This window comes from Choloepus didactylus, chromosome 23 (genome assembly GCF_015220235.1).
Source record: "Choloepus didactylus isolate mChoDid1 chromosome 23, mChoDid1.pri, whole genome shotgun sequence".
Classification (NCBI taxonomy): domain Eukaryota; kingdom Metazoa; phylum Chordata; class Mammalia; order Pilosa; family Megalonychidae; genus Choloepus; species Choloepus didactylus.
In genome coordinates, this window is record NC_051329.1 from 31,159,140 (window position 1) to 31,231,228 (window position 72,089).

The 72,089-nt window shown below is 44.9% G+C and overlaps 1 gene segment (V, D, J or C); it reads right to left on the reverse strand.

The window, feature by feature from the left end:
• Positions 1–3,950: 3,950 nt before the first annotated feature.
• Positions 3,951–27,970, reverse strand: LOC119519331. The segment is given in 3 exon segments: positions 3,951–4,273; positions 27,462–27,809; positions 27,915–27,970. Coding segments are annotated over 3 exon segments (717 nt in total).
• Between the last annotated feature and the right edge of the window lie 44,119 nt (positions 27,971–72,089).

Here is a 72,089-nt window from a genome sequence, read left to right on the forward strand (position 1 = left end):
ATTGCAAGAGATATCAGTAAATATCTCAAGACAAATGAAAATGAGAATACATATATGAAAACTTATGGAATGATGGGAAGGCAGTGTTGAGAGGGAAATTTATAGCCCTAATTGCCAACGTTGAAAAGGAAGAAAGAGATAAAGTCAAAGACCTAACTGAACAGCTGGAGGAACAACACAAAGAACAGCAAACTAATCCCAAGGCAAGGTGAAAGAAAACCAAAATTATAGTGGATGAATGAAATGGAGGAAAATAGAAAAATAGAATCAATAAACCAAAAGTTGGTTTTTTGAAATCAATAGAATTGACAAACCCTTTGCTAGACCTCAGAGTTAAAAAGGGAGAAGCTGCAAATAAATAAAATCAGAAATGAGAGGGAGTACAATGCCATGCACCCCAAAGAAATGGAAAGATCATACAAGGTTACTATGAACAACTGTATTCCAACAACTAGACAAGTTAGATGAATTGGACAACTTTCTAGAAACATGAACAACCTACACAGGCCTGAGAAAAATTAGAGGACCTTAGCATACCAATCACAAGTAAAGAGTTTGAATCAATCATCAAAAACCTACCAAAAAAAATGCCCAGGTCCAGATGTCTTAACAGGTGAATTTTCCCAAGCATTCCAAGAAAAGTTAATGCCATTCCTTTTGAAACTCTTCCAAAACATTTAAGAGGCTATTTTGGAAATAGTTGAAAGTACAAAATTATAGCATATACCACATTCAAACATTTGCATCACCCAGGTTCAGCCATCACCACTATGACTCTTCTGTTTAATCTTTCACTCATCAGAAGCCATCAAACACACCCTCACTCAAGAACTTTAGAACAAATTGTTGACATAATATAACTTCAGTGTTGTATTATTTCCTATATACATCCATGTTTTTTGTTCACAACCCTTGTATTTTAAAACACTGGATTCCAACAACTCTCCTGTAAATTGTTTTCTGTTGTTTTTTTCCGCAATGTTTATCTAATGGTTTACCTGATTGGAAATTGAAGACTCACAATGGATCCTAAGTTTTGCAATTCAGTGGTTCATAACATGACCTATTTCTTAGAATTCAGTCCAGATTGGCTCAAAATTTTCAGACTATCTCTCATCAGCCTCCTTCATCTACCTCTCCCACTGCAGACACATCTCTTCTCTGGACACAAAGTTTACATACCACTTCAGTCTTACCTCAAGACATTTACCACCTGGGTGAGAGTTTGGCATAGGGAGCAGAATATCAGAATTATATTGTATGGTGGATTTTGATGTCTCTATTTGACATCTGGTTCATGAATGTCTACCTTATAGGATCTCAGTTAGTTGAAACATTAAGCAGATATTAACTTACTACCCTATCTTAGCACATGGACTTTGCCTCTGTGCTCAGAGTTTTCTCCACCACCACTACCTTCTCCCTGTGGTTTCTTTACTCAAGCCTGGGTTCCATCTCCACCATTGCTACCTTCTCCACATGAACCCCTGGAGTCCAGTCCATTGTATCAGTCACATGTCCCAGGCTCTAACCACTGCCTCATATACATTGTTAAACCATGCAGAGCTCAAGTGCATGTTCTCCTCTTTCCCAGAGCTGAGGTTTTTCCCCCTTGGCATCTCCTCTCCAATGAGCTGAGAACCCTGACCTCAAATTTTTCAGAAAGCAGTAATCATTACATTTACCTCAGACTTGATCTTCTGTCTGGGATTTCAATTTGGTGAATTCTTGTATTCACAGAACAATGTCTATTGAGTTTTGACTCAGTGTCAGGCAGTGGTCTCAGCTCTTTAGTTACTTTGATGAGAAAACAGAAAATAATCCCTGTGGTCATGGAGATTTTTCCCAGTTTGGAAACCCACCATGGGGAATGTCACTATGAAGCTATGTCCTGAGGTGGCTGGAACCATATCCCAGCCATTTCCTGGCACTGGGCACGTGGAGCCCATTCTGAGTGTCGAGTGCCCCTCACTTCCCACAGGAGGTCCACAACCTCCCTCCATCTGCTTGCCTTCCCCTGTTGCTCCAGCTGCCTGGGTGCAGGTGCCCATCTCTGCTGAGCAGTGCCACCCAGTGTCCCTGGCTGTGGCATTGTCCACCATTTGCCATCACTTTATTTCCTTCTTGACACCAAAGTCAGGGGGTATTTCCACTTAATTCCACTTAATAACACCCATAGACTGTGCCCCTGTGCCAAGGTTCAGTAAAATCTTTAGGGTCATCTTCAAGATGGCTCTGGGCCTGTTCCTTGTTTCATCCCCAGCCTCCTGCCTCAGTTCCCCATCCTCATGGACTAGAGAAAAGCCCAGGCAGGTAGTGGTTGCAAAAGGGATTCTCATCCCTGGGCAACAGGGCTCCCTACCCTGGGCACACTTCTGTCTCCTGCCCCATGCCCTGCTCTCCTCCTCCAGGACCAACTCACTTGGGCCCTCCTGGAGAAGGCTGAGCTCAGGGAGCAGGGGAGCATTTATGTTCTCTCTGTAAATAGCCTTCCCAGGAAATCTCCAAATGTGAAATTCAGTTTAATGCCTGTATGAACACTGGATTACATGAAAATCAATCCAACATTAGAAACACTGAGCAAAAGACAAATGAGACATCTGTCCCCAAGTTGTGTAACCCATTTATACTCCCACAGCAGGGGTTGTGTTTGTTGTTACTGTAAAGTTACTTTAAATCTTACATCTTTCCCACTCGTTAGGAGTAAACTGTCCTCTTTGACTCAAGGAGGTACCCAGGGTAAAAGGAGGTAAACAGAGATTCTGTAGCATTTGAATCAAGGACACTGTTAATTATGAGAATCTGGAGAAAGTGACACTGAGTAGAGCCCAGAGGAACAGTCCTCATGTTCCCTTAATTAGGGAACTGTGATGAAGGAGAATCTGATCCTTGATTAGCTATCATAGTTGATTTTAGGCAAAATGCTCAGCCTCACTGGGTGACAACAGAAAATCAAATACATGGATTTCTATGCAACCCTCAGGTATGTTGAGGGGTAAAAATAGATGGAAAATGTGAGGATTACTGACCACAAACTTCTCTGTGCACAGCATAGACTCATGTGGGGTTAACTATACAGCTTGGACTCCCATGGGTGGTGGAGCCTGAATTGGGCCCAGACAAGCCCTCAAGTGCCTTTCCTTTTCATGCTCCTTCTACCCTCATTCCATCCTGGGGGGATGCCAAGTCCTGGGCAATGATGGTCATTCAGAACAGAAGGTCATGTCCTGTCTTGAATGTCCACTTGTGGTATTAGCAGATGCAGTGATTCCACCTGGGCTTTCTCCTGCCCATGGGCTTCCTCACTCTGGGGAAGTCCCTCCCAAGGCCTCAGGAACAGAGCAAGCCCAGCCACTCACATCCTCCTGTGGGAAAATGTTTTTTTCATTTCAGTATTTCAAGCTCATAGGGGACTGCCCACCCTGAGCCTCTCAGCAAACTTGGCAGAGATTTGGGTGGGGGGTGAAGGCCAGAGCAGCTCAGCTGTGTGCATGGGACCCTGGGGAGTCAGGGTCAAGATCCCAAATCCCAATGGATATACTCAGAGCCCTGTTCTGTGCAAACAGCTCAGGATGTTGACTGAGGAAGAAGGAATTGCTGCTGATGAGGGTGATTGTGTCTGAGTGCTCTTGTGGATGGCTCTGCATCCTAAAATCCATCAGGGGGCAGGTGAGTGGGGACAACCATGTTAAAAAACTCCAGAGAAAGAGTCCTGCAACACAGAGGAACATGAGCTATGGATCACATCCAAGCATTGATGAGAGCACAGAGACAGACTCTTCTCAGACACAAGCAATGAGTTACCCCAATACCTGGGCAGGTGGAGCCTCAGTCAGCAGGTGAGGAGGCTTCCATCAAACTGTTGATGAAGCCATTGGGAAGGAGGAGGGGACAGAGCAAATCATCAGGAGGTTTTTGTCTCACTTCCCCTCTGCCTATGTCACCATGGGTTACACACATCTGCTCTCACTGCCATGATGTGCCCCACAAAAATAGGCAGCCCCATCCTCAGGTTGGAGTTCGCTGATGGTTAAGTAGTGGTTGGCACCAGAGCTGGAGCCTGAGAAGTGATCAGTGATCCCATCACCCTTGCTATGGCTTCCATCACTCTTCATGTACATTGCATACTGGGGCCCCTTCCCTGGCCTCTGCTGGTACCACTCAATCCAGTAGCTGCTGTATTCACTGCTCAGGGTGCAGGGGAGCTTAGCTGGGGCTCCCAGGGAGGCAGATGTAGAGGGCAAGTGAGTCAGCACAGGCTGGGACAGGGACCCTGAAAATGCAGACATGCATTAGGAATTGGGGGAAGGACAGTAGGGAAGGACATTTCTGACATGGGGGCGGGATCCTCCCAGCACTCTTGGTATCAGGACACTGAGGAGGGTCCTGACCTGTGCAGTGAATGAAGAGGGTGAGGTGGCCGAGTGGTGTCCAGGCCATGATGAGACCCCAGAGCTCTCCTGAGGCAGACATGCCCCAGGCCTCTCTTATCCCCTCAACCCCCAGAGGACAGAGACCTGCATGCAAATGGGCTCCTCTTCCCCTGGCCAGCCATTCCCTCTCTTGGTCCCAATTGGTGGTCCCAGTGGCTGGTGTCATTGCTGGGAGGGCAGGGCCTGGGCTGGACCTGGCTGAGGCTCCCAGGGGCCCAGAGAGGACCCAGCTGCAGGGTCCAGTGAGCACTGAGCAGGCAGGGAGACAGGGTCTGGTGTCCCAGCTGAGAATCCACAGACCCTCAGGGCAGGCCCACAGTCCCCCTGTGATGCAGACCAAGCTCCATCATGTCCATGACCACATGATGGGTGACACTGACAGAGGCTCCTGCCTCCTCCACCAGGGCCTGACCCCTGCCCAGGGCAGAGCAAGTCTCACTCTTCAGGTGGCCACTTGCTTACCATCTTCTAGACTTATATTTTGAGAGTCCTCATTAGGATTCAGATACCAAAAGCTCCCTCCAAATAAGGAGCTTCAGGAAAAATGTTCCATGCATGTACTGTACAGGAAATAAAGACATCCATTGGGTAACAGGAGGGGCAGTGGACCATGAGCTCACTTCCAGGCTCCTCAGGAAGCCAGGTTTTTATGCCTAATGGATCCCTCACTCAATGGAGAAAGTGGTGAGTGTTTGGGGGATATATTAGCAGGCTTGTGTTGTTTGCTGAATTCATAACATGAAGAAAACATAGACATTAAAGAAGGTGCTAGTGGGAGTGGATACTGAGAAGCAACTGACTTAGGATTCTTAGGAAGATTTTTAAGGAGGTTCAGGAAGAGGGAGGGGTATGAGTTTCAGGTTCCATGGAAAGACCTGGAAAAATGCCAGTGACTTGTCTGACAGGAAGACTGTAGTAATTAACAGGGATAGTCAAGGGAGAAGGAGGAGTGGAAAGAAAGGGAAAAAGGCCACAGAATTTAGACAAGAAGTGTTGAATCAGAGGCTAGAGGAGTGTGGAGTGGTCTGTGCTTTAGAAGACTGGAGGGAAAGCCAACAGGGAGACTGGGCAGGAGGGAGGGGGAGGGCAGGTGCACTGGAGATTTGCCCCTTGTTTCTATTTCTGTGTTTAGAGGAAGAGGAGCCTCTCCATCCAACTCCCACTACAGCTGTCCTCTCCAGTAGGCTTTGCACATGGAAGTGGGTTTCTTCTTATCCAAACACAATTTCTCTGTCAGAAGTTTCTCTCGGTTTCTTTCTGAGTTTTTATTTCATGACATTCTCATTGACTTATTATGAAAACACATACTTCAGGGGTCTTTTTATAAATGAAAAATCTCAGGCCCCACTCCAATGCCACCAAATTAGTATCCATATTTGACCATCTTGAGTTGGTTCCTGCACACTTGACATTCTTAGAAGCCCTGGGCTCACCTGAGCCCTGGTGGGCCTGGTTGGGGATGGGTGATCACCCCTCAGTCTGTTCAGCTTCCAGCCCACACATTTGGCAAAATAACTGTTTCCCTGTCCTGTGCAGGGTACACCTGGGATAATGAGCTCCAGACTTCCTGTTGCAAGGGAAGGTGTTTCCTTGTGACCCCACAAAATGCACAGAAATTACCGGAAATTTTTTAATAATAACAAGATGATCATCATCCCTTTATTTGACCAAATGCTCTAACATGATAATAGTACTTACAGTCAAAATAATATTAAGTAATTACTAAATATCAATGTACATTTTAAAATGTGGGAAATTAATTATAACACTCAAACATTAAATGGCTATATGTACAGAAAATGAAATATAAGCATTATATCTGATGATGATTGTGGAATAATTAAGAACAAATACAAAAGGAATAGTCTCCAAAAAGAACTATATTTATATTAATTTTATTGGATAGAACAATTTCTAATGTAATTTTGCAATTTTTATGTTTATTTTATGCAATGAACTGCATTGCTTGCTTCAAAATACAAAATAATAAAAATGTCAGAGATACACAAAATGAGGGTCTCTTCCTTTTTCTCTAAGTCAGCAAATAACAATGTTGGAGGATGCTTCTTTATGTTTCTGTTCCATATGGATTTCAAAATCATTGGCTTCTGCTATTCTTAGACCAGGTGCTCCTATTTCATTCACAGATTTTCTCACCTTTATGGCTCAAAAACAGGTAGGAATCAATTCAGACATTTCCCTTCAGTTTTTCTCTCTGTAGATGGTCAAAAATTAAGCTGCCCTGAGAGCTGTGGTTCTGACCATTTGATCCCCATATCATGTTATCTCATTTGCATCCAGAGTCAGCCCAGGGCAGTTTTATGCCTGGGTTCCCATCTGGCTCTGTCCCTGTGTCCATCTCCACTGCAAACCAGCCTGCAGTAGAGCTCAGCCTTGTCCTTGGGCTGGGCTGAGAGGGTGAGGGCAGCTTTTTCTCAAGGAAGCCTGAGAACTTGGCCAGGTTCCCTTGGTGTTTGTGGTGTCTATCATGTATCAGTGTCCTGGGGGCCTGGCCAGGCTTCTGCTGGAGCCACAGGTGATTGTGACTATTTCTCCTGGGGACAAACATGGTCAGTGAGGGCTCCTGAATCACCACAGCCTGAGAACTGGCCCCTGAAACCAAAAAGACAGACATGAGCCATGAGGAAGGAAGGCAGAGGCTTCCCTTCACAGGCCCATCTCTGAAGCCGCCATGAACCTGAGCAGTGACTGAGGAGGGGGAGGGACTCCAGGCTGTGGTGCTGATGGTCCCAGGAACCCCTGAACCCACTGCTGGGGATGGACACTCTGAAAGCTTTTATCTCCTCCTCAGCTCCCTGGGGGCAGGTTTGTGTTTGCATGGCACATTGTGCAATTTGCACAGTGATCATTTTACTGCACAATTCTGGGCCCTCAGCCCTGAAATCAGCTCCACTGTCTGGGGGAGGCCTGTGGTGGCTGAGAGCTCTGGGTTAGTCCCCTGGGAGGAGGCAGGTGCTGGAGCATTTCACATGGGCCAGTGAACTGGAGTCCAGGGGCCTTACATTTGAACCACTTGCATCTCCTTCTGGGAGCTGAGAAGATCCACAGCCCCTGGTGGCTGCCTTGGCCTGAGCATGTGTGGTTCCCTCTCATTTATTGAATAAATAGATGTTGCTTTTGTCTTTCTGACACATCCACTGTATTTCCTAGGCCATCTACACCATTGCTTCTCTCCTCTTTGCTCACTCCTGTCTCTTACTGTGGTTATTGTTCAAAATCCACCTCAGAGATGATATTTCAATGTCAGTGTTAACTGGTCTTAATTATTTATCCAAATGTTTTGACTAAAGAAATTATACTTCTGAAGATCTAACATTAAGTTGTTCTGAACCTGAGGTTGTATAAACAGCTGGTTTTAGGTGAAACTTATTTAAGAATTTACTTTAGAGAAGTTTACATGGAAAATTCAAGGACACAGATCAAAGGCTGAGTATTTGAGGTTTTGCTAACAGGCATGAGTCAGGCCGGCACCACCCTGGGCTCTGTGGAGCCAAGACAAGGAGGGAAAATCAGGGACCATTTAAATGCTGCTGTCCTGGCTTAGAACAACATCCCCTAGTGCTGCTCCTGGTGCTGGCAGGAGACCCAGGGCTTGTGATGAGGCTTTGGGTAAGCTTGGTGCCTTGAAGGTTTGTGCATGTGTGTTTGTGTGAGTGTGTGCAGGTTTGTGTACATGTGTGTGCATGTCTGTATTCACAGGTGTGCCTGTGTGTGCTTGTGCGCACATTTGGCTATGCCTTTGTTTGTATATATGTGATCCTGTTTTCTGGATTATAGGCTCATCTGTCATATTGGCAGATGTCTAACAGGTCAAAGTGCCAGCAGGTCAGATGGCCATGGCTGGGTCCAGTCAGAGAGTGGAAGTTGACCATGGGCATCTGTTCTGGTTTGCCAAATCTGCTAGAATGCAAGATACCAGAAAGGGATAGGCTTTTACATAGGGGATTTATTAGGTCACACATTTACAGTTCTAAGGCCATAAATGTAACCAAACCAAGGCATCAACAAGAGGATACTGTCACTGAAGAAAGACCAGTGGAATCTGGAACACTCTGTCGGCTGGGAAGGCACATGGCTGGCACCTGCTCCTCCCTTACTCGCAGGTTATGTTGCTTCCAGCTTCTGATTCCAGTGACTTTCATTTTAGTCATCTGTGGGTTCTCACTTGGCTTCTCTGGGGCAGACTCTTGGCTTCATCTCTTAGTTTAGCATCTCCAAACATCGTTCTGCCTGCATCTCCAAGAGTCTGGGTCTGTGTCAGCTCTGAGCTCTCTCTCTTTCCCTGAGCTCTAATGATTCCAGTAAACTAATTAAGATCCACCTTGAATGGGTAACACACATCCATAGGAAACAATCTAATCAAAATATCCCACCTACAATAAGTCTGTACCCAAGAGCTTGGATTAAAAGAACATGGTTCTTTGTGGTACATAATAGATACAAATCAGCACAGCATCCTAGAAAGTATAAACTGTTATGCATATTGGAGGACTAAAAGTTTCAGCTTTATGTCATTAAAAATATTGAAGTTGACCTGTTATTATTGTTATTATAAATATTATTATCACTATCATGCAATTTCCAGCACTAATTCTGTGGTAAGAGATTAAGTCCTCTACAAAATGAGAGAATTGGGAGGGGTTGTCATCCTCAATTCTCCATTATAATGGCCCAGTTTTGAGTTCAGATTCTGGGAACAGACAACTGAAGTCTCCTTAGCTGGTCCTGGTCTCAGGCAGAGGGAGGTTCTGAGGGACATGACAGAGAGAGAGGAGGTTTGTGTCTCACTTCCACATGTGTCTGGGGCACTGTGGGTTCATCAGAGCTGTCATCAGCTGTTGAGCAGTAGTAGACAGACTTTTCCTCAGGCTGGAGCCCTGCAATGGTCAGGGAGGCTGTGCCACTTGACTTGGAGCCAGAGAACTGATCTGGGATCCCCAAGGGCTGAGAAGTTCCAAGCATCACAGTCTTGGGGGTGCCCCCAGGGAGTGGCTAGTACCAGCCAGCACCAAGTTCTTCAGGTAAAAGCTGCTCCCCTTGCATGTGATGGTGACTGTCCAGGAGACCCTGACACTGAGGCTTCCTGTGTCAGCCCAGACTGTACCTAGGACCTTGCAAAGAAGGAAAGGGACACACAGGAACGGTGAGTCTGAAGACATTAATGCATCAGATCTCCAGAACATGAAGAACATGGCAGGCTCTTAGAGTTTTCCTCTTTCTCTTCTCCTGACCCCTGACAGCTGGTCACCTGGGCAGAGAGTGAGGAGGGTGAAGAGGAAGGGGGTCCTGGCCATGGTGGAGATGCCTCAGAGTCTGCTTCCCCAGGTCCCGCAGCCGCACCAACAGCTGCCCAGTCTCTTTTACCTAATTAACCTGCTCAGGGGAGGAGGACCACATGCAAATCATCACCTGCCCCTGGAGGGCCTCCCACCCCTGATCTCTCCCTCAGTCCTCTTTGCTTGGGGCTGGCAGGGCCTGGCCTGAGCTCCCTCAGGGGACAAGGACACTTGCCTGCTTTGCCCCAGGGGTGCTGGACTGCAGGCCCCCACAATAAGCCAGTGGATGGTGTCTCCACTGGGCAGGCCCACAGCACCCTCTGTTGCCTCAGAGCCAGAGTCACTCAAGTCTGAGATGTGGAGAAGGGACCCTGGAGAGAGAACTGGTCCTACCTCCTGCCTGCTGCCCCTCCTCACAGAAAGGGGTGTCTTCCTGGCCAAGGAGCCTCGTCTTCTGGCCACAGCCCCCTTTACTGCATCTAATCCAGGGGCTCAGGGAAGGGACTTCCCCAGCAGGAAATCACTGAAGATGTTTACCTACAGAGTAGGTCACTGAGGGAATTTGCTTGGATTCAGTAACCAGAAGGACAAAGTGACAGACCAGCCAAGACTAGCAGCTGTGAAGACCAGAATCGTGTGTCCTCTCTCTGGTGCCCCTTTCCCTCAGGGCAGGTGGGCTCCCCTAACCCTCCTGAGTGTCTCCTCATGTGAGATCAGACCCAGTGCTGATAGGGGCCAAGGTGTGGGGGTCCACAGAGAGAATGAGTGGACTGGTGCAGAGGATTGAAGGGAGAGGAGGGGATCTAACAGAAGAGGCTCCTGGGTGTGCATCTGGGTTAAATTGGCCATGGTGGGAGAAAGAGAATAAGTTACATGGACTCTAGACCAATGGTGAGGAAACAAGACCCACAGGTCAAGTCAGGACCCCTGTCTGTGTTGTAAATAAAATTTTACTGAGTTATAACCCCATCAATTCCCTTATATGTTGTCTGTAGTTGCTTTCTTACTACATAGCTCAATTTGAGCAGTTGCTACTGAGGTCATTTGGCTTGAAAAAAATTTGGACGTATTTTCAAAATGGCCCTATACCAAATGTGTTGCCACCCTCTGCTCTAGATCAGCTCTTTAAAATTACAGCCACTGGCCCCACATGCTGTTAGAGACTTGAGCTACAGACAATCCTGAGATATGCTAAAGTTTAAAATAGATACCAGATTTAGAAACTTTTAAAAATTTAACATCAAAACCTTCATTAATAATTTGCTATTTAGTCAATTGAAATGACACTATTTGGATAGACTTAGAATAAACTATAGGAAAAAATTACTTCATATATTCCTTATACTTATTTTTTAATATTTTTCTACTGGTTCTGCATTTCATGACCTATGTGGCTTTCATTATATTCCTGTTGGAAATGCCCTCTAGAGTGAGGGATTCCTGCGTGGCTGGGAGTGAGGTGGTGACTCGGGCAGTGTCCTGTAGGGGTGTGAACTTCTGGGCCTTTATGGGCAGAAAAGCCAAGTTGAAATGATAATGATTGCCCCTTGTTTCCTTGGATTAGCACAGTTAACTGTTCCTTAAAAATTCATCTATCCCTTCATTTGGAATGTTTTTCTTATTTTCTAAATTATTTGAAAGTTAGAAAATTCATTTTGAAACACAATAATGACTTTCCAACTGGTGTTAAGGAAATGCCATGAGTATTTTTTCCATATCTGAGATCATAGTGAAAAAGATTAGCCCCTGGATGAGAATGAGTGGCCATCAGGACTAAGAAAAGGGTGTCAGCTCTGAGAAGATGGTCAGAAGAGCTGGCTCCAGAATCTGTTGTCTGCAGGGATGACCCTGAGTTCCCAAAACCCCTGAACTCTATTGGAACCAAAACAAATGATCTGTTGTCAACACAATGTCTCCCCTATGGAGAATCTCCCAAAACCCACAAGCAAGTCCTGTCTGCCTGTGTAGGGACAACCAGGCTGGAATCCTGCCACTGACAATGGCTCAGAAGAATACTCCACTGAGAAGTCCATGGTGGTGATAAAACCCAACATCCTCAGTGCTGATAGCAGAAGTGCCCTGAGGTGGTGCTGTCACAGGCAAGACAGGGGTAACAGGTTGGCTGTGCAGGAGGTGCCCACAGGAGATTTGTGCCCACAGGTAAGAATGATGCTGACATCTCATGACAAACCCAATGATAAGGACACAGCCCAGAGATGGTCAGCAAGGCTGTGGTGACAGTCCTGGGACCCAGGATAAGTCTGGGACCCTGAGGGTGAATACTATCTGTCATCATGGCTCTGGGGCTTCTTCCTGAGTGATGGTGGTCTGGGCATCTCCATAACTGTAATCCTCATCCCTCACCCCAGTGCAGGACAGAGGGTCCTTCTGGATAAGGGCACAGACAGGTAAGGGCAGGAGGCCCCACCCAGCATCTTAGAAATGGGGGTGTAGCAATAAGAGGCAGAAGCTGTGTCTCCACTGTACCATGTGACTGGGACCAGAAGCAGAAGGGGGTCCTCTGTGCACCCCCATATCCCTTCCTCTGACTCCAGCAGCAGGTCCCTGCCCATAGTGTGGAAGATCAACACTGTGGAACATGGAGCTCAGGCTCAGGTGGGGTGCCACAGAGCTCTATCTCCTGGGCAAGGGTTATTTCAGGAAAAATGTCCTTGTTCCCCCTTTTTCTCTAACCTCATTCTAGAACTTGAGCTGGGAAGGGACCCCATGTGGGCTGAGGAGCATATGATGAGAACTGAAGCAATGGTCTGAAGGATCCAGGCCCAGTCAGGGGGAAATGGGGGAGGGAGGCTCACAGAAATAGGGAAAACTCAGAGCAAGGAAGTGTCTGTTTCCCTGGGCCTGGGGAAAGCCCAGTGGTTCCCACGTGGCCTGGCCCATGTTTGCTGCCCTTATATAATCAGCTCCACAGGGCTGCCTAATGCCCCTGAGAACAGCTGGCTGGGGGCTTCATTTCTGTAGATGGTCTTTTCAGATACAACCACTCAGGGAGTGCTGGAGCCCAGTGTCCTCCAAACACCTTCATCTCACATTACTTAAATTCAGGACACTGTGGTCACATCTTCTGAAAATGGAGTCATGGCAGCACTTGAGATCCAATATCATGCACAAGTACATGCCTAGTTTAAAACTTCATAAAAGCATAGAATTAAATAAAAATAAACAAATGTGAATTATAAAATTACCTCTGCACATGTTCTTCTCATCCCCATAAGGATCTCAAAATTCCTTTCACTTATAAGAGGTAACCACACAAGGGTTGTGCATTTGTCCAGAAACCTAAGACTTAACATGGGTCCATCCAATCCCAAAGCAGATACAAGCTCACCCATATCACAAATGCTTCACGTGCAGGATGGAGGCACCTTCTGAACAAGGTCACACACAGTGAGGGTGGGGGAGCATCAGGCTCCTCCTGGAACCTTAGACCTGTAACAAGAGGTAGTGATGCAGGCTGTATTAGTTAGGGTTCTCCTTGGAAACAGAATCAATGAGAGATGTCTCTGATTATCAAATTGTAAAAGTGACTCATGCAACTGCGGGAGCGCACGAGTCCAAATTCTGCAGAGCCGTCAACAAGCTGTCAACTCGAAGGAAGACGTCCAATGAACTCCTCGGGAAATGAACCAACAACTTTGATGAACTCCTCAGGAAACGAACCGGCAACTTTGACGAGCTCCCCAGGAAATGCTTCACTGAGCAGCCGAAGAAGCGAAGGTTCTAACCTCTGGCTTATAAGCCTCCAACTGATCACCGGGACCAAATCTAGCCAATTGCATTCTCTCATTGTGGAAGGCACGCCCCTTGATGAGTCATCAGTCAGCCGCAGTCAATTGACTGATGATCCAACAAACCAGCTGATCACCCAGACCAAATCCAGCCAATTGCATTCTCTCACTATGGAAGCACGCCCCTTGATGAGTCATCAGTCAGCTGCAGTCAATTGACTGATGATCTGACAAACCAGCCCGTTGGTTTATTAACCAGCCTCAAATATCCTCACAGCAATCGTCAGGCCAGTGCCCGCTTGACCAGACAGCTAGGCCACCTAGCCAAGTTGACACATGAACCCAACCATCAGAGTCCACCCCTTGTCAACTTGGCAGTTGTACACATCACCTAAAACCATACCTTCAAAATGAACGTTATAGCTTATGCCATACGATAAGGGGATAAGACAGAGAAGAAAGCAAAAATATTTTCTTTACAGACAAATACAAATATAATCATAACAAAACGAGGAGGAAATATTCATGTCATCATAGTCTTCGTTTCTGTTACTGGTCACGTGGCCGTAGTTCATATATATCACGACCTTCTTCCACTACCCATTCCATGTTCCCTTTACCCTCAGCAAGCACTTCAGCTGGCCATGGTTCTTTGCCTGGTGGGGTGACCCAAACCTTCATTCCTGAAGTTTCTTGGCCATTGGTAATCCTGCCTGGATTGGGTTGTTGCAGTTTTCCATTGACTTGAATCACGGGGCATGGTAGTACTAAGAGATGCCCCAGGGGATCTCCTGTATGCCAGGAAAACTCTTCTTTACTTCCATTGTGTAGTTGCAGTGCTATTTCCCCTTGATAGTCAGGATCAATCACCGCAGCCAGTACAGTAATCCCCTTACTTGCCTGTTGATTCAGAGGCATAAGAAGCCCAAAGTGGCCAGGTGGCAGTCTTAACTTCCAGTTCAGTGGGATTATTGTTGTGTTTCCTGGTGGAAGCACTCTTCCTTTTGGAACCAAGACTTGTAGACCAGCAGAGCTTAAACTTGCAGGGACAGGAAGCAAAAATTTCCCTAGTGGATCACTAGGAGTGATAGTGAGTGGTGCTACTCCTGTTTCCACCCGTTGATTCCTGGACCCATGAATCCTGGCTATGGGAGAAACAGCACCATAGAGTGTACGCTGATTCAGAGCACACACAGCCTCCTGGAGAACACTGCCCCAGCCCTGCAAGGTATTGCCACCTAGTTGGTGCCATATTGAGTCTTCAATAGGCCATTCCACAGTTCTATCAACCCAGCTGCTTCTGGATGATGGGGAACATGGTAAGACCACAGAATTCCATGAGCATGTGCCCATCCCCTCACTTCATTTGCTGTGAAATGGGTTCCTTGGTCCGAAGCAATGCTGTGTGGAATACCATGACGGTGGATGAGGCATTCTGTAAGTCCACGTATCATAGTTTTGGCAGAAGCATGTCGTGCAGGGAAGGCAAACCCATATCCGGAGTATGTGTCTATTCCAGTAAGAACAAATCGCTGCCCTTTCCATGATGGAAGTGGTCCAATGTAATCAACCTGCCACCAGGTAGCAGGCTGATCACCATGGGGAATGGTGCCATATCAGGGACTGAGTGTGGGTCTCTGCTGCTGGCAGATTTGACACTCAGCAGTGGCCGTGGCCAGGTCAGCCTTGGTGAGTGGAAGTCCATGTTGCTGAGCCCATGCATAACCTCCATCCCTACCACCATGACCCCTTTGTTCATGAGCCTATTGGGCAATGACAGGAGTTGCTGGGGAAAGAGGCTGATTGGTATCTACCAAACAGGTCATTTTATCCACTTGGTTATTAAAACCTTCTTCTGCTGAAGTCACCCTCTGGTGAGCAATCACATGGGACACAAATAACTTCATGTTTTTTGCCCATTCAGAAAGGTCTATCCACATACCCCTTCCCCAGACTTCTTTGTTGCCAATCTTCCAATCATGTTCCTTCCAAGTCCCTGACCATCCAGCCAAACCATTAGCAACTGCCCAGGAATCAGTATACAGATGCACCTCTGGCCAGTTCTCCTTCGAAGCAAAGTGAACAACCAGGTGCACTGCTCAAACTTCTGCCCACTGGGAGGATTTCCCCTCACCACTGTCCTTCAGGGACATCCCAGAAAGGGGCTGCAGTGCTGCAGCTATCCACTTTTGGGTGGTGCCTGCATATCGTGCAGAACCATCTGTAAACCAGGCCCAAGTCTTCTTTTCCTCATCAACTGACTGTAAGGAACTCCCCAAGATGCCATAGCTGTGGGCTGGGCAAGAGAAGGTAAGGTGGAAGGAGTGGGGGCCATGGGCATTTGGGTCACTTCCTCATGTAACTTACTTGTACCTTCAGGACCTGCTCTAGTTCTATCTCATATATACCATTTCCATTTTATGATGGAGTGCTGCTGTGCACGCCCAACTTTATGGCTTGGTGGGTCAGACAACACCCAGCTCATGATAGGTAACTCAGGTCTCATGGTAACTTGGTGGCCCATGGTTAAGCGTTCTGTCTCTACTAAGGCCCAGTAGCAGGCCAATAGCTGTTTCTCAAAAGCTGAGTAGTTATCTGCAGAGGATGGTAAAGCTTTACTCCAAAATCCTAAGGGTCTGCATTGCAATTCTCCTATAGGAGCCTGCCAAAGGCTCCAAACAGCATCTCTATTTGCCACTGACACTTCCAGCACCATTGGATCAGCTGGGTCATATGGTCCAAGTGGCAGAGCAGCTTGCACAGCAGCCTGGACCTGTCGCAGAGCCTCATCTTGTTCCAGTCCCCACTCAAAACTAGAAGCTTTTCTAGTCACTCGGTAAATGGGCCGGAGTAGCACACCTAAATGAGGAATATGTTGTCTCCAAAACCCAAAGAGGCCAACTAAGCATTGTGCCTCTTTTTTGGTTGTAGGAGGGGCCAGATGCAGCAGCTTATCCTTCACCTTAGAAGGAATATCTCGACAGGCCCCACACCACTGAACACCTAGAAATTTTACTGAGGTGGAAGGTCCCTGTATTTTTGTTGGATTTATCTCCCATCCTCTGCCACACAAATACCTTACCAACAAATTTAGAGTAGTTGCTACTTCTTGCTCACTAGGTCCAATCAACATGGTATCATCAATATAATGAACCAGTGTGATGTCTTGTGGGAGAAAGAAACGATCAAGATCCCTGCGGACAATATTATGACATAGGGCTGGAGAGTTGATATAACCCTGAGGTAGCACAGTGAATGTAAACTGCTGGCCTTGTCAGCTGAATGCAAACTGTTTCTGGTGGTCCTTGCTGACAGCAATTGAGAAAAAAGCATTTGCCAGATCAATAGCTGCATACCAGGTACAAGGGGATGTGTTGATTTGCTCAAATAATGATACCACATCTGTAACAGCAGCTGCAGTTGGAGTCACCACCTGGTTAAGCTTACGATAATCCACAGTCATCCTCCAAGACCCATCTGTTTTCTGCACAGGCCAAATAGGAGAGTTGAATGGGGATGTGGTGGGAATCACCACCCCTGCATCCTTCAAGTCCTTAAGAGTGGCATTAATCTCTGCAATCCCTCCAGGAATCCAGTATTGCTTCTGGTTCACTATTTTGCTAGGGAGGAGCAGTTCTAGTGGCTTCCACTTGGCCTTTCCCACCATAATAGCCCTCACTCCAGGAGTCAGGGAACCAATGTGAGGATTCTGCCAGTTGCTGAGTATGTCTATTCCAATTATGCATTCCAGCACTGGGGAAATAACCACAGAATGGGGCCAGGGACCCACTGGACCCACTGTGAGATGGACCTGAGCTAAAACACCATCAATCACCCAACCTCCATAAGCCCCAACTCTGAATGGTGGACCAGAGTGATGTTTTGGGTCTCCGGGAATTAATGTCACTTCTGAACCAGTGTCTAATACTCCACAAAATATCTGATCATTTCCTTTTCCCCAATGCAAAGTCACCCTGGTAAAAGGCCATAGGTCCCCCTGGGGAAGGCTGGGAGGAAGGTTAACAGTATAAATTTTTGGCAGTGTAACAGGGTCCTTCCCCAAGGGTACCTGGCCTTCCCTTCATTCAGGGGGCTCTGGATCTGTAAACTGTCTCAAGTCTGGGAATTGATTAAGGGGCCTTGACTCTCTGTTTTTGTAATTCAAGGGAAGCTTTTGTTCATGTAACCTTGAATTCTTCTGCCTATATAGTTCAAACAAGAATTTAGTTGATTGCTCATCTATTTTACTACTTGGTACTCCATGATCCACTAGGCAACACCATAATTCTCTGTGAGTCTTATTATTTTGATTGCCACTTTGAGCCTGTTTTCCATTGTGGTAGCCATGCCCCATCTTGTCTGTGGTGATTAACTGCAGCCACTTGGCTTCTACCTACTTGGGACCTGATTATCCCCATTGTGTTTAAGGATTCCAGCTCAGTGACAGCAGTTCCTACAGTAGTATCTGACCTACAGAGAAAGGCAACTACAGAGCTCTTCAGGGATGATGGAGCTAGTCTCACAAATTTATTCCTTACAGTCCTGGTAAAAGATGTGTCCTCTGGACATTCCAGGGGCTGTGTGAGCAGGTCTTCCATGATAAATCCACTCTAACATTCCAATCTCTCTAAGCCTTTGAATCACCTCCTCCATATTGTACCAGGACAGTTCTGACATTTCAGCCTCTGGTAATGCCGGCCACCTTTTGATCCATGTTTCAGCCAGCCACCCAAACAAACTGTTAACACCCTTTCTAACCCCTCAAGCTACAACATTGAATGCAGAATCTCTGCTTAGTGGGCCCATATCAGTAAATTCAGCCTGATCCAACCTTATATTCCTTCCACCATTATCCCACACTCTTAATATCCATTCCCACACATATTCCCCTGGTTTCTGTCTGTATAAGTTGGAAAACTCATACAGTTCTTTTGGAGTATAGCATACCTCCTCATGGGTCACACTTTGTACCTCACCCTTTGGGGCTTGTTGGGACTTGAGCCTAGTTATAGGTTTTGAAGCAAAAACTGGTGGTGGGTGTGGGTCATGAAAAGAGTTAGAATTATCCCTCAAGCCATTCACCTCAGGACATTCTGTTGCATTTTCATCTCTTAAAACAGGATTAATCTCTCCAGACAAAGGAGTGAGGGCTGCTTCCTCAGAGGAGGTGATTACAGGATTAGCAGGCACTGAAGGGTTAATCTCCTTAGGTGGGGCTTAGGTGGCAGGCTCCTTAGGGCAGACTGGAGGTAGAGAAGCTGTTTTCCCAGGTCAGCCCTCTACAGGTAAATCTAACAATGACCCAGCAGAATCCAGGGTTCCAATGTCCTCACTGTCATTATTATCAATCCATATGTCCCCATCCCAAGTTTCCGCATCCCATTCTTTCCAATCAATGCCTTTACTTTAACAGCAGACACCCTGAGAGGTTGAGATTTTAGTTTACATTGTAAATGTGCTACTCGCACAATGAGAGACTGCATCTGATTTTCAGAAACTTCCAGTCTGTGGGCACAGGAAATAAGATTTTCTTTCAGGGCACACATGGAAACCTTTACATCTGTCATACGGCATTCAAGTTTTGAATTTGAAGCCTTTAGCTCATCCCTTTCTCTTACAACCATATCCAGAGTATCTAAGAGCAGCCAGCCAACCTCATTATACCTCTTAATACTGCAAAACTCCGTGAAAGTGTCAAGAACACTGTCACCCAGAGCCTTGCTTCGTACTAGAGTACAATTAGGAGAATCAAATGGTGCTATTTTGTGTATTTCCTTTGCCAACTCCTGGCATGGACTGTCAGTGCCCTCTTGATTATTGGAAATACAGTCATTAGTGCCTCTGAATCTAATCAGAGTACAAAACAAATTGTAAAAGCCCATTTTTAGATTCTGTTTCTCAAGAACCACTCTCGGTACCAAGTTGTATTAGTTAGGGTTCTCTTGGGAAACAGAATCAATAAGAGATGTCTCTGATTATCAAATTGTAAAAGTGACTCATGCAACTGTGGGTATGCATGAGTCCAAATTCTGCAGAGCCATCAACAAACTGTCAACTCCAAGGAAGATGTCCAATGAACTCCTCGGGAAATGAACCGACAACTTCGACGATCTCCTCAGGAAATGAACTGGCAACTTGACCGAGCTCCCAGGAAATGCTTCACTGGGCAGCTGAAGAAGAAGTGAAGGTTCTCTAACCATCTGGCTTATAAGCCTTCAACTGATCACCCAGACCAAATCCAGCCAATTGCATTCTCTCACTGTGGAGGGCATGCCCCTTGATGAGTCATCAGTCAGCTGCAGTCAATTGACTGATGATCCAACAAACCAGCCCGTTGGTTTATTAACCAGCCTCAAACGTCCTCACAGCAGGTTTTAGGCCAGTGTTTGCTTGACCAGACAGCTGGGTCACCTGGCCAAGTTGACACATGAACCTAACCATCACACTGTTCCTCCCATAATATCTAGCATTTTGGATTCAACCATCCTTTTAAAGTACCTTGTTAGCTTAAAACTTCACAAAGCAAAGGAGAACACAGAACTAAAATGTGAAAAACACTCTGCATGTCTTTTCCTCTCTGGAAACTCCTGAAAAAATCCCTTACCCTCCCCCAAGGTAGGCACAACAATAAATATCATACATTCCTCCAGAAAACTGAGATTCTGCTTGCTGTCTTTCAGATGGGATATCAGCACCCATCCATATCTCCAACCAGATAGTCCATCCTCAGATTAGATACTTCAGACTCTCAAAAGTCACTCCTTTCCCAAGACTTCCCAATCACACCTCCATATTGGATCTGAAATTCCCCTTCTTCTCTTTCTTTTTTTTCCAATATCACTTATCTAGGAAACATAATTGTCATCCTACCTTTGATTCACTGCTTCTGCCTCCTAACTGTTCTCCTTTCCTCTGTTCTCACCACAGTTTACCCTTCACTTCTTCCTGCATCTGCTGCTAAAGGATCCCCCTAAAGTCCAATTGGCATAGTCACTGCCCAGGTGAGGACTCTTCCATGACCCCATGTGACCTTTATAGTCAAGCTCACACTTCTCAGGATGAGTTCTCAATGATCTGGCTAAGTCCTTCCTTTAACCAATCTAGTGCCATCCAGAGTCATCCACAATCACTTCCTCTGACCCTTCCAACCTGCCCTGTTCAGTCCAATGCCAGTTCTCTCAGTTCTTTGGACAACCAAAGTTTCTTTTCATCTCTTTTTTTGGAACCTGCTCTTTTCAAAGACTGGATCCTTCCTTCCTTCATGATATCAATCTGGTCCATTTCCATTAATTCTATGAGATTTATTGCAGTAGAGTGTCTCCTTCTGGTCATGCTTCTGTTGCTCAAATCAGTCTCCAGCACAAACCCTCCAAGAGGGGCTTTCTCAGTCTGCACCACCATTGCACCCTGTCATTCTCTTCTCACAGCTCTGTTCAGGGGCTGATAGGAATGTCTGAAGGGGGGCTGTAGAGGAACAATTGAGGAGATGGATTCCTGAAGCATGAAGAATAAGGTTATAAAAGCTTTTGCTGGGGCATCACTCTCTCATTGCTGGTGAGCCAAGATCATGGCCCATCTTCACCATGATGGCTGCTCAGCCACAGATTTGGACACTGGGTAGTGACATGGAATTGAATCATTGTTGGGGATATTTTGGGTGAGTGCCTGGGTGCCAATAGTCCTTGAGCTGTTCCCTGGCATCAGATTTATTTTATCAGTTCCTTTATGAAAATGTTAGAAATTAAATAAATATTGCTACCTCTTTCCTCTTTATAAATGTTTATTGGTAATGACATTATCAAAGAGAACCTAACACATTTAGAATTGGATTGTACATAAATGTTTACTGAATGGGTCATTCTAATCATTCTAGGTGGATTTATTGAATTTTGTTAGTAGTCCCAACTTGAGAGAGATACTTCATTTCATGGTTCCTTCTAATCCCCAATACTGTCCAGTGGGGACCCAGCCTCATCTTCTCACAAGCCCATGGCCCCCAAGACTGTGGGTGGTGAAGAGGCAGGAGGAAGCTCATAGGTTTTTGTCTCACTTCCCCATGAGCCTGGAGCAGGGTGCAAGCCCTCAGGCTGCTGTCCCATGCTGAGCAGGAATCATCAGCCTCATTCCCAGGCTGGAGCCCAGAGATGCTCACGGAGGCCACGGTGCCTTCCTGGGAGTCTGAGAATGTCTCTGAGATCCCTGAGGCTAGGTTGTTATTCCTGTGGGTCAGGAATCTGGGGACCTGGCCTGGGTGCTGCTGCAGCCACACTGCTCCCTGGTCACCAATGTGGTTACTGTTTCCAGTGCAGCTCACAATGGCCTTTTGTTCCATGTCCTGAGACAATGAAGGTGGCTGAGTCCGCTTCTCCTGGGCTAAAGAAAATGGATCAGAGATAGACAATGAGCAGAGTGAGGAATGGAGTGGGGCTGAGGGTCTGAGGGACCCCATGAGCCCTCACCTGGGCAGAGAGTGAGGAGGAGGAGGTGTGGGGTCTGGGGGGTCATGGTGCAGGTGACAAAGCTCTGACTCCTAAGACTCCAGCATGAACCCTGGGCTCCCCTAAGTCTCTTTTATTCTCTCCCAAGGCCCTGAGAGGGAGGAATCCCTGCATGCAAATAGGTCCCTGCTCCCTGACACCCCCAGTGTCCCTGCCTTGGTCAATGTCTCTGTGGCAGGGAGGAAGGAGAGAAGCAAGATAGTCATCTGACTGGGGTCCTTGGGGTGATGCTGAGGGTCCTGAGAGACCACAACATCTGTAGTCTGGTCACAGCCCAGTGACCTCACTGTGTTCTCTCCCCTCCAACCCACTGAGGCTTTCCCAGCTGGGAGGGCCCAGCACCCTCACCCTGAGGACAGCCCCACAGCGCCCCCTGCTGGCCACGCTGCTCTTGGCACCACCAGGCCAAGGACCAACTGAGGACCCCTGACCTGCATCCTGATTGGGCTGGTGGCCACTGCAATGCCAGTGCTCAGGGGGTGTCCAGGGTCGAAGAGGGATTGATGGATCCACCGGAAACAATCTGGCTGACCCAGGCAGAGGAGTCCATAAATTAGCAAGGAGCTCATTATTTGATTTGTATTTTATTTTATGAAATAAAACAAATTTTAATATTTTACTAGACATGGACCAAAATGAATAGATTCCTTCATACTATGGGTTATTCAGTATCCCATTGCATGTGTTCAGGGAGATGCCTTTAATTCCTTTAATTATTTTTCCAGCAACGCCATCCAAGTATCTCAATTAGCACCAAGTGTGAAGATAATCTTTATGTGCTCAAATCTCATGTCCACTTTTTTAATATTATGGTTGTGTCTGAAAATTTTAAGCTTGATTTTCTTTGTGTTTTATAAATGTATGTAAATAGGTTCTTTCTGAAGAACTCACTCATTTTCTTGTAGCAGCACCTACAATTTGCTTAGCTTCTATGGAGCAGCTGGATTTTTTTCAATAAATTTGAATCTGGTTGTGTTTCTACCTCCTCAGACCCTCCAAGGGCTACTATACCCATGCCCCCAGCTCACCTACCCTTGGTCCACATAACTTACTCTCCTTGCTACTTTTCCCTGTCATCTCCATCCCCATGACAGCCTCATGTCAGTAAGGAAAGGACCTTCCCTGCCTTGTCCACACTGTGTGCTGACCCTAGAGCTGAGCCTGCACATAGTAGGTGTTCAGTTCTGGATACATATCTGCTCCATCTTCACTCCTGAGGCAGACTCAGCTGGCCTCTGAGTCCCTGTGTCTATCCTGACCCCATTTATGGATTCTGTCCCCAGGTGGTATGTCCCTCTGTTTCAAGGATTTTCTGCTCAATCTGAGACAATCCAACAGTGTGTTCCCACCTAGGATTGAATTTGGGACAGAGTTTCAGAAGACATGTCTACAGTCTTTATAACATGGTAACTGTGGTGAGGTTGAGAACCTGATTTTTTGGCCAAAAGGAAACACCACTAAGGAGAGTCACATCCCTCACCAAAGCCTGGGAGCTGCACAGGTTGTCCAATTGTGGGGTCACCAGCTTATTTTTGTCTCATTTCCCAGAGTCTGGAGAGCCCCTAGGCTGCCATCCCACACTGAGTAGTGATAACAAGCTTCATCCTCAGGCTGGAGCCCAGAGATGCCCAGGGAGACCCGGAGCCTGAGAATTGTTCCCCAACCCCAGAGGGCCAAAAGCTGCTCACAAAGATGAAAGTTTATGGGCTCTGTCCCCAATGATACTGCTGCTTCCAGAGCAAGTGATGGTGACCACCTGCCTCACAAACTGGGTGCTGCAGATGCTGAGTCGGTGTAGACTGATCCCAGGACTCAGTGTCAGCAGAGGACAGGGGGTGAGCAAGGTGGGGACAGTGGAGAGGGACACATGTTGGGTCCCCAGTCCTTCCTCCAGCCCTGACACCTGGCCTCCACACACATGTGCAAGTGAATGGGAAGGGTGAGGGGACAGCTCAGACCCTGGTGGAGACCTCCACATGGCCCTCCATCCTAAGGCTCCTCAGCTGGGCCAGGGATCCCCAAGTCCCTCCTACTCCTTCCAGGAGCCTCAGGTGAAGGATGGTCCCACCTGCCACACAGTGTCCTCCCTTGGTGTCTGAGCCCCACCCTGGACCCTGAACCTTAGGTCCCCTGGAAAGTTCCTCCTAGAGCTGGTGGAGCTGGGTCAGTGGTCCTGGCTTATGTCTCCCCAGGGGTCTGTGAGGACACAGCTGCTGGGCCCCAGTGAGCACAGGGCAGAGGGTGCCAGACCAGGGCAGATGGGGGGTTCCCAGCCAGGCCAGTGGCACAGACCCTCAGGGAAGGCCACAGCACCCCCTGCTGCCTAAGGCATGAGTACACAGATGTTCTGTCTCTTCCAGTCTCCAATTTCCCCCTCACCCAGGGGATCAGGCTGGGCCATGGCCATGTCACAATGCATTTTCATCTCCTGTCCCACCCAGCCTCCACCTCTGGGACTCCCCTACCTGGCTCACCATACAGATCAGAGGACAGTCCTGGGACCTCAGCCTTGCTGAAGGAGGTGCCCCTGGGAAGCAGGAAGCCCAGTGCCTGGACACAGCTCAGCCCTCCCTGACTGCCCCTCTTTTCCTTCTACCCCAGATCAGACCAGAGACTTCTCTCAGATGACCAGACCCTACTCTGGGATCCTTGTGCCTCTCCCTCTGGCCTGCCCTTTCCTTCTCAGGGCCCCTGAACACAACCTTACCATAGACTCTGGGTCTCTGGCTCTTGGTGGATAGAGATAAAATAGATACACACTCATGCCTGATAATGAATTAGCAATTAGGATGGAAAACTATATCTGAGAATCCCTGGGCCAATATTATGTCACATACCTGCTGTGCTTTGATGAAAAGAACTTTATTCTAAAGGAAATTTCCCCTTTAGGCAAGATCTTCCTCTACTCCTGCAATAAAGAGCCCAAGGCCTGTTATCCTGCCAATATTGGGCCTAAATACAGTTTATCTGGTAAATGCTCCCTGGGTTGAAAGTGAAGAAAACCAGGACTTCCCAGAGATTGTGGGGTTTCTCTGTGACAGCAAAGGTTGTGATTTTGAGCTCTCTGTACCACAGAGCTGAGATGCATCTAACATCATCCCAACCAAGGGTCCAGAGTAGGACAATGGTAAGGAGCTGTGGGACTACACAGGCAGAGTGAGCAAGGGGTGGGCACGAGCATCATCTCCTTAGTGGAGAGGTTTGCTGTACCTGGGAACTCAGTAACTCCTGAGGGTGGAACCTGAGGGGAAAGGGAGAAGCCAGGCTTTTCTAAGGTTTCAGATCTTGGGAAATGATCAGAAAAGGCTTTGCCAGGGGCACGTGACATTTTAGGTTTGATGGCAGAGGGATAACTGGGTCTGCTGGGCCACACATGCTTGACTTCTGCCCTTCCTTCATCCCCACCCAGCATGTGCATGGTTAGTTTTGCTTCTGGACACACAGTGATTCTTTGTTCATTGGGAAAGCAAGAAAAAGGGGTTGTTTTCATTGACCCAGTGAAGATAGACCAAAGTTAGAGCATCACGCCTCCTGGGTTTAGTAGCACCAGTGATAGTAGAAGACAAAACCCAAGCTGGTGTTGGTCACAAGCAGATATGATGAAGCGATGGGTCAGTTGGGGACAAGGAGGCAGATTCTAGTCTTCCCATAGATGGAAGCCTGTTCAGGGAAGCTGCATGGGAGGGGTATTTTGCAGGAAGGAAAATTTGCTCAGTGGTTTGTTCAAAAGATGGCAACCCAGCATTTTTTCAAAAAGATACACAAAGCTTCTAGAAATTAGGTAGGAATTTAATTTGCTTTAGTGATTTGGGAGAAACTAACAGCCCTGCTGGACTTACCACTTACCAGCAAATACTGTAACCATGTTCTCTAGTTATGAATCAGCCTTTACTTCCCTATGGAAATTGTATTTGTGCAAATCTATGTTGTAACTTTCAAGTCAGAATACTCTCCTAGGTGTCATAAAATTTGTTCTTATTGTAAACAGACTTTTCTGTCTAGATGTTTTTATGATTGTTTTAAGTTTGATAGCAATCCAAGTATATCTTTTAATATTATACTGCCTTTTTATTTTGATGTGTTGGATACATGGATAGGTGAAGGCAGACATCATCACACCTCTCCACACCCACCATCCTTTCTGACTTGAATTCTTCAAATGGTTCCCACAGGTCCAGACCCATAATAGAATTTGTAGTTATTCTAGGACACTCTGACCTCTGGGCCTCTCCCTTTATGATGTTAAAGAACTTTAGGCCATGGAGGCCTAAATGTCATGGATTTGTCCACTCTTAGTACCAAGACACACAGTCGCCACCATCAACTGGTTGTACTCTTGGTGATGCCCGATGCTTATCCCTAATGTGTAAGGGCTGGTCCCTGCCCTGGCAGAGGGATCAGACATGAAACAAATATTCACAGTCAGAGGGGATGACACTGTAAGAGGAGATCTTTTCCCAGGAAGCATCATCTACAGGATGCACCCTAGAAAGGGAAAGTGAATCATAGCCTTGTAGGGGACCTCCTGGGGGAGAAGAGACCTGCTGGCCTGCAGCTGGGCTCAGCATATGCTGCTTTCAGAGGAGTAAACAGAAAAATGTAAAATGCTTGGGGAAGTGTGGTGGTGTGGGTGGGATGGGTGGGGGTGTAAACAGCAGGGCAGGGGAGATGGGCTGGCATGGGGCCTTGGTCACCCCACTCAGGACAGTTGACTTGCCTCCTATGGATTTGGGCAGATATTGCTATTTTAGTAAAGGAAAGCATGATATATTTTCATCTTTTCTTGATCTATTTTCTTCTTAAATTTAAAGTGTACTTCCTTGGGTTGACAAAGGGAAATACTATGTGATTTGGAATTAAAGAGGTCTAAGCTTTTGGATCCTTTAAGTTTTACTTCAATCTCAGTCAGAATTGAGGTGTAACCTCATTACAACACCCTGGACTCCATTAGATGCTCTCAGCTAGTGGATGACAAAATCCACCATTCCCAGCCCCCCATGTGTAGAATTTGTTTTTGTTAGGTTTGCCTCCCAACCCCCATTGCTGCAACTGAATCTTAATTCTTAGTTTACATTTCCCAGAATTCCATGGCCCAGGCCAGGGCCTCTGCTAGGGTCACTGGGTCACTGCTGGGGCCTGGGGGCTGGTAGATGTATCCCTGGGGGCTGCCTTGGCATCTCTGATCCAGGAAGGTGGCTCCACATTGCTGAGTGGACATGAATTGTCCTTGTAGGCCTCTGTCTGGATTCCACAGAATGCCAGGGCCACATGGAGATTAGCAGCAAAATCCTCTCAGATTCTGAATGTTGTGTGATTGTATTGGTTTGAGTACTCTCTTTTTAACTCATTATATTTATTTAGTGACAGTCTCAGAGATAATTTCTGAATGAGGAATTTTTTATGATAATAGGAATAACTGTAGTTTCACATCACAACACAAGAGCCATAGGCCAGCTCCCATGGGGCCTGGGGTTGTTGTCCCACTTCCCCACCTGCCTGTGTCACTGTGGTAAGCACTGCTATGCCAGATCAAACAGTAATAGTCAGCTTCATCCTCAAGCTGGAGCCCAGAGATGAGCAAAAGGCCTGCCTTGGTCGTGGCATCCTTGGATCCAGAGAAGCGGCTGGGGACCCTGGAGCCCTGGTACTTGTCTGAGTCTGTGTGGTAGTACAGGAGATACTGGGGAGCACTCCCTGGCTTCTGCTGGATCCAGTAAATCCTGTATCCACCAACATTGACCCCACTGCTCAGGGTGCATGTGAGTCTGGCCGTTGTTCCCAGAAATGCAGAGAGGGAGGGCAGCTGAGTCAGCACAGACTGGGAGAGGGAACCTGCAGACACAGACACACAGGGGTCAAGGGGCAAGGCCCAGGCTGAAGCTGCTGGAGCCACAGGGGCTGAAGCAGGCGGGGACACTGCCCTGAATCTGTCCCTACCTATGCAGTGAGAAAGGAGCACAAGAAGGAGAGGAGTCCAGGCCATGGTAGACACAGACCCTCAGCCCCACAGTGGGGCTGGGCTGCCACAGGCTTGTCTTATCCTTCCCTACTGCCCCCAGGGACAGAATATGCAAATTCTGTGCCCCCCCTTCCTGGCCTTCTCAGACCCTGGCTAACTGACTCAGGAGCCTGAGGGAACACAAGCCAGCCTAGGAGCTTAGAAAGAGAAAGCTCAGGGTGGGACCCCCAGGAGGCTGATGGAGGGAAGTCCCTGTCAGAAAACACCCAGGACCCAGTCCACAAGCCTCTGCCAGGTCCCAAGAGCTCCCAGCTGCTGAGTTACTTTAGGGATCCCAGTGGGTGTCTCAACCAGTCCTGAGGCCAGTGTGGGCTGACCTGGCTGTGAGAACCTCCAGCAGGGCCCAGCCACAAGCTCCACAGTGGCACCTGCTGGTCACATTCCATTGTCAATGTCCCTCATTGCCCTGAGGGCTTTCTTCCTCAGATAATTGTGCCTATCCATCAACAATGAAGGGGTCCCTGTGCGAAGCAAAGTGCTCAGCCCCAATTTAACAAATACTGATTTGTTCTCTGTGGCTTTTAGAAGTTTGAAATATGGGAAGATAGTAAGCAGACACTCCTGTGGAACACAGAAACCTCTAGATGACATAGAAACCTTTAAACAATTAACTACCTCATTATCAGGGGCATTTAGGCAGCTTCTCTGCAGAGGTGTCTTTAACTGGGGTCTGGAAGGACAAGTAGTTTCTTAGGGAGAGGTACTGACATAGGAAAACACAGGATGTTGTGATGCTCACACCACAAAGTCACATGGTGATTCCACAGTCCAGCCAAACCATGGAGGTGACATTGCCCTCAGGAATTTCATATGGAATTGCAACATGCCCCAGATAGTCAAAACCTTATTAACTTAAATAAATCTGGAGGACTCATAATTCCTGATTTAAAATGCATTACAAAACAACAGTAATCTGAAGAGCTTGGCTTTGTCAGATGAACAGACATATAGTTCAACAGGATGGAATTGGGGGTCTGCAATTTCATGCATGCGTCTATGGTCAAATGATTTTTGAAAAGGGTGCCAAGGCCATTCAAGGGGAAGCAATAGTCCTCTTCAAATAATTGTTGGGGAAAAAGGATTTCCACTTGCAAAAGAATGAATTGGGATCCCCAGGCCTCCAGCAGACCCATTAGATCACAACCTTTCTTTCTTTTTTTTTTTTTTTTTAATCATCATTTTATTGAGATATATTCACATAATGCGCAGTCATACAAAACAAATCGTACTTTCGATTGTTTACAGTACCATTACATGGTTGTACATTCATCACCTAAATCAATCCCTGACACCTTCATTAGCACACACACAAAAATAACAAGAATAATAATTAGAGAGATCACAACCTTTCTTAGCTACCTCATGAGCACCCCCTCAGTCTCACTCTGGGAGGTGCATGTTGCAAGCTCTAAGTTATCACCTAAAGCAGGATGCACATAGAAATGATTAACAACTGGCACGTTTCTAACTTCCATTCTGATCTTACTCTACCAGCTCCTCCTCTTTTTGAGTGAAGTGAAATTTTACAGCAAATCCCTCGCTGGCAAGTGCTTACAGGTTTCCTTACATGATTGATCCCAACTGATAAAAGTAGTTCAGGAAGGGCCACTGGGGAGCAGGATCTTGAGTCTGTGCAGGGCAATTTATTTTATTTAAGGCATTAGTGATCCTCTTGCTGGTGTCACTTAAATTATGACCTGGAGAGCCTGTACTCAAGTGTCTATGGGAGGTAAATCTAGATGTGTCTGAATGGTTGCTGCTGTTGAATATTTTACTGACATAAAGGAATAAAATAAGTAGATTGGCTATTTTTTGCATGCTAGAGAAAGCAGAATAACAAAGTGGTTATCTCAAATTTTGTTAGGAGACCAGAAAGCTTCCATGACTACCCTGAAAGAACTCAATCTCCTGTAGCTACAATGCTGGAAAACAAAACCCAGAGCCTAATATTACAGATGGCTTAACCACAATGCAGATGAAATCCATGGCCTTGCAGCCTCACCTCTTTACCATGAGAATGCAATGTCATTGTGGAAAAATGATGTTCTCTTTTTACAGATGAATGATATGCCAAGATAGGCCCACATGTGGTCACAATGGTGAGACTCATCTTGGGACAGCATCTAGGAGACAATCTGGAGCCGTTACTTGCCCTACCTGAAGCCAGAGCTTGTCTGGGATGCCTGTGGTGTGAGAACACCCCAGTATCACATTTCTGGCGGTCCTTCCTGGGAGATTTCGCTGCCAGGCCATGCCATTTGTCTCCATGTTGCTACTTTTCCTGCTGCAGATGCTGCCGCCTCTGTGACCCAAAACCACCAGAGGGTGTTGCCAGCACAGACTGAGCACAGGACTCTGAGAGATAGAAAGGAAATAGATGACTTTCAGGGAGCCAGCCACCTATTGCACAGCTTCACTCTCTTGAGTCAAAGGACAAAGTTTGAGACTGTTAGAGAATTTGGAAAACGGTGGGCAAATTTGGAGAAAGCAGTGAGTCACTGAATGTAGAAGACCCAATTCTTCATATAAACTGAGAAGTAATCCTGGCTTGTCCCTATGTGGGGAAGACTTTAGGAGGCCCAGCTACAAACTCAGTGGGAAACTAAAGGGAAGATGCGATTTCACTATCACAACCACAGGGAAAACAGAGCTTGGGGTTTATGAAGAGCCAAGTGAAGTGCAGGACAGAACAGATTTTAAAAATCCTCAGAGGATGTTAAGAGAATCTAGTGTGTTTAAAGCATAGAACCCACAATATCCAGTAAGCAATCAGAAATTATTAGATATACAAAGAAAGTGGAAAATATAATGCATAGTGAAAGAAAGAACCAGTCACTCAAAAGATGATGCTGAATTGCACCAGATTTTGAAATTAACTGACAAAGCTTTTGAAATGGAAAATATAGTGATTATATATATATATATATATTTATTTATTTATATATATAGGTATAGGTACAGATACAAAGATTTAGACATATCTGAAGATGTAGTAATAGATGTAGATATAGGTGCAGCTATAGATTGATCTACAAATATATTCATGCAGAAAAATATAATCTATAATGAAGAAATAAGTGAAAATTCTAGAATTAAATGAAAATTTAATGAATGCAGTTTGGAGATGAGAAACATATATATTTATCTGCTTTAAGGAACTACCATGAATGGCTTACACTTGTTAGGTCTGGACAGTTCTCCAACATTCTGCATCCTGAAGAAAGAGTTGTTTCAGAGAATGAATGAATGACAATCACATGCACAGTACTGTGCCTTTCCAACAGAAAAGTGTTTACTTAACTGATTTCTTATTTATTCAGACTATATCAACATTGGAGATGTGATGAAAAATATTTGTTTCATCTAAGTGATTAAATTGAAATAACAAATATGGAAAAAATCTTTCATTATAACTGTTTCCACACAGTCAAGTGAGTGAGGTTTTAGAATGTGTGTGTGTCTGGTAGTATAGTCATCCCTTTTGTTTGTGCAAAACCAATGACAGGATGGAATTAAATGTGCACAACATTCTGCTTCAAGGCCATTCCTCACTTCACTGAACAAATATCAGTACTGTAATCGAGTGGCAAACATTTCTGGAATGATTGGTTTTAATTCATAATTAATTTTATTATAGAATTAGACTGTTTTCCATTTTTAAATGTAAATTTTCATATTAATTCTAACAAATGGCAAGATGCTGTGAGTTTTGATAAGGGGTAATCCTTTTGGATTTATATTGTTGCATGCAATATTATTCTCTAACCTTCAGTAGACATGCAAGACATCCATCCAGAGTGGGCATAAGAAATGAGGTATAATACTCATAAAATCCTGGACTCTAATCTAATAGATGTCAAAATCTTGAATTGACCACCTACACAGCACCAACCCATATTTGTACTTCTCCAATCCCAATTCTCAAACATGTATTTTAATGCACATTTCACATTCCCTAGTATACAAGAGGCAAAGGCAAGCCCTTGTGTTGGCTGTCACTGCTGTGGGCCTGGAGGGAGGGCAGAAAATCTTCCCTTGGGGCCAACTTGGCATCTCTGAGTCAAGAAGGAGTCTGGTGGATGACAACTAAACCTGTATTCACTCACTGACTGACCAGGATTCATCACTGTAAGTTGCTTTCTGGGGGAAACTGAAACTTACAGTCTTCATGTAAGATAGTAGAAGAAATTCTCCTCAAATACTGAGAATTTGTTGTGTTGTTTGAGGATTTTTCTGTTGTCTTTATTTCATAAAATATCAAGAAAAAATCAAGTAACTTGATTTTTTAAATAATAATTACAGTGAGGGTATACTAACATCAACAAATTAAGAGTCTTAGCCAGCACTTGCAGGGCCTGGGTTTGTTGTCCAAAATCCCCATTTGTGGTTGTCACTGTGAGAAGCACTGCTGCACCCTGTATGACAGTAATGGTCAGCCTTGACCTCAGAATTGAGCCCAGAGAGGACTAAAAATGCAGTATTAAGTGAGAGGCATCTTTGGATACAGAAACCCAGCTGGGGACCTCAGGAGCCATCAGTTTATCTGGGTCCATTCACTAGTACAAGCATAACCCAGGAGGGCTCCATGGCTTCTGGTGATACCAGAGCATCTTGGAGCCACCAACTCTGGTGTCTCTGTTCAAGGTGCAAGTCTGGCTGTTGTTTCTGGAGATTCTGAGAGGGAGGAGGGCTGAGTTAGCACAGACTTGGAGGGAGAACCTGCAAACACAGAAAGAATTGGGTGCTGGACAATGACCAGGATCAAATTCCTTGGGAGTTGAAGTAAAAGGACTCACTCTGGCTGGGAAGCTCCCTCATAGCTCTGAGGCTTATTCCTCCCTGGGCAGTGGGAGATGCAGCTGGAGGAGTCCAGTGCATGGTGGACATGGCTTTCTGGAGGACAGCTCAGGGAACTGTGTTGCCACAGTGACTCTCCCTCTTGCAATAATTAATGGTGTGCACTGAGGACAGGCAAGTCTAGCAGGTGATGATGCTCTTACATGCTGGATGGGCAGGGCCAGGGAGGCAGCAGGTGCTGGGACACAGGACACAGCTGCTGAGTCCACATCAGTGAGCACAGGCTCCAAGACCTTCCACCCATCCCACCCAGCCTTCCAGGTCCTCTAGGGACTCATCCATCTGTGAACACATTTTTAGGGTTTCAGAAATGGTATTATGGTGACCCTGCTGACTACATTATCAACAGCAGTCTCCTCTCTGGGTCCAGGGTCTCTGTCCTTTTTTCCTTTCACTGGGATTCTACACACAGTGATCGAGATGTTGTTGCTCCACTCACTGGGCACAGATCAATATCACTCATATGAATGAATGTTCCATTTTTCAGGGTGTGATTCCAAAGGAAACTCTCACAAGAAATCCATAACACATTGAATGTAAAAGCGCCATAAAACGGAAGGATGGCATTAGGCACTCTCACTACTTGGTGTTTAGGGATATTTCAGAGAAGATATTCTTCAGTTTGGCTCTGGATGAAAGAGGTTGAGAGCAACCCCTGGGGTAAAGGAGAGGGAAAAGCATTTTAAGAAAAGAAAGCGGTAACAAGTCTCAGAGGCTGGAAGAGTGCTATGGGCTCCTGGGCTGGCAGAGCCTGAGAGAGGAAGCTGCACATGGGGAGTGAGGAGGGGAGGAGAGAGCCCTGGAGGGCAGGGGAGACAAGGTGTGATCAAAGGAAAAAATTGGATGGGACATCAAGAGGGGAGAAGAATCAGAGATGTTTAGGAGACAACCTAACAGCCTGGTGCTATCAGGATCTCTTGGGTGAGGAAGTGAAGAGAGAGAGAAGATAAAGATGAGCAAAGTGCTAAGGGAGTGGATCTCAGTGACCTGTTTTGAGGAATGAGGCAGGGATCCCATCAGAATGTGGAAACCCATCCTCACGGTAACCCTTCAGCTCAGGTGTCAATCTTGTGCTTGTTTTTCTAAGAAAGAAGCCATCTGAAATAGGTTTAGAAACTCTCTCTTAGACTTGCAGCCAGAAAGTGAAACAGCAGAATTCATTCCTGCCCTGATTGAAACCCTGGCATTTGCCAGTAATGACACAGTAGGAAGCCTGAAATTCTACAAAAAGCCTGACATAATTTATAGATCCATAACATCATCACAGGGTATTGGTTTTCTCTTTTTTATTCCCTCTGATACATTTTCTTTGTTAAAACTTTTTTCTGAGTTTCCTAATGCTGTGGTAACAAATTACTAAAACTGAGAAGCTTAACTCAAAATAATTATGTTCCAGCTCTGTAGATCAGAAGTGTGAGGTGTACTTACTGAGCTGGAAACAATGTGTAGTCAGAGCTGCGTTCATCTTTGGAGGCCCAGATGAGAACACATTTCCTTGCCTATTCCACATCCTAGAGCCTTCCTGGGTTCCTTGGCTGGTGACCTTCAACTCAGTTATGAAAACCAGAAAGAATGAGTCAAGTCTTTTGCTTCTGTGATTTGAAAAATATAGTTATTTTAATTAAAATAACTGGAGACAATTTTCATGTATTTCCTTGACCAAAGAAAGTTACACCTTCTACTACCACCCCCAAAAGAAGCCCTCCATGGGCACTGAGATGATGCAGGACAAGATTGCCCATGGGTGCTCATACAGGTCGGACATCTCTTCTCCAGGGAACTGGCAACTGGGGGTAGGACTTGTGCTGTTGTCTTCTGCTGGACGTTGGTCATCAGGACCATCTTCAGTTTGGACCCAGATCTGATAAAGTAAGCAAGTATGGAACCAGAAAAGAAAACCCCAGGTTCCAACAGCACCTGATGGTGTCAGTGCACTGAAGCTGAAGGCAGGAAGGGGAGACAAGGGGGACCCACTGATGTCTGCATCCAAGCACTCTGCAGATGCCAGAAATACATCAGGTCAGACATAGGCCCCTACCCACCTCCCCAGGAGAGGAAAGGACACCATTGGCCACCCAGGACCTAGAAGCAAATAGCATAAAGGAAGAAAAAACTCAGAAAGGATTCCTGAGCCAGCTGTGTGAGTTCCAACTAAATTAGAAAATAGCTGTGTTGATAAGAGAAACTTTAAACCATTCTCCAAAATGTAACTACAGTGAGACAGGTTCATGTATGTGAAAGGGACTGTATCTTTAATCTGGTCCCATAATTTTAATATCTACACTGAAGTAAAAGTCAAAATTCTTACACTGCCTATGAATCAGAACATAGTCCATTCTCTCCCTCAACTAAAACAGGACTGAGATCACATGAGGGACCAGTAACAAGTTCTAGAAAGATGCACAGATATTCCAATCTTCTCACAGAGCTTGAATGTTACAGATTCCCATCTATCCCTACCAGGTGAATTTGTCTGGGACCCTGTGACTCCATCCATGTGTTTTCTGTATTTGCATTGAAACCTCCAGTCTGTTTCCTTGCTGCTCAAAGATGTGGCTCATTGCTGAGCCTATGAAAACTGTACTAATATGGAGGCCTCTGTCCTCTAACCCCTCTGCAGGATGCATCATCAGGATCCTGTGATGCATGAAGCTGGGTGATGCTTCTCCTCGAGGTCTGCTTTTTCCTAAGCACACTCCCCAGGCTGCACAGTGAGATCAGCTAAAGACACAACACTGAACAACAGCCTTCTCCCTCAAGGAGTCAGGGAACAAAGATTTTAGCTGTTAAAGAGACTAGAAAATAATGGGAATATCACCAAAGAAGGGGATCAGAGAGCATGAGCCCCCAAAACCTGCTTAGAAGCTGACATGTAAACTTCTGCTCTCCCTTTTAGCATGAACACAAGTTATATTCTCAGCATTGAGCAAAAAACCACAGCAATAAGGCTAAAATGGTTGGGCAGTGATTTCATTCCACTGCTAATCATAGGGTAGAAAGAGATTGAGTTTGATCTGTTAGATCAGAGCAGGCTAGGAAAACTATGAACAATCACCAGGTGAAGATATAGGATGGAGTGTTACTGGATGTATGTTCCACAATATCCAGCATACACTCAAAAATAATTAGAAATAGAAACAATAGGAAACTGTTATCTCAGGTAAAGAAAGAAAACTGATGAATTTCCTGAAATGTCAGAATTATCTGACAGGGTGTTGAAGCAAACTATATATAGTCATGAATAGATAGAGAATTTAATAAGATAAATGGAATCTCTGGGTGGAAAAGAGCTACATAGAGATTCTAGAACTGAAGAGAACTAATACCTGATCAACCTGCCAGTGGAGACAAAAGGGAGGGTTTCTCTCTCACTTCCTCACAGGCCTGGACCCTATGAGAACACTGAGGTTTCTGTCACATGCAACAGTGTCATAATCAGCCTCATCCTCATGTTGCAGTCTAGAGATGCTCAAGAAGTCTGGGATGCCAGAACTGAAGTCAGAGAATCAATCTGGGATTCCTGAGGGTTTCCAACAGCCAGCACAGATGAGGTGGTCCAGGCATGTCAGAAGCTGTTGGGACCAGCCTGCACTCTGGTGTTCAGCCTGGTGTTAAGGAACATTTAGAAGGAAATACTGAACACAAATTTATACAAAAGACAATAGACTACATAAAGGATTTAAAATTCTAGTGTCCTACACACTAAAAAACTGGTAAAACCTCTTAGACAATGAATGTATCAGGTCCCAGCCTTTCCTCATCTCCCCAGAGTAACACCAACAGTCCTTACTTTGCTCCCAGGCCCCTCCTGCCCTGGGATGACCCCCTACACACACACACAAACACGCCGAGGGCTGAGCTCCCAGTGGGTCTGAAGACACAGGTTGTGAAGACAAAACGGCTTCCCCGGATGGCAGGGGCTGCTGATCCCATCCTTTCTTGCCCCAGTTAGAATCCCCCTGGGGATTGATGGGTCCCATTAGGACCTCATCAGTATCTGCACAAATTCCCCCTGACCCTGTAATATCTTTATGGTCAGAAGACTTCTTCCTCAGGCCCTTTACATGACAGAGACAGAACTGACTTAAATCCCCACTCAGCATGGCCCATGCCCTCTCTACTGTGTCCAAGGCCCTGTGACATTCTGATCCTGGGGGCCTCTGTACCTCCCTGGGCTCCTTCAATCACCCCTACTGAGGCTGATGTGAGCTCAGGGGCATTCCTGGGACCCAGTGGAGATGGCAGCTCTGCCTGCCCATGTTCCTGGTGTGTGCCCAGATCTATGCCAGATGCTCTGTCCTCCTCCAATGTTCTCATCACTGCAGGGTGATATGGTGGCACCTTATGTCCCTCCTACAAACACAAACACTGACACCCAGAGCAATGCAGAAGCATATCCAGGATGCAGGGTTAGTGTTGGAAAGACTAGGCTTTCCATCTGGGTTTCCCCCAATCAAAAACATGATTTCTGCCAAGCTCTCTCCATTGATGGATGACACTTGGGAATGTACATGGGGATGGGGAAGAGCAGGAGTGAGTGAGGAACAGGGAAAGATTGTTCCTCAAGCATCTGGTCCTAGAGCAGCCTGGGTCAGAGATGACCATGATCACAGCCCTAAGTCTGGGTTACACACTCTATAGAGCTCAAATCTACAACCTCATTATACCCACCCTCAGCCCTCTGAAGTGGGTGGGGTCATGGCCCCCCTTTCAGAGAGAGGACTCCAGGGCTGAGTTAGACCTGGAGCTGAAATGAGAACCAGGGCATTCAGTGTACAGGGTCTTGGGGACAAGCATCACTGTTGACCTGTCATGGCCATGCCTTGAAGACACTGACCCAGGACAGGGGAATGTCTAAAGGTCTCTGCCTGTGTACTTCATACACACCAAAACCAGAGGAGGCAGGGGAACTTAGTGATGACCTTGTAAGCAGACCTGAGCAGTGGGGAGGCTTTTGTCTCACTTCCCTGTGGGGCTGGAGAAATTTCTGTGCATCAGAGCTGTCATGGTATGTGCTGCAGTAATAGACTCATCCTCGGACTGCAGTCCAGAGGTGAGCGGAAGCCCTGCATTGACTGAGGCATCCTTTGATCCAGAGATGTGGTTGGGAATCTGGGGCTGGAGGAGACATTGGAGCCTTCTTACATTTCTGGTGGGAATGAAAAATAGTACAGCCATTTTGGAAAATGTTCTGGCAGTTCCTGATAATTTTAAACATGGAGTTACCATATGACCCACCAAGTCCTCTGTAAAGTATCTTCCCCAGAAAAGAGAAAATATGTCTTCACTAAACTGCATATGTGCATATTCATAACAGCATTAGACATAAAAACTAAAAGATATAAACAACCCAAAATGCCAATCAAGTGGTGAACAGAAAAACAGAATATGACTTGTCTGTACAATGCAGTATTATGAAAGTGGTTAAAATGGGAAGTTTGTGTTGTATATACATTACAATAAAAGGCAAATGTAGATACTCACTTATATGAAAAACTAGAAGTAGCAAACTTCTCAGAAGTAGATGTAGGCTTACAGGTGACCAGGGGTTGCAGAGAGAGAGTTCAGGAAGAAGTTATAGCCTAATGGATGACTGTTTCCTATTTCAGGAGCCAAAACTATAGGGGTAATGGATGTTGATGATGGTAGCACAATTTTCAGAATATAATTAATACTACTGAATCATATACTTGCATATGATGAAAATGGGAAATTCTGTACATCTGTTACTAAAGTTTTTATGACGAGCATAAATAAACAATACATAAATGAATAATAGGAGAGACTAGGCAGATCTCCCAGGTAAGATAATTCCAATTAATTTCTGTAGATACAGCATTCTCAAGGAGTAGGTGCATAACTGTGGACTTTCCAGAGATCACTTTCCAAAATGTATGAGAAAAACACCAGATAAATTTCAATAGTGGGGTAGCCTTCAAAATCCCTGACCTGTACTCCTCTATTTCAAGCTCCTTCAAGAAGGAAAGGCTTAGAAAGTGACACAGGCCAAAGGGGCCCAAAGGACATGATGGCTAAATGTCCTGTGTTGTTTGCAAGGAGATCCAGGAACAAACAAAAATGTTTTATGTGTAAACTAAGAAAATCTGAATATGGACTTGAATCATAATAATTTTCAATAGTGATTCATTAATTTTAACAAATATGCCCACAAGCATAAGGTGTTAATAATAGGGAAAACTGGTTTCAGGAAATATGGGGACTCTAAACAATCTTCTCAAATTTTTCTAAATGTAAAACTTTCCTAAAAAATGCAGTATGATAAAAATTACTGGATTACTGAATTATGCTACCACATAAATGAACCTCACAAACAATGTGAAGAAATTAAGTGAAAGAAGCTAGTCACTAAGGATCCCATATTGCATGCACGCATTATAAGAATGTCTAGAATAGACAAATGCTCAGAAAGTAGAGTATTGGTTACTGAGGACAAGGAGGAGGGGGGCTGGGATGGAGAGCACAGGGGGATGGAGTCTCTTTGTGGGCTGATCAAAATATTGTAAAATTATCTAAAATTTCCTTATGATGATGGTGGTACCAATCCTGAAATATACTAAACCCAATAAACTGGACACTTCAATTGGTGAACTTTATGGTTTGAAAATCACATCTCAATGCTGTTTTTTTTTTTTTTAACTTTTTTTTTCTTTTTAATAAAAACACATTCTTTATCCTTTTCATACTTAAGTTATCAAAATAATTTTGGTAACCATTTTCAGGCAAACATCTTACAACATACAATTAGCATTAAAATCAATCTTAGAATAATGTCAAATATTTAACACACTTTAGTCAATGCATTTTTGAAACAGTAATATACAATTTTAACAAGAATTAATGGTAATACAGATATTACATTTTTTTTAAATTTGCACTTTTTCAAAGTTTCATGATCATTATATAATTTTGTTTTCATTTTTATTGAGATTGTTCAGATACCATACAATTATCCAAATATCCAAAGTGTACAATCACTTGCCCCTGGGTACCCTCATACAGCTGTGCATCCATCACACTTAATTTTTGTTCCATTTTTAGAAACTTTTCATTACTCCAGACAAGAAATAAAGTGAAAGATGAAAAAAGAAAAAAAGAAAAGGAAACTCTAATCCTCCCCTATCCCTAACCAACCCCCCTCGATTGTTGACTCATAGTATTGGTATCGTACATTTGTTACTGTTTGTGAAAAAATGTTGAAATACTACTAACTGTAGTATATAGTTTGCAATAGGTATATATTTCTTCCCTATATGCCCCTCTATTATTAACTTCTAATTGTATTGTCATACATTTGTTGTGGTTCGGGGAAGCAATTTCTAGTATTTCTACAGTTGATCATGGACATTGCCCACCATAGGATTCAGTTTTATACATTTCCATCTTTTGACCTCCAACTTTCCTTCTGGTGACACATTGACTGTGAGCTTCCCCTTTCCACCTCATTCATGCAGCATTTGGCGCTGTTAGTTATTCTCACATCTTGCTACCAACACCCCTGTTCATTTCCAAACATTTAAGTTCATCCTAGTTGAGATTCTGCTCATACTAAGCAACTGCTCCCTATTCTTAAGCCTCGTCCTATATCTTGGTACCTTATATTTCATGTCTATGATTTTACATATTATAATTAGTTCCTATCAGTGAGACCCTGCAATAATTGTCCTTATGTGTCTGGCTTATTTCACTCAGTATATTGCCCATGAGGTTTTGACATCAACCCATTTTTTTTAATACTGTTTTGTTCACTCACCATACATTCCACCCTAAGTAAATAATCGATGGTTCTCTGCATGGTCATACATTTATGTGTTCACCACCTTCACCACTATCTATATAAGGGCGTCTACATTTCTTCCACAAGGCAGGAGGGAGAGTCAAAGAAGGTAGAGAGGTAAAAGAAAGAGGAAAAAAATGATATCTAGGAAGCAGCAAAAGGAAAAATAACCTTAAATCAAAGTAGAATAAAGAATCAGACAATACCACCAATGTCAAGTGTCTAACATGCCTCCCCTATCCCCCCCTCTTATCTGCATTTACCTTGGTATATCACCTTTGTTACATTAAAGGAAGCATAATACAATGATTCTATTAGTTAGTCTCTAGTTTATGCTGACTGCATCCCTCCCCCAATGCCTCCCCATTTTTAACACCTTGCAAGGTTGACATTTGCTTGTTCTCCCTCATAAAAGAATGTATTTGTACATTTTATCACAATAGTTGAATACTCTAGATTTCACCAAGTTACACAGTCCCAGTCTTTATCTTTCCTCCTTTCTTCTGGTGTCTCACATGCTCCCCACCTTCCTCTCTCAACCGTATTCATAGTTACCTTTGTTCAGTGTACTTACATTGTTGTGCTACCATTTCCCCAAATTGTGTTCCAAACCACGCACTCCTGTCTTCTATCACCCTGTAGTGCTCCCTTTAGTATTTCCTGTAGGGCAGGTGTCTTGTTCACAAAGTCTCTCATTGTCTGTTTGTCAGAAAATATTTTGAGCTCTCCCTCATATTCGAAGGACAGCTTTGCTGGATACAGGATTCTTGGTTGGCGGTTTTTCTCTTTCAGTATCTTAAATATATCACACCACTTCCTTCTTGCCTCCATGGTTTCTGCTGAGAGATCCGCACGTAGTCTTATTAAGCTTCCTTTGTATGTAATGGATTGCTTTTCTCTTGCTGCTTTCAGGATTCTCTCTTTGTCTTTGACATTTGATAACCTGATTATTAAGTGTCTTGGCGTAGGCCTATTCATCTCTCTCCTGTTTGGAGTACGCTGCGCTTCTTGGATCTGTAATTTTATGTCTTTTGTAAGATGATGGGAAATTTTCATTAATTATTTCCTCTATTATTGCTTCTTCCCCTTTTGCCTTCTCTTCTCCTTCAGGGACACCAATGATACGTACATTATTGTACTTTGTTTCATCCTTGAGTTCCTGGAGATGTTGCTCATATTTTTCCATTCTTTTCCCTATCTGCTGTTTTGTGTGTAGGATTTCAAGTTTCTTGTTCTCTAGTTCCTGAGTGTTTTCTTCTGCCTCTTGAGATCTGCTGTTGTTTGTTTCCATTGTGTCTTTCATCTCTTGTGTTGTGCCTTTCATTTCCATAGATTCTAGTAGTTGTTTTTTTGAACTTCCGATTTCTGCCTTATATATGTCCAGTGTTTCCTTTACAGCCTCTATCTCTTTTGCAATATCTTCTCTAAACTTTTTGAATTGATTTAGCATTAGTTGTTTAAATTCCTGTATCTCAGTTGAAGTGCACATTTGTTCCTCTGACTGGGCCATAACTTTGTTTTTCTTAGTGTAGGTTGTAATTTTCTGTTGTCTAGGCATGTTTTCCTTGGTTATTCAAATCAGGCTTTCCCAGACCAGAACAGGCTCAGGTCCCAGAGAGAAGAAATATTCAGTCTCTGGTTTCACTGAGAGTGTGTCTTAGAAAATTGCTCCATCCTGTGATGCCTCAGGTCACTGTGCTTTTCTGCCCAGCAGGTGATGCCTGTTAGCCTATAATTCTTGACTGGTGTAAGGAGGTATGGCTGTGTTCCCCCAGTCTCTGGGGTCTGGTTCTGAATGGAAAGGGCCCCACCCCTTTCCTCTTAGAGAAGACAGACCACCTAGGGGGAGTTCATTAGCATTTCAATGGTCTCTCTCTCTGTTTGTGCTGTCTCCACCCTTCTCTGAGTCACAGTCCTGGAAACTGAAGATGACTGGGGCTTTCTCCACTGAGCAGAAAAAGAAACAGATAATCCCCTTCAGACCCAGTCCAAGGCAACCCTCCAGCTCTCCCAGGTCAGTTGTCACCCAAAGCCTCTGTTTTTTGGGGATTCATACCTGTAGTGTGCAGTTCACACTCACTACTTAAAACCCCAGTTGGAGCTCAGCTGAGCTATATTCGCTTGCTGGGAGAGAGCTTCTCTCTGGCACCACAAGGCTTTGCAGCTTGGGTTATGGGGGAGGGGGTCTCATGACTTGGATCTGCAGGTTTTACTTACAGATTTTATGCTGTGTTCTCAGGCATTCCTCCCAATTCAGGTTGGTGTATGATGAGTGGACGGTCTCATTTGTCCCCCTGCAGTTATTCTGGATTATTTACTAGTTGTTTCTGGTATTTTTTCGTTGTTCCAGGGGACTACTTAGCTCCCACTCCTCTCTATGCTGCCATCTTGCCCAACCTCCTCAATGCTGTTTTAAAAAATGAGTAGCCCTTGTCACTGACCCTGTAATTTTGCCATGTGCTCTGAGTATAGTCCCTAGGATGCTGACATTTAGGGACACCACAGTCACCCTCCACTGGTGTTTGTCACAGGCTGTCAGAGGGGGCCAGACTCCCAGGGGCAGGTTTCTGTCTCCATTCCCCATGTTTCCGGAGCACTGTGGCACCACTGATGTTTCTGTCTCCTGATGAAAAGTAATAGGCAGCCTTGTCCTCAGGCTGGAGCCCTGTGATGCTCAGGGAGGCTGTGGTGCCTGACTTTGAGCCAGAGACTGAGCTGGGATCCCCAAAGGCCAAGAAGTTCCATACATCACAGTTTTGGGGGCACCCCCAGGGAGCTGCTGGTACCAGCCTACAGTAAAAGCTCCAATGTTGTTGAAGTTTCCCCTGCAGGTGATGGTGATCTCCTGGCCAACAGAGCCTGACACCGAGGTTCCCTGGGTCAGCCCTGCCTGTGCCCAGACCCTGGAAGAGAGGAGGAGGAGACACAGGGTGAGTCAAGAGATATTGCCCACATCTTATTCCCAAATGAAGGGAGAAATGTGGCACTGGGTGCCCCCCACTATCCCCTCTACTGATTTCCACAGCTGGTCACTTGGGCAGACAGTGAGGAGGGCAAGGAGGAGAGGGGTCCAGGCCATGGTGGAGACACCCCCAGAGCTCTGCTTCCTGAGCCCCACAACTGAGCAGAACTGCCCAAGGTCATTCTTATCCTTTCCCCTCATGTGGGGGGAGACAGGAACCCTTCATGCGAATTACTTATCCTCTCCTAGGTGTCTCTGGGCCTGAATTTGGTGCAAGCTGAGCCTGGGGTGCAGCTGTGGGAGCCTCTCCTGGGATTGGTGAGATCACAGCTGCTGGGCCCCAGGGAGCACAGAGCAGAGGGCACCACACAGGGCACCAGGAGGGCACCAGGGCCTGGTTTCCCAGCTGAGATCCCTCCAGAGACCCCCAGGAGACAGGCCCCCAGTGCTCTCTGCTGTTTCAGAGCCCAGGTTCCCTCATGACTTTGATGACATTCCTGGAGCTGACTACAGAGTGAGAAATCTCCAGACATCCCCTCTGATTTGCACCCACCCCATCCTCATAAGTTGGGGGGAAGCACATCACCCAGGGGTCCCTTATTGGGCTGCAGTGTGTTTGCCATAATTTATTCTGGGCCTCTTCAGGAATAAGACATTCTTTCTAACTTTTGCCTCAGTTATTCTGTTTGAGAGCGGGGCACAGGAGACAATGTCCTTCCCCCAGTCAGCAGCATTAGAGATCAGGAACAAACCTGCATTGCCTCTATTTGAAAGCCCAAGGGAACAAGCACTTTTCTTTCTCATCACGCACCATGTCCCAACATGGCATTGTCAGCCTTTAGGGTCCTCTTCACCCTTGATGGGACAATGTTTCTTCATAAAAGGCTGCAGGGATATGATTCTCAGAAGGACCATCACTTTTAAGGAAAGAGAGCTCTGCTTCTCCTCCTGCTCCTCCACCCCAAGGGAGATGACCCGCTCCACTGGCCACCCAGGGAGCAGCCAGGAACCCACAGCTCTAAGAAGGGTCCAGGGGGTGGATGCGTTTTTCCCCAGAAGATAGAGCATGAGCCTCCAGATGGGACTGGAAGTCTGGGGAAGGGCAGAGGCATTGAATTTGCAAAGGGAGAGAGGAATCAGGAAGTTTACCCAGAAGGTCCTAGATTTCCTACCTAAGCCCTTCATTCACATCCCACATTTAAAAAAAAAAAACCCTAAAGATTTTCCTATGTCTCCTATTATGTGTCAAGCACTGTTTTCCTTACTTAATTCTCTCTTCTAGCTGCCTCTGTTGTCCCTCACCTGCAAATCCTAAGTTAGATCCCCCTCCTATCAGGAGGCTTCTTTCCTGCAACTTCCCATCCACCCTCAGCAACACATGCACCCAGACACCTTCTCCACACTTGAGCTTCTGCTTCACTCATGAGTTCTGTTCTCAAAGCATCTGTTCAGTGCCTGGAACAAACAAGCAGAGAGAGAGCCATGAAGACAGAGTTGACAGAGGTTTGTTTTGTTTTAATTAGGTAGAGATTTATACCGACTTTCAGATGAAAATCTACTGTTCAATGCTATCCCAAGAGGAAATTCCCAGCGAGGATGACAACACAGCGCCCCCTGCTGGGTGCAGGCACACACTCCCTGAGATCCAGAGACAGTGAGCACCAGGAAGTCCTGTGGTTGAGGTTTCTGGGAAATGGGATCTGTGTAAGCTCAAGGCATTACCCAAGCATGCCTAAATTAGCAGTGCTCAACCTTTTGAGCTGCCTCCCTAGCTGATGTTATCAGGGATGGTGTTAGGCTTTGTTAGGTGGGTCTTTAAGGTAGTAAATGAGGCTGACACTGCTGGTCAAATGACTACTGTGAGCAGAGGCTTCCAAATACAGTGTGAGGAAAATTGCTTCTTGCTGGCTGTTGGGGGAGGGGGGAAAGGGGTGTCCAGTATCTATAGTCCTCAAAAACACTGAGCAATAAGGAAAATTCAGGTAGATTTTATTATCCAATGCACTTAATGTGCCTGGAGCTCAACAAATGGCCTTCTGAACCCATGATCCCAAGCCCTGCATTGACCCTTTCCTACAGGGAAGCAACTGGGGACTCTGGGCCCTGGAGCAGATCTGAGTCTGAGTAGAATCATAGGAAATATACAGAGGGCTTCCTGGCTTCTACTGTACCCAACATATCTCACAGGTGGTCTGGGGATGCTGGGAGGGAGGAAGTCAATCAGCACAGGCTGGGAGAGGGAACCTGGAAATGCAGACATGCATGGGTGCTGGGGCCGGAAGCAGGGATTAGGAGTTGAACATGTCTTTGTGGAGAACATGATTTATCCATAACTTGCAGCAATCTCACTTCCTCTTTCCTTATGTGTGAACTAGTTTTCACAAATATAATAAGAATTCCCACTGAAAACGGCAGACATCTCCCCAACCCCACCAAACTATCAGCCAATTCTGGGACCAAGACCAGGGAGTAGGATCCATCATCACGGGGAGGCCTGGGGTGGTTGTCAGATCCATGTTTGCCCCCTGGGAGGAAGCACCAGCTGTCACCCCTGTTGCTGCCCAGTGAGCCAGGGCCTGGGACCATTCAATTCAAACCACCTGTTTCCTCCCTGAGAAGACCCACAGCTCCCCCTGGAGGCTCCCATGGGTCAAAGGCTCAGGCTCCCAGCTACTTCTTAAATAATAAAGTATTGATTTATCTTTTATTCACTTTTTCCCTATTTTTCACAGGCCAACCCACATTCATTGCTTACCTCTTCTTTGTCTCTTCCTGTTGTACTTATTTTTCAAATTACTGTTGAAAATCTGTCTCAGTGTCTGCATTTCAATTTCCATGTTCCCTGGTCTTCACCATTTACCTCAGGGTCCCCAATGACTAATGAAATTACACCCATGTCCATCTGTCTCTGAGTAGGTTATTTACATTCAACCTCAAATTGAATAGACAGCTAGTTTAAGGCAAGAATTATTTTAGAAGTTTTCTTTAGGGAGTTTTAAATAGAAAATACAGACGTCTGACCAAACCCTGAGTAATACAGGTTTTCCCACCAGATCTGACCTGTCAAGCACAGATTTGAGGCTCTGGGGCACAAGGCAGGGACTAGGAAGCCAGGAGCCTTTAAAGGCTGAGAAGCACCAAGTATCTCCACCCATATACAGCATCTCTTAGCACTGCCCATAGGTGGTGACCCCAGAGCTTATGATGAGGCTCTGCAACATCTTGGTGTCCCTCAGGCTTGTGGGCTTGTGTTAGTGTGTTTAGGGGGGATGACAATGTGGTTTGGGAATCAGAGACTCTTCTGTCTTTGTATCACCATGTAGTCAGTGCCACAATCAGCATGCCCACGGGCCAGGGTAGGGTCATCAACAGAGTAAAAGAAAAAAAAAAGCCATTCTTGGAGGGATTTATGAAGCTTTAAGCACTTCTGAGGAATTTCCCCTTAAATATGAATGAGGAAATTATTTAATAATGCCTTGAAAAATATGGAATATATGGATTATAATTTTATTATAACTTTTTATAATTATTTGCTTTTAATTTTAGCATGGCTCTGTGGTAGGAGAAAGAGTACTTTACAGTATTTCACATTCTTTCTTTGAACCAAACATCTCAATTTAGGAGTTTTTCCAAGGAAAAAAGGACTAGACTATATAAACAGTAGTAGTTTCAGAGAAAATCAACAACATACAGTTTGTAATTCAGAAGAAAAAAACACATAAAATCCTACAAAATAAATGATCTTAGTGAAGATTGCTAGAAAGATGCATAAATAGACTGTGCATCACAAAATGAGAAAAAGGAAGTAAGTATTTTTGCTCTCTCTGAACCTCATTCCTTCCCCTCTCCAAACAAACAGCACACAGGAACAAGGAAATAGTCAAAAGCCTGGAACCATGTATGTTGTCAAAAGATTTCCAATGGATATCTCTGAACAGGCTTCTCCACAGGTGATCAGGGCAAGTCAGCCATAGCCCCTCAAGACAAGTGATGGGAGAGAAAACAAAACAGAGCCCCAAGAAAGGCCACAGTCTTTTCATAATGTTGAAGTGACTTGCCATCACTCCTGCCATATTCTGTATGTCAGAAGCAGCCATTCAGGACAGCCCACACTCAAGGGAGAGGATCACACAGAGGTGAGCACTGGGAGATGGGGTTCATTGGGGGACCTCTCAGTTGGCCTGCCACAGTCTGCCTCTTCCCCCCATAGCTTCACTTCCTTCTCATGTTCCAGACACATTTCCTAGGCCTTGGGAGTTCAGCTCTGAACACAAGAATAGGGAGGTACCCAGAAGCCAAGGGCCCAGGTTGAGCCAGGGTGTTTGTGTCTCACTTCCCCAATGACATCTGTCAGTGTGGAAATGGTTGCTGTGCCACAGGGCACAGTAATACTCAACCTCATCGTTGGGCTGGGCTCCATGATGGTGAGGGTGGCTTTGTCCCCAAGCAGGGAGCCAGAGAACTGGGCAGGGACTCCTGGGTTCCTATTGCTGGTTTCCCTGGGGAGCCTGGTGGGGTGTCTGTTGGATCCAACAGGCAGAGTTGCTGGTGGTCACAGTCCTAGCCCTGGAGCCACGGGTGAGTGTGACTGTCCCTCCAGGGGATGTGGACAGTGAAGTCTCCTGAGACCACAGCCTGGGAAACAGCTTTTGAAAACAGGTGAGACACCCCAAGGTCAGAAGAGGAGATGGGGGCAAGTGGGTTCTGTCTTGACTGTCCTCACCCCAAGCCCAGAAGGTGAATCCCTGACTTGTGCAATGAGCCAGAAGGATGAGCAGAAGAGGGGTTCAGGCCATAGTGGAGACCTCCCCAGGACTGTGCTTTCCAAGATAACTCACCACAGGATCAGCTTCCCCAGCTCTCAAACCCCATCTCTGTGCATTGACATTTATGCAAATGAGCTCCCTCCTTGGAGGACTCAGCAACTTGCCAGTTTACAGTTTGTAGTGTGGTTTCCCATCAGTGACCATGTGTTAATGGGCCACTAAGTCCATGTCCCAGCTGTGCTCGCTTTCCCTGGGCCTGGCCCACAGCACCATCTGGTGTCCATGGGGGGAACAGCACTGAGGGAAGGACGCCCTCAGACAGGTCTTTCCTTGAACCTCCTCATCTGCTCCTCAGACCTTCAGTTTGTGGTTCCCTCAGGAGGTCACATCCAGACCCTCCCATGCTCCAGGCAGGAAACTGGGTGGAGAAATGTTGGGAAGGGATATTGAGTGCTTCACAGTCTCTCTCTCTCATTAACCCCAAACTGCACTGCAGCCATCTCATGTGAGGAGACCTGGGGCTGTCCTGGTGCCATAACTCAGGTTTCCCAGGAGCCCAGGTAATCATGCACCTGTCTAAGCAACTGGGCAGTGACTTACCCAGCCTCAGAGGCTTGTCTCTCCCAGGACCCAGTAGCACAATAGAATTAATTTTTAAGTTGAAATAGAATCATGCACCTTAAAATACATCCTTTGTTGATTTTTACTATATTTTAAAGGTTGTATAGCCATCACCTCTCTAATTCCAGAACATAATGATCCATTGGCTGTCACTTCCAGTCCCACTTCTCTGCACACAGAAGGCAACCACTTACCTAATTTCTGTTTTGACATATTTGTCTTTATGGAACCAGGAAATATGGGGCTTTTGTGCATGATTTCTTTTAGTGATCATAATATTTTCCAAATTCATCCACAGTGGAACATGTAGCAGTAAACTATTCCATTTTATATCTCAATAATTGCCTGTTATGGATATACCAATGTTGTTACCATTTATCATTTGAAGGATACATGGATCATTTGCACAATAGGGATCTTATAAATGATGATGCTTGGAACATTCTTCTGTCTGGTTTTTGTGTGGTCACAAGTTTCCAATTCTCTTTAGGTTATACCTTTGAGTGCAATGGAAGGGTTATATAGTTAACTTCTTGAGGAAGAGAAACTTTTTCCAAGCAATGACAGCATTTTACATTCCCATCATCAATGGATGAAGTCTCCAATTTACCCATAAATTGGTAAGGATAACCAAAAACACTTATTCCTCTTTTGGCCTAGAGCTTATGGTGTGAAGTGGTCTCTCATTGTGGGTTTGGTTTGCATTTCCTTAATGACAAATGGAGTTGAACATCTTTTCAGGTATTCACTGTGAAGACATGTGTTCCTTGTCCTCAAGATCATTTCTCGGAGGCCAACACAGGACCCTGTCCCTTTTATGAGCTCTCAATGCCCTGATAGGTGGGTGTCTACATAAAAATCCATCATGGGGCTGGTTCTATCTAAGGTCCCCAAGGGTAAAACATAAACATAAACTCCGGTTTAAAACTAGGTCAACCCTCTCAGCCAGGCAGAAGCATAGGTTAAGCAGATGATTTTTGGATCAGATTAGCTCTGTTAATAATTCCACTTAATCACGGTTCTGCATGTAGAAAATCAGGCCCTGGGATTGGGAGAGTCCAGTCTGTTGCCTTCCCTGTGGACTGGGTTGTGTTACTGAGCAAGAGCTCACTGCTGACAAGCACAGAGACCACTACTGTGACATTGGGATTTTGAGAAAAAAGTTTTATTGTCAGGTCAGCTGGCAAAAAGACAGGAGTCAAGGCTCAAATCTGTCTCCCCTATCTGAGAAGTTATAGGAGTTTTATGGCATGGGAGCAAAGGGAGGTGAGGACAGTGATGGGGATTCAGTTTGGAATATTCTGATTGGTTGTGCATAGAATTGTTGGTTCATAGAACTGTCTATATATGGTAGTGAAATTCCTGTTGATGGGATCTTCCTTGGTGAGGGATCATGCACATTCTGTATGTTTCTGATGACTCCTCATCCTTGTAATCTTGGTACTTAGGGAAATGATTTCTATTTCTAGTGTCTCAGAGGTCATTAAAAAAACAAGAATCCACATTTTCTGTGAACTTTCAGGTTATATGATGTGCAGTTAAACAAGCTCAGAAAGAAACACTACAGGAACAGAGGACACCCCCAAACCAGTTCTGGCCTGCCCCTGGCTTCAGATGGAGGCAGCAGAACCACAGTTGTGGGGTCTTCACATCTCAGGAAGCAGAGGACAGGGGTAACCACACAGTCTCTGATCTTCCTGCTGCCCCCACACCTCACAGCCATGCCCCACAGTGCCCTACAGACACTACATGTCTCTTCAGGGTGGTCAGCAGAGGGTCCTCACTTTTCCCTTGGAAAGGGGCTAATGACTTGGATTTGAGAGACCTGGGCAACATGTTTCCATGGCAGAGGTGCAGCCCTGAGAGTTCACAGGCAATAGAATATGCAGCAGAAGGAACACAAAGGCTTATTGTGAAAGACAAAGCCAAACCCCACTCCAGTGATTTCAAAAAAACATCAACTTCTTTGGGGTCTGAGTTAATCAACAACAAAAAAAATTAACATCTTTGCTGCTGGGAATATGCAAAGTTGCTGCCAATTTTGAAAAGAGTCTCGCAGATCCTGAACATGTTAAATGTAGAGTTACCACATGATCCTGCAATCCCTCAGTATCAACCCAAGAGAAAAAAAAATAAGCATATATAACACCTGTGTGAGAATATTCATAGCAGCATTGTGCATAATACCCAATAGATGGAAACACACAAAATGTTCATCAACGAATGAATCAACCAAATGTGGCCTATCCATACAATGGAATATTATGAAAAAGGCTAACATGGGAAATTTGTGTTGTATAGATATTGACAGAACAAAAGACAATACGGTATGAATTCTCATACATGATGAAATATCTAAAAGAAGCAATCTTCACAGAGACAGATGATGGTTATAGCCTACCAGGGGCTGGGCTGGAAGCATTGTCAGAAAAGGAAGTTATACTCTCATGAGTGAGCAGCTTCTATCTGAGAGATAAAAAAGTAGGGTTAACAGATGTTGGTTATGGTAGCATAACACTGACAATATAATAATATTAACTGTACACTTGAATATAGTTAAAATGGGATGATTTATATTGTATATTTGCTCCTACAATAAATAGTTCAAAGAAGAGCATAAAGAAATAAACAAATACAAATGGAGAGGAAAGAAAAATCTCCCAGGCAGAAGAATTCCAAATAATTCATGGAGCTGCAGCTCCCTCTGGAAGCAGGATCATAATTGCGGGCTGTGCACTGTGACTTCCTCCCAAACTGTTTCAGGAGGAAAACATCAAGATACATTCTGATAGTAGGGCAGCCTCCAAAATTCCTGGCCTTTACTCCTTGGAATTTCTAAGTTATCAAAACCAAGGAATATCTGAGAAAATGACATGGCCAGAGGAGCCTAAAGAGACAGGTTGATGCAATGCCATGTGGTGTCTGCTATGGGATCCTGGCACAGAAAAAAGACATTATGGACAAACCAAGAACATCTGGATAATATGGACTTCAATTAATAATTTCACAATGCTTCCTCATTAATAACATATGTACCAATTAACATAAGATGTTAGTAGTAGGAAAACTGGGTTCAGGTTATATGGAAACTCTCTGTACTATCTTGTCATTCTTTTTTTAAATCCTAAACAGTATTAAAAATGAAATACATTAAAACTTAATGGAACATTAGTCCATGCTACAATATAGATGAACTACAAAATGGTGTATGAAGAAATTACGTGAGAAAACCTCAGGCAAACTAAACACTATTGAAATATACATTTTAATTTGGTGAACATCACCAGGATATTTCAATAAATTCCTCAGAGATGGAATAATGCACTGCATCCCAAGCTCTGTGAATCATAAGCATTTTTTTCCTCCCTTGAAATCAACAAAATCCTACACACACCACACCAAAAGGTGTCGTATTGAACAGCCACACAGAACTGCGGAACCAGGATGGTATCCCGGCAGCTGAAAGAAACAAATATGTAGTAGAGGACTACAAGGAAAAGAATTCTAAAACTTAGGTTGTTGCTACACTATGGGTATGAATTCATGAATTTAGTGGAATCCACACACAACTCAACTTGCAGATTTTCACATTATGCTCTTATGGATTAATGCCTAAGATTTGGAAGGGTCATCAGTGCTCCTCTGTCCCACTCCTCCCACAGCATGAACTCTACAGCCACTCTGACAGACGCATCCAGTCACCAGGAAGGACCCAGAGAGGCCTGCCACAACTGGATGGGTGGAAAATTCTCCTTCACTAGTCTGCTCCCTAGAGCCACCCCAAACTCTTAATACTGCTTCCAATATTCTGAGTTGGCCATCATCTCCCACACCCAGGCAAACATCCCAGTCTTGGATTATTTCTGATTTGACCTCTGTGTATCCCAGTCCAATCACCACCCTAATGTCAGTTCTCTGGGGAGGCTCCATTGATAAAATTCTTCATATAAACTTGACAACAATCCTGTTCTGATCGGAGTATTAGCTAGCCTATAACTTACACCCTTTTATACATGTTCTATTCTTGTTTCATAAAGGTTACTGCTCCAGATTGAAATCAGCAGTGTGAGTTTCTTGAGCACATACAAGAGTGTCTTTCTTAGCATTATATTCCCAGCACCTAAAAGCTTGATGGGCATCCACTAATTGCTTCATAAAATATTGCCAAAGTAAAGTCCATTTGGTCAGTGTCTGTTTAAATGTTGTTTCTTTAGCCTTAAATGACATTTTTTCATTTTTTACGGTGCATTAATTTTTAAAGCAACTTTACTGAGGTATTTTCACCTACCATACAATCCATCTGAAGTGTGCAATCAATGGCTTTTAGTATAATCACCAATTTGTGCATTCATCACCACAATTTTAGAACACTCCAAAAGGAAAAAAACATACCCTTTAGAAGTCACCTCTCAATCCCTCTATCCTTCCCCAGCCCTACATAACCACCAATCTATTTTGTCTATGGAGATCTATTTATATCTACATTTTATATAAATGAAATCATACAATGGTCAGTAGTTTGTTTAAATGTTGTTCCTTTAGCCTTAAATGTCACTTTTCATTATTATGGTGCATTAATTTTAAAAGTTCATTATTTTACTTTACTTCCACAACAACCATGACACTATTATCCCATCTCTCATGCAAAGAGACTAGGGTTTCAAAGAGGGCAAGTGACTTGCCCAAGGTCACACAGACAGACCAGGAGCAGATAGCTGGCTGCCTTCCTGCAGTCCCTGCTCCCCGCAAGGTTCCTGTGGGTCAGAGGCCACTTACCCCCTACCCTTACTTCTTGGTTCTCCCTCTCTGATCCCTGGCTTACATTTGTAGTGTAACACTTAGAAAGACAGAATGTCAAAGCTTTAAAACCCAGTATTTATCACATTCAAGACTGGAGACTTTGGGAAGATGCCTTGCAACTTTTTTCAGGTTAAACTATATCTTACATATTTCACTGCATGTGTAAGTGGCTAAATATGAAACAGTTCCCAAGAACCCTAAAACAACATAAAAAGCAAAGGGCAAGTATCTTAATTCCTCTTGACACAGGAAATATCTTGCAACCCCAAGGCCACAGGCTACAGGTGAGCCACCTCAGCTCACTGCTTAAATGCTGCTGCCTCCTGCCCATTCCCTGCCCCCAGCACTCCAGGCTCCTCACCCTCACTCGGCCCCATAAGCTGGTCACCCCCAGGCCAGTGTCACCATATTCTGGTATAGAGAATTCCAATGGTTGGGGAATGAAAAAAGTTAAAGTAGTATGGAAAGAAAAAACCCCAAAACCTTATGGATCTTCCTGAGAGCAAGTATTTCTCCCTTATGATATACCAAAGGCCAGAAAAATTTTGGAATTCAAAACTCTCTCAGCATTTGTGAAAAATTTAAGCTCTCCCTCAAATTTGAAGGAGAGCTTTGCTGGATAAACCATTCTTGGTTGGAAATTTTTTCTCCCTCAGAATTTTAAATACACCATGCCACTGCCGTCTCACTTCCATGGTGGCTGCTGACTAATCACTACTTAGTCTTATGTTGTTTCCTTTGTATGTGGTGAATTGCTTTTCTCTTGCTGCTTTCAGAACTTGCTCCTTCTCTTCAGTATTTGAGAGTCTGATCAGAATATGTCTCAGAGTGGGTTTATTTGGATTTATTCTTTTTGGAGTTTGCTGGGCATTTATGCTTTGTGTATTTATATTGTGTAGAAGATTGGGGAAGTTTTCCCCAACAATTTCTTTGAATACTCTTTCTAGAGCTTTACCCTTCTCTTCCTCTTCCGGGATACCAATGAGTCTTATATTTGGATGTTTTATTTTATCTATCATATCCCTGAGGTCCATTCTGATTTTTTCTTATTTTTCCCCCATTCTTTCTTTTGTTTTTTCATTTTCCATTTTGTGGTCCTCAAAGTTGCTGATTCGTTGTTCAGCTTCCTCTGGTCTTGTACTATGAGTATCCAGAATCTTTTTAATTTGGTCAACATTTTTTTTTCCATAAGATCATCCATTTTTTTATTTACTCTTGCAATTTCTTCTTTCTGCTCTTCTAGGGTCTTCTTCATGCCCTTTATATCCTGTGCCATGGTCTCATTTTTTGTCATTAGTTCTTTGATTAATGGCTCCAAGTACTGTGTTTCCTCTGATCTTTTGATTTGGGTGTCTGGGTTTGGGTCATCCATATCATCTGGTTTTTTCATCTGCCTTAAAATTTTGTGTTGTTTCTGGCCTTCTGGCATTTGCTTTACTTGATATTTAGGATATGTTGGACTGTTCGAAGACTAATCTCTAATTTGTCAGATCTACAGCTTTGTGGCATATAGTTTCTCTAACCAGCAGATAGCATCCACGAGTCACTTGTTCCCATCAAGTCAGTTCTCCCCATATTTGTCTTTGTGGTGTGTGAGAGTCTGATTCTTGTGGGGTCCAACTGGTGCACCAAGTTTGGGTGTGTTGTTGGTGCTGTCCACCCTAAATGTGGGGCATGTGTCTGAGTGGTTAGGGAGGGAGGGCAGCTTTATCAATCAAACCTCCCAGGTGTTCCTGGAGATTTAAGGCTGTTGCAAGAGTCTAAACCTTTATTTCAGTCTCACCAGATTGTCTCTGCTGCTGACCCACAAGTCCTTGGTATTGGTGTAAGGTCCCTGGGATTTCTGAGTGGGTCTCTCTCTTCTGAGGGAAGGTTGTGCTGTGTCACAAGTGCACACTGTCCCTCAAGGAAGTTCTGGGCTGCCGGGCTGTGTAGGTGCGTTCCCAGTCTGCTGTAAGGATGGCTGTATGGGGTGTGTTAAGTAACCCCTTTTTGCACAGCTCTGACTTCCCAGCTCTGGGACAATTAGCTGTGGATGCATGAAAGGCTATTGTCCTTGCCTGATATTGTGGCGTGTGTGCATGTTGTGGAAATACTTCCGGTCACACTGGAATTTTTGGCTCAGCTCTGGGCTGTGGCACTAGCACCAGGCAGGAGCATTCCCAGCCCACTGGGAAAATGGCTGCAATGGTGTGGTTATTTTCTACTTTTGGCTCACCTCTGCCTTCCTTGCTCTGAGACAGTTAGCAGCAGGTGCACAAAAGGCTATCTTCCATGTCAGATATTGAGGCATTCACACAGCCAGTTTCTTCCATGATTCACCATGTGGTTCTCACTGCTGTTCTGCAGCCACTTTTGGGTTTTTTAAAAAAGAACTAGTCCACTTCCAAACACCAACCCACAGTTTCCCCACACTGCAGTGTGGCTGCCAGATATTCAGCGGGCTTACTCACTCATTTCAGAATGCAGACTCCTGGTTTCACCAAGTGCATGGTCCCTGTGGCTTTAGCAGACCTTGTCCAGCTGGTACATCACTGGAACTGGTGTTCTGGGTCACTTTCTGGCTTTTATCAGGCGTTTTTTTGCCCTGTATCTCCTAGCTGCCATCTTATGTCCTCCTGTAGACAGCACTTCGAGTGAACTACACCAGAAACAAAGGCAAGTGCTATAATATCTCACCAATATGGCCTAACTACAATGTGCAAACTTAAAATTGAACCATAGAGCACAGCTTATCAGGGGAATGCTTAGTGTAATGGTCCCTAGGTTGTAAATTCTTGCAGCAGTCACATGTATTCCTTTACTGTAATGGCTATCTCCAGATCCCAAGACGCTGATCCTTTTGTGTAAAACCTGATCAATCCCTGGAACTTTGGGTAGCTGTGACAACTGAAACTGAGAGCTCGAGCTCAAAAGATAAATGTCAGTGTTAGCACATATAGCAACTGCTAAAAAATGCTGAAAGAGAGTCCAGACTTCAAATAGAGATATGAATGAAGCAGATGTGGTTAAGACTAGGGCAAATCAGTCCAAAGGGTAAAGGACAATGCTGACTGCATTTTAAAACTTCAAATTCCATGTGAGACCAAGGAGAGAGATGTTCAGTTGGTGCAAGATCTGTATTTCCTAAACAATTTAACTAGTAGAATCTGTTCAAATACCATAATTACATGGAACTTTTAATAGGAAATGAGACCTAGGTTTGCACAGGCTAGTGTGAAATAGTGACACATCCCAAAGTAATCTGGACAGAGAATAAACATATGCAGGGCACCTGAGGAGCTGGGGGAAAATGCAGAGGTGTTGGGCTTCCTCACCTGGATTGTTGCTGATTCTCAGAAACATTGAGGACTGGCAGTTTGATGTGCTGAGCCCTCTATCATAGGACTTGCCCTTATGAAGCTCATTGCTGCAAAGGAGGGGCTAAACCTGCTTATAATTGTGCCTACAGGTCTCCCCCTAAGTACCCCTTTGTTGCTCAGATGTGGACCTCTCTCTCTAGCTAAGCCAACTTGGCAGGCAAACCCTCTGCTCTCCCCCCTACATGGGATCTGACTCCCAGGGGTGTAAATCTCCCTGGCAATGCAGGATATGACTCCTGGGGATGAATCTGTACCCATCATGGGATTGAGAACATCATGTTGACCAAAAGGGGAAGCAAAATGAAACAAAATATGGTTTCCATGGCTGAAAGATTCCAAATGGAGTTGAGAGGTCACTCTGGTGGGCATTCTTATGCATTATATAGATAACACTTTTTAGGTTTTAATGCATTTGGAATAGCTAAAAGTAAATACCTGAAACTATCAAATGGCAACCCAGTAGTCTTTGCTATACCTTGAAGAGGATTGTACAGCAATGTAGCTTATGAGGGGTGACAGTGTGACTGTGAAAGCCTTGTGGATCACACTCCCTTTACCCAGTGTATGAATGGATGAGTAGAATGGGAACAAAAAACTGAATGAAAAATAGGGTGGGAGTGGGGGATAATTTGGGTGTTCTTTTTTTATTTTTTATTCTTATTTTTACTTTTTCTGGTACAAGGAAAATGTTCAAAAAATAGACTGGGGTAATGAATGTACAACCATATGATGGTACTATGAACAACTGATTGTACATTTTGGATGATTGTATATGAATATATCTCAATAAAATTGAATTAAATAGAAAGAGTCACCTCCTCCAGAAAACCTCCCCTGATTGTATGTGCTCCCCCCACACTCTCTTAGCAGCATGTTCTACCATCCTGGCACCTACCACACTGTGCCATAATCCAATCATTCCCCTGGTTAATCTGTCATACAAATACTCCTTGGGAACAGTGATCATTAATGAGTCTTGTTCAACATTCTAGCTTTAGTAACCAGCATAGCTCCTGGCATATGTTAAGTTCTCAGAAAGTGTTGACTGAATAAATTCTCAATTATCCCTAGTTGGAATTAGAAGTCAAGCAGCTTCTCTGGGGCAAATCCTGACAACATGAACTATGTGGGGGGAAAAACCCCACTCTGGGAAAAAGTCCTTGCTTTGCCATGACCTAACTTGAAAGAGTGAGCTCTCCAAATCTTCTGTGCCTCAGCTGCCTCCTGTTCAAAATACTGGAACTCAGCCAGAGTTCTCTAAGGTCCATAAAATGAGATGTGGCATATTCTGATCACACCCTAAGATCTTAACACTTTTACTCTATCTCAATCCTCTATTCCTATTGAAAATAACATCTGTAGTATGCTTTACAGTCTGTTTCCCTTATACCAAGCAGGGGACATGAGTGGTGCCAGTAGCCTCAATTTAAAGATGGGGAAACAAACTCAGAGAGGGCAAGCAGCCTGCCCAAAGCCACTCAGCTGGTAAGTAGAAGGCAGGACTGGAACCCAGATCTTCAGAGCTGCTGCTATCCATACTGCCCACACTTCTCAAGTTGGGGTATAGGAAGTCTCAGGGTTATGGTGGGATCCAGGGACCCCTTGGGGACACTAGTGGAGCCAAAATAAATATCTTTTGGAGAATCAACTGTACTCAAAAATTGAGGGAACAAAGTGTGCTTATACGAAAACCATCGGACATATTACTGAATAGAATGTAAGATTCACATTAAATTTTAATATAGAACTTACTGGGCTTGCCCCAGACTCCCATTAAGGAGCACAATTGAAGGTACACCTGCAGTGAAGGCATGCCACGTCCTCTCTCACACAGAAGACATGTCTGAAACCTTGATGCCTAGTTTATCTTATAATAACTTTTCCAACAGCCAGGTATATTAATCCAAAAAGGAGAGAGCAATTTCCAGCACAGAGTTGTGACTTCTGGAAATTATTCAGCAAGGTTCAAGATAAAAGCCCCCCTAATCTTTCCTTAAGTCATTAACAGCACCCAGAAAGTTGCATTGGCAAAGGAAGTCTCCCATCATACACCCCCACAGCTCAACAATGTCAGCACAGCAGGAAGGCAGGAGCCCCCAACCTCCAAGAGCCCAAAAGTGGTCAGGGAGGCAGCTCCAAAGCTGCCCCTCAGGGACACACATTCCAGTCCCTGGAGAAACCATGTGGGGTGGTCCTGCGTGTCCCCCCTCGCTCCTGGTCTTGCAGAGTCTGGGCACAAACACTGAGGCCCACACGTGCTCTGGTGGGAGGTGAGGCCTCGCAGGTTCCTCAGGTGTGAGCGGTGACCTTCCTGAGTCCAAAGTTCATCTCCACAACCCTTCCCCACAATGAACCCTGACTCCTGGAGATGCAGGCCTCACCGCTCTGATCCACGGCTGTCCTGAAGTCTAGAAACCCACTGTGCTCATCAACGTGGTTTTTCTCTCTCAAGAAAAGGTATCAAGTGTCTAATAAATGTGCTTTGGGGTTTTGCCATAGAATCAGTGTTTAAATTGGAAAGGAAACTGAACAGCAGAATAGCAGCTCTGATATCTTTCTTGGTAGCAGGACCTAATGAAAGGTTACCAAACCACCTCTGTTTTAAAAGAAGAGCCAATAACATGACCACAGACATAGGGGACTGGTGGTTTGATGGGTTGAGCCCTCTACCACAGGTTTTACCCTTGGGAAGACGGTTGCTGCAAAGGAGAGGCTAGGCCTCCCTATGGTTGTGCCTAAGAGCCTCCTCCCGAATGCCTCTTTGTTGCTCAGATGTGGCCCTCTCTCTCTAGCTAAGCCAACTTGAAAGGTGAAATCACTGCTCTCCCCCCTACGTGGGATCAGACACACAGGGGAGTGAATCTCCCTGGCAATGTGGAATATGACTCCTGGGGAGGAATGTAGACCTGGCATCGTGGGACGGAGAACATCTTCTTGACCAAAAGGGGGATGTGAAAGGAAATGCAATAAGCTTCAGTGGCAGAGAGATTCCAAAAGGAGCCGAGAGGTCACTCTGGTGGGCACTCTTATGCACACTTTAGACAACCCTTTTCAGGTTCTAAAGAATTGGGGTAGCTGGTGGTGGATACCTGAAACTATCAAACTACAACCCAGAATCCATGAATCTTGAAGACAGTTGTATAAAAATGTAGCTTATGAGGGGTGACAATGGGATTGGGAAAGCCATAAGGACCACACTCCACTTTGTCTAGTTTATGGATGAATGAGTAGAAAAATAGGGGAAGGAAACAAACAGACAAAGGTACCCAGTGTTCTTTTTTACTTCAATTGCTCTTTTTCACTCTAATTATTATTCTTGTTATTTTTGTGTGTGTGCTAATGAAGGTGTCAGGGATTGATTTAGGTGATGAATGTACCACTATGTAATGGTACTGTAAACAATCGAAAGTACGATTTGTTTTGTATGACTGTGTGGTATGTGAATATATCTCAATAAAACGAAGATAAAAAAAATAAATAAAATAAATAAAATAAAAGAAGAGCCAACAACAACAACAACAAAAAAGAGACAAAATCAACATGCAGCATATCTACAAACAGTAAACCATGATTTGAAATCTAGGGCCCCAGTTTTTATTTCTTGGGAATTAAAGGGGTTAGGTTATTTCATGATGGAGTCACCCTTGGGGAAGAGGCTTTTCATATCCCCCCCTCCCCTCAGCACTTTTTGAGCCTTTCCACCAATGCTCTCCCTATGGCCTCAGAACACCTGTGCTGCACCCAGGCCCGGCTGCTGCCTGCCCCACCACAGCCAGGCCCTTCGCAGGACCACCAGGGGAACAGCTGGAGCTCCCAGCCCCAGAGGGGCCTGGCAAGAGCCAGGACATCACACAAAATCTCACGACTGGAAGTCCCTGGCAGCAGCACTGTCATCATGGAATCTACAGGCAAAAAGCAACAGGACAGTAAATTGTCAGATCCCAGTTTATGAAATCAAAATAGGGGGGTCCTCAGGCCATGAAGGGGAGGGAAGCCAGCCGTGTCACATGAGAGCTTTCCTGATGCCAGGCTGAGGCCCACTTCCTGGGAGCCTCCCTCCGTGTCCCAGTCAGACAAGCACTTTCCCTTATCTGAATTTCCACCATACATCCATTCTTCCATACAATCTCCAATTTACTTTATCTCATATTCATTTACTATTTTTTTCTAGTGGGTCTTTCTTTCTCCAGCTAAGAAGCCAGCACCCTGAAGGCACAATGGTAAATTTTCATTTTTCCTCACCCTTCCTGCCACAAGCTTCTGTCCTGGTGCCATCTCAGTCAAATACCTATTGGTTCCTGGCATCGCACATCACTGTGGACTGTGGCCAAGATACCAGACTTCAGCAGACTGTGTCATTCAAGGCATGTGCCACATCTCATGTGAGCATTATGGGAACTTGGGGCATGTTAACTGAACACTAATTAAGATAAAAAGACTCCCAAGTCCCAGTTAATGATCCACTTATCTCAAGGAATACAGAATACAGAGAGGGACCCCAACCTGATCTCCTGATGGACAGAAACGAGCACTCACCTGCATTTATGACCTCCCACCACCTGCCAGCTGAGTGCCATCTGCCCAGGGCCACAAAAAATTTCCACAAAGGTTTTATGCTTAATGATACAAACGTCACCTTCTCCTTCCCAAGTCTCTCTCTCTAGACAGTCAATAAATGCATTCTAAAATAAAAGCCATTTTGTATTTTTAGTTAATTATGAGTAACATATCACACAATCACGCACCATATTCTCTTAATTTTATTTGTTGAAACTTGCATTTCCTTCTATCTCCATCAGCTCTTTTGGGACCTACAGCCTGCTACTGAGGGTCCTACCTCTGACCTCACCCAGCCCCAGCCCCCTCCCTCCTGCCCTCTGCCCCCCATTCCCAGCCACATTCCTCCTGCTCATTGTAGGGCTCAGCATCACCCCCCCACACAGGACTCAGCCCCTCTCCCCAGCCGGGCTTCCCCAGGCCTCTGGCCTCACCTCCTTGATTCTCAGTCTGTGTTTCCTTCCCAGTTTCTCTCCTTATCTGATATCGATACTCTGCACCCTCACCCCCAGCACACATGTTTTTTTTTTTTTACCTCTGTGAAGATTTACAAAGAAGCACACAAGGGGACCTGATTCCATGGAACCGACACTGAAGGCCTTGCCTATGAGATGTCTCCCCTGCTGAATTAAGAGTTAAGTTGGTCATTGCAAGGAAATTCAACTATTGCTTGAATATTTGAGAGGTTAGATCACTTGCTGCTTGGAGAGTCTCATTATCCCAAAATAAAAAATGAGAGGGGCAAATTTAATGGAATTTTCTTTGTTTGCCTGAGCTAGCTCAGACTTGCACCACCACAGTGATAGTTTTATGTTTCCTGACAACATTCCCCAAATTCCTCCTCATGATGCACAGTGAAATATTAAAGGGATTCTAGCACAGGTGTTTACACAATCAAAAATCACAAACTGAGAACAGCAGGAAGCAGCTCAGATATTTCAGTTCAATTAAGGACTTTTCTTCAAAGCAAGAAGGAGAGTGCGGATATTTTGATGGTATTAACAGAACTGGCCACTGCTATTGGCTGTTTGCATGTAATGTCTCCACAGCCTTCTCAGTGAGTGAGGCCATCTTACTAATTTCAAAAAGAATGGAGAGCATCCAAGTAAAATAACTGGTATTCTTTTCTATCACAGATAAATTCACATGAATGTCTTAAAAAAAGAAATGCAGGAATTCTCCCTGCCAGCTATCTCTGCATTGTGACAGCTGGCACAGATGGCACCTTGGGGAGACAACTTACACCTTAAACCTTGTGTGTGATTGGGTCTGATTTTAACTGGAGATGTTGGATGATCTGTGAGCACCTCCTCATGGGATTTCTAATCTTGCAGGATATTTTCCAGTTTTCACACCAATAAGGCTTATTTTCTTTTGACCAGAGACTTTTTCATCTTTAAAATCATTCTTAAATATTTATATTATTACCACAGGATGAAAAGGCAAATATTTCCTCTCATGTGATGAAAGAATGGCTGTCCACGATTTTTCCAGACATCCTACACAAGACACAGTCTTTTCAATGGGCCATTTTCAAAGACGTGGAGGACACAAGATGATGTTTAGAGCAACTGATGAGCAATCTGGTCATTTCTTCACATAGGACTTTACAGATGCATACAAGATGACAAAAAGCAAAAGTTCCAAAGGCTTCACTAGTATGTGTTTACAGCAAATGCTGGGGAAAAAAATTTTATGCCTCTGATTCTATGCTGTGCATGTAAATTAAGAGACAGCTACAATAGCATTATGACTCCACAATAATACCACACACAAAAACACCTATCCCGTGCTGAAAATTAATTCAGAGCTTGATACCAAAGAAATGTGAAATAAAATTCTTTCCTGCAACCATGATTTGAAGGCTCCTTAAGTTTCAAAGCAGGTCCACCACTTCACCCATTTCTGTTTGTTCTTATATTTTCAATTTTCCACCCACGATTGTCTTTAAAGGTCTCAGTGTGAATAGGGGTTCCCTCAACGGGGTCAAGGTGTGAAAATGTGGCCATGCATCCTGAAGCCACAGCTTGGCCCCTTGAGACAAAATTTTAAAAGCATCGACAGGGTTCATCTTATCATCTGCACCACGGGGCTCCCCAAGTATTAATCGAAGACGCAATGTGAGCATTTCTGTCCGAAGCTGGAAGCCAGGAGCTGCCCGCTTTGGAAGCCACTGCACCTCTGCGATGATGAATGAGAGCTTCATCTGCAGAGCAATGACTCAATATAAACTTTTAAATAATGGCTAAAAAATCCTCCCCCAAACCAGGAGGCGCACTTTCGCCGATGCGGACAACCTAAACCAGAATCTCTCACAAGCGGTAAAAATACACCCTCATAGCACGAGATGCCGCTTTCTCCATCCGGGGGCGGGGGTGGGATGGTGGTGCGTTTTCAGAGAGACCTCGAGCCCTGTTTTCTGAAACTCAAGGCCCGGAGCCCGGCCTTTGCCGCTGTTTTCCAAAGCTCTGGCGTCCCGGGCGGCCTCAGGGCTGGGGCACATGTCCGGGCAGCAGCCGGCGGGAGGACGCGGGCCTGGGCCGCTCCCGGGCTCCGTGCCAGGCAGCCCCGGGGACCGCGGGCGCGCGCTGGGTCCGGCGGGGTGGAGACGGGGGCCGAGCGCCCGGGCCGCCGCAGTCCCCGCGGCCTCTCACCCGGCGGTCGGCGGCGCGGTCGGCTCAGGAGACCCGAGCGCCTCCTCCTCCTCCTCGGTCCGCAGCGCCCCGCTCCCGCTGCAGGCCCTCGTCGGGAGTCAGGGAAGGGCCGGCAACCGGCGCCGCCGCCAGCTTCGAAGTCCCTTCCGGGCGGCAACCCCGGCTCGCGGCCGCAGAGACCGCGGCACAACGCGCTGGGAATCCCCGCCGGCTGCCGGAGCCCCGGAGTTAGCAGGTTTGTCTGGGCCGCTACCAGCGTTCCCTGGTCGCAGACGCACACTTCCAGACTTCCAGTCATTCACGGATGCACTCACAGTATCACAGGCACACCCAGACACACAGACACTTCTAGACTTTCTCAAAGACACACACTTTTAGGCTCAGACACACTTGTAGACGTGCTCTCAGGGACACACACAGACACAGGCACACAGACACACTCAGACATGCTCAGACACACAAAAGACACTGTTAGACACACTCATGGACACTCACAGGCACACACTTGTGGACACAGTCACAAAGGCACTCACATATGCCCACCCAGTTACCCTGACACACTAACCTGCACTCATACCCTCACACTCTGACTCTCACACATTTAAGACACTCGCAGGCACACACATTCAGACCCTTCTCACAGATACATAGACCTGCACAGACACAACCCACCACACAAGTCACCCACACTTTCTCAGACACATGCACACCCACACTCATTCACACACACCTGCTACTCATGCACATGCACACATTAAGTCACTTGCACTCACATGCACATTCACCCCTCTTGACACGCTTGCTGACACTGCATGCTTTCACATGCTTATACCCCCATTCACATTCCACAACACTCATGTGCCCTCACACATACACATGACACACACACACACTCCCTCTCATATGCATAGGCAGATGAATGGGGCTGACGCTGAATCAAGCTTTCTGAGCAGCTGTTCTTTATATGAGGGTGGGGTGGGGTGGGGCATCCTATGTGTCATTGGCGTTTCCTTTCCCTCTTCCCTGGGCTCCCACACCCAGAAAGTTACATGTTGGTCAAGCATAGACAGGGAGACCAATTTACCACCAGCCCTAGGGTTGTCAGCTGGCCTGGGTGTCCCAGAGTGGAGCCTCGGCTTCCCCATGTGCCTTGTCCTCCCTGAACTCTGTATGTCTGGGACATATGCCACCACAGGTTCTGGGGCCAGGGAGCCCATTTCTCTGCTGTTCCAGTCCTCTACCCTCTATGTCATTGATTAGTCACCAAGGTCCCACGAGATAGCACCCAACTAGCTGGGTCTGGGAAGATGGAGAGAAAATTGAGAGAGGAGGGCTGTCTCAGAGGCTCCAGGCCAGCTGAGGAGCAAGGTCTTCTCCATGTGATTGTGTAAGTCAGCACTGAGGAAGCAGAATGGCCTCCCATTTTACACTTCTGGAGGCTTATGGAGATTCCTGGGCCTGAGATGACACCAGTGTGACCAGCTTAAGTCAGCCCTCCTTCTTGTATTTCTCCAGTGAGTTATCCAAGTAGAGGCAGGAAGTCTGGCGTGTCCTCCTGTGGCTTCCCCCATGGGATGTTCCAGAAACTCCTATAGTATGACCAGGCTGCTGGGGGCCATAACTCTGCCCCTGTCAGCCCAGCAGGTGCCTGTCTGGTGTCCACAGCAGCAAGACCTTGCTGCCCAGACTCTGCCAGATCTCATGGCACCCCCACCTGGGCCACCTGGCCCAGTCTCAAGTAACCCAAGAGCAGCTGTTCCACAGCTCGGGGCCAGGCTGGGGTAAGGGCCACCCTCAGCCATTCCTGGGTCACCAGGCAGAACCCCCTTCCCTCACAGTGAGGTCTCCTTGGAAGCTTTGTGTATCCTTTCCTGCCAGTAAGGGAGCAGGGTCTCAAAGGCTTCCCACCCCTGAACCCTGAGACCGCTGATATTTTTTCCCATCTCCTGCCAGCTCCCCAATCGCAGTCACCCACAGCCACAGGACACATCAACCAGGAAAGCGGTGCCGTCCCACCCACCCACCTCACACTGCATCCTGCAAGGGATGTGCTTTCAGGCTTTGCCAAAACCCTTCTCTGAGCCAGACTATTTGGGGTTCTTTAAACAATAAGCAAGAATAGGTTGGGAATATGGGGAAAATATATCCCTACATAAACTAGACAATAGTTAACAGTACTACTTTAATGATCTTTCATCAATTGTAACAAATGTAACTACTAACAGATAGAAAAGCTGTGAGTTGTCTCCACTGCTCAAGTGATAATTGAGAATCTTTAGTATTATCCTTCTGTGACAGTCCACAATTGTCAGTTTCAATTCGACTTCTAAAAGATGCCTATTCTCTATATCCAAAATTTGGGCCAAAAGTGATAAAGCCTGAAAAACCCGATTTTACTTTGGAAAAAAGTAGAATCACAAAAAAGTGCTATCATCAATGAAAGTGTTGGTGGTGGGGTGATGTATGGGAATCCTGTATTTTATGCATAATGGTTCTATAAACCCACAACTTCTCTAACAAAAAGTAAAATAAGCAACAAAGCAGAAATTTCAAAGACACATCAGAGGGGTGTTCTAGAACCCAAAGCAATAGTAAGCAATATTCAGAATGAGTGGATTTAGACAGGGCACATGGTCACGGCCCTCTGCTGATGAGATGTTTTCTTTCTACTACTTCTCCTTTTTCTTTTCCAACTTTCTGAGCAGTTCTGGATCCCCCGCTTTTTGGGAGGCAGGGATGCAGCACAAATCTGCAGGCCCCAAAGCAGGGCCAGTGATCTGGCCCCTGCAGGGGGAGTGCTGGGCAGTGTGACCACTGGTGAGAAGAGCCAACCACAGCCCTCTGCTCACTGCAGGTCCAAGGCAGAGCTCTATGTTCCTTGTGGTAACTCACCCCATTTCATGGCAAAACATTTCTCACCAGGATTTATGTCACACTGCATGTTCTGTTTGCTGCATTTCTGGGAGAAGAGCAGATGGATATTAGAGTGACTCATGTAAGTGCAGCTCAGAAAGCTGATCCTATTTATTTTTCAAAGAGGAAAAAGTATTCATTGTAGAGAGTAAGGGAGCTCCAGGCCCATGAGAGAGGTTTTGTCTGATCTCTTCCCACCAAAGGGACACCTCCCCACCAAAGACCATTGGCCCATGTGTGTCTAACTTGGGCTGAGTGTGCTGGCAACTTGTCTCAGAAAAAATATTACATATGGCCTCAGGACAGACCTTGCTACATGGTTCCTGCATTACACTGGGAGCTCCCTGAAATCAGGCCACCTTTGATGCATCTTCTCAGCACACTCTCAAGTATATTGTGTGGGTCCAGTACAATGCTACAGAATGTGCTGAATGGGTCAATGGGCACACACATAAAACAGAGATCAAAATCTTCCACCCTTTCCATACCAAGTTTCACCTGCCCTGGTGAAGCAGCCTTCTAAAATGATAGTTGCATCTGCACAGCAAATTGCTTAGGTGAACCCTGAGAGAAGTGAAGTTCATGATCCCTGTATCCAGCTAACTGGACCTGTATACTCTTATTCTAGCACACCTGATGGGTTTTTCAGAAGTTTTTTTGTATTGCCCACTGTTGTGTTTTTTGAAGCTGAAAGTGAAGTGTGTGGAACCATGGAAGAAACTGGGGAGAGTGGGACAACCTAAAGCTTTCCAGTGTTGTGCCTTGATATGCTATTATTTTGACTTTTAGGTAGAAAGAGGCTTTAAAAATCACAGTTTAGTTTTATAAGAGAACTTAATACCAGTAGAGGAGAACAGTGATAACAAAAAGCGACATACATGCTCACACCTTGTTTCTCCACTAGCTTCATTTAAGAAAAAAATTGCATCTTGATCATGTGTTTCAGAGCAGTTCTCTCTCACTAGATTAGAGAAAAACAAAATGTCCACACTTTGCAATGTAGTTCCATTTCTGAAATAAATGTAATATACAGTCTAAGCTCAGAGGAAAAGTGCAGATATCTTTGAGTTCATTCAACTCAAGTTGGTGTTTTCCATATTATTTTTTATCTTTTACCTCCTCCTTACTGTCAAAAATCAATGAGCCCAGAGTGATGTCATCAAAAATAGAAGGTTCAGTCTCCCCAATTTTTAAAAAATAAACAAGAACTGATAGAACCACTGTTCCTGTTTGTTAATGCTGCTATTACACAAAAATACCAGAAATGGATTGGCTTTTTTAAAGGGGGTTTATTTGGCTACAAATTTACATTTCTATGGCCATAAACATGTCCAAACTAAGGCATCAACAAGAGGATAACTTCACTGAAGAAAGGCTGATGGCACTTGGAACATGTCAGTCAACTGGGAAGGCATGTGGCTGGTGTCTGCTATTTCCGGGTTGTGTTTCAGCTCCTCTCTCAGCTCCCATGCATCCTTCACTTACTATCTCCAAATGCTCTTCTGTCCACAAATCCAAACATCTCTCAGCATGTCAGCTCCCAAGCATTTCTCCAAAAGTCTCTCTCAGCTCCTCTTATGGGTCTCTCCAGTGATTTAATTAGCACTCACCCTAAATGGGCAGAACCCATAACTCCATGGAAATAATTTAATCAAAGGTCTTGCCCAAAATTGAGTCATGTCTCCACAGAAACACCAGAAGATTAATGCCTGCCTCACAAGACTGAATTAAAGAACCTGGCTTCTGGGGGATGTAAGATATCTAAACTCTTTCTCAGAGCTCTGAAAATGGCAAAAAGATGTCAATAACTGGAGGAGTCCTGAATAAAGAAAAATTCACCTTTGAAACTGTAGAAAAGCCTTGTGACTCCATTGCTGGCTCTTTCAAATATCCCCTCTCCAATTTGATAGGGTATCTGAGAGCATTGGCTGGCTCCCCGTCTGAGTTCTAAAGGCAGAAGAGTAACTTTTATCTGGTTTCTGAGGTGCAGGTGTTATCTGCAACAGACCTGCTGGAAGCCTAAGGGATAAGGACAGGAAGCTCATCTCTGGTGGGTCTCAGAACTTGCTGATGAAGCACAAGTGGCATTCAGGGTAGCTAAAGCTGTGAGAATATCACACAACCAATTGCTGGCATAAAGTTACAGGCTATAAGACATGCAAAAGAGAATCCAGGACCAGGAAGAAAGACTGAGAATTTTACGGGAAAACAGGGCTGTATTAGGGCTAATTATGTACCACAAAAAATCATTTTCTCAGTCTTAATCCATTCCTGATAGCTAAAACCCATTGTCATTAGGAACTTTCGAAGATGTCACTGTTAGTTAAATGTGGCCCAACAAAATGAGTCTGGAACATATCTTATTACTAGATGTTTTATAACAGAAAGCCACAGAGGATCAGAAGCCCAAAGTCACCAGTACACAAAAGAGAAAGGAGAGGACACTGGCATGTTCACTATCATGTGATGGGGAATACAGAGAACCATAAGATTGTTGGCAGCCAGCCCCCAAATTCCAGTCTTTTGGGAGAAAAGCACTGCCTTGCTGATGCTTTAATAATGGACTTCTACTGGCCTCAAAAGTGTGAGACAATATATTTCTGTTGTTAAACCAATTCATCATGTAATATCTGTCAAATAACTGGGAATCTAAGATGGGGCATTTGAAGTTTTTCTGTAAATAGGGAAGTTCAAAAGGCCATGTGTATATATGCCCAGGAAAACATGTTCTCAAAAGACCAGGGAAAACCTTATGATTTACCTCGGGCTGTTCTATAAGCTCAGTCTTATGTTGGCTAAGCTCTGAAAGAACTTGCCAAGAGCCAATCTGTAAAGAATGGAAAGGGTGTTACATTTTTCTTTTCTTTTGTCACCTACTGGCTCTCAAGTAACACAATTCAGTAACTGAATTCCAGATTTCATACATGAAAAGTATTAAAATGTCCAGTTTGCAGCAAAGCTTGGGTCATTCAAAGAAATAGGAAACAAAACAATGAATTTAAAAATTTGAATTGAATAAACAAAATTAATGAAATGAGAATTTCAATAAAAATAAAGAGAACATAAAAAGGAGTAAAACAAACACTGTAATTCAAGACTACAGTACCTGAAATAGAAGAAAAAATCTCTAGATAAATACAATAGATTGCAACTGGCAAAAAGAAGAATCAAATAATTAGAAGGTAGGATAATTGAATTGGTCAAATCTCAGGAACAGAAAAAAAAAAGAATAAGAAAGTGAACAGAGTTTAAGAGATTTGTGGGACACCATCAAGTGTATCAATATATGCATTACGAGAGACCCAAAAGGAGAAGTAAGAGAGAAAGGGGAAGAAAAAATATTTGAAGACAATATTACAAAAATATTCCCAAATTAAGGAAAGACATGAATATACCCAACTGAAAAGCTCAACAAACTCCAAGCAAGATAAACTTAAAGAAATCCACACTGAGACCCATTATAATAAAACTACTGAATACTAAAGACCAAGAGAGAATGCTGAAAGCAGGAAGGGAGTGACAATGCATCACATAAAAACCAGGCAGTCTTGACAGATTAACTGCCATTTTCTCATCAGAAAACATGGAGTCAAGAAGGGATGACCTATTCAGTGCTGAAAAGAATACTGCCAACCAAGAAACCTGTATCTGTCAAAATTCTCCTTCAAAAATGAGCATGAGATTAAGACACTCTCAGATCAAAACAGAAGCTGATGGGGCTCTTTACCACTAGACCTTCCTCCCAATAAAGTAGACTGATCATATGAAGAAATAAAGACTTCCAGTAAAGTTAAGTCATGGATAAATATAAATGCTAATGTTATGGTTTTGGTTTGTAACTCCATTTTCTACTTCTTACAGTATTTAAAATGCAAATGCATAAAGTAATATAAATCTATTGTTTAATGCACAGAATATACAAAGATGTAACTTGTGAGAAGAACAAAGGTGAGAGGAATTGGGGGAGGAATGAGGAATGGACATAGATGGTGCATGTTTAAGTTGGCATCATTTCAAAGTAGTTTGTTATATCTTCAGGATATTAAGTTTAAGCCTACATAACCACAAAGAAAATATCTAACAAACAAACACTGAAGGAAAGGAGAAGGTCTTGTAAGTGGTTCAGTACAGAAGATCGATGAAAGACAAAAGTGGAGATACAAAACTGAGGGGTAAAACAGGCATAAGACATAGAAAAAGCTAGCAGAATGGTAGAAGTCCTACAGTATTACTTTAATCAATAAATTAAACTCCCCAGTGAAAAGCAGAGTTTGAAAAAATGGATTTAGAAAGTATAACCTAAGTATGTGCTATTTACAAGAGACTCATGTAAAAGGACATAAGGATGAACATGAAAGGATGGAAAAAATATTCCATGCAATTAGTAACCAAAGGGAGCTGGGCTGGCTATATTAATGCCTCATAAAATAGACTTTAAGTTAACAACATTTCAAGGGACAATAAACACTATACATTGACAAAATTGTCAATTCAGCAAGATATTGAAAATGTAAACAATTATGCACCAAACAACATAGCCCTTAAATATGTGAAGCAAGCATTTTCAGATATGAACACTGGACATAAGGCCCACCCTTCCAAATTCCAGGGTGGAAATCCTGCCCCTTGCAATGGCTGGGGAATAAACTCTACCCTACCCAAAGGTGAGGGTGGAAAGCACTGCCTCTGGGCATGAGGAATTCTCTATTTCCAAGACATCTGTTTCCATGATTCTTCCCTTGAAGGTTTTTTCCTTCATTTAATCCCATATCTTTATTTTTCACTCCAGGTTTGCAGTACTTCTGC